The following is a 52,759-nucleotide window of genomic DNA, read 5'->3' on the forward strand; positions in this document are numbered from 1 at the left end:
GGGGGGGGGGGGGTTGTGAGGAAATAGAAAGTCCCATGGTCCATTTTCAGAATATAGTATTTAGCCTTAATTGGGAGTAAGATCCAATCTTAGCCATCTTAACTATAACCCTTCCTTTTGCCCTCCCTGTTTTAAAAACTGGCCAATCTTGTAGATTTTAACCCAAGCTTCTATCAGAGCAGGGGCAGGGCTGCATTAGACACTAAAACAAGCGAACTGCCCTCCCAAGTGTGCTTGCTTGCTGCACTTTGTTTGGTAGCGCACCCTTCTGCAGAAGTAAAGTTGGCCTTGCTAAACTGCTTCTTAGTTCGTGTTTGATTCCTTGCGGCACCCCAGTATCTCTAACACATAAGTAGCCAGTTTCGAGAGCAAGAGCAGAACTAAGTCAAAAATAAAAACAAATCAAAAACCAAAGCCAGGGCTCTGCCACAACTTTGACCCAACTCCTTTGACCAAAAGGACTCCACAAAAGGGCAGATGTGACTGTCCCAGTTTCTGGAAGCCCATGATGCCACCTTCTATCCTTTTTCACAACCTGCTAAGTCCATTCCCACCTCAGGGCCTTTGCATTGGAGAGGGAAATTGCTGTTCCTGTTCCCTGGAATATCTTAGTCACAAGATCTTGTCCTTGTAGCTCCTCTGGCACCTCCTGGGTGATGCATTTCCTGGCACTGTTACCATCCCCTACATCACCATGTTTTCTCCCTAGTGTCTATCACTCTGTCAACATACCTTTTTCATTTTGTGTTTGTTTATAGGTGTACAAATGTCTGTCTTATTAGTAAGAGTGTAAGCTCTACTCAAAGGGGCAGGGACAGTGTATGTCTTGTTCTTTGTTGTTATCCTCAAATGTGGCACAATTCTGGATACATAATAGACACTCAATGAAACCTGTTGAGTAAATAGCAAGATGGTCAGGTGTGGGCCAAATGTCCATGGGGGAAACAGGGTAGAGGAAATTCTCCAGTAGGAGCAGGGCTTGGATGGTTTGCCCATCCTGCTAACCTCCTCACTCCTGAAGTCCTGGGTTACTGAGAACGGGGTTCTGGGTGCTGGATCTCTCTTTTCACTCATGAAAAATTGCTGTCAGATGTATAACTATAATGCACAATAAAAAATGTGGAAAGATTCAAGAAAAGAAGAAAAATTGCTGTCAGGGCTCATATTCATGAAGAGGAGTGCCCTAGAACTGGGCATGGAGGTGGAGTCCAAGTCAGAAGGATGGGGATCAGAGAAGGGACAATCACCACTAGGTCTGATTGGGAGTGGGGCCATAACCACACCCAGTCCTCTCCAGTCCCTGGAGAGGGTAAGACAAACACAAATGGGATATAATTTTCCTCAAGCTACAAGTATAATCCAAACTACAGAATGGGACAATAGCGAGTTCTGGAGCTTTGATGTCCCAGCCTCTGATTTCAGTTTCACAAGCCTGGGTGAAGGCCAAGATGAGGCGTGAGCAGTCAGATCTCTCACTTTCCCTCCTTCAGTAAACAATTCTGGATTCTGCCACCAGAGGGCGCAGCCAGGCCACGCTGGTCCAAAAGCAGGCTCAGGCGATGGGGCGGGGGAGTTGGTGGGTCGCTGAGGTTGGGAGGGGCCAGTGGGGCTGGTGGCGAATGCGTCAGGCTGTGCGTCTGCGCTGTCGGTGATGCGGCCCTAGTGTGTTAGCCCCGAGGCTCTGTTTGCTCTGCGGCCAGGGTCTGGACAAGCCGCTGAGGAACCGGCTCCACCTGGGGTTGGGGGCAGTCCAGGTGTTGGTAGATGACAGTATTCCTTAGGAGGGGTTTGTGTGTGCGTGGGTGTGTCTGTGGGTCGGGGAGCGGGCGGGGCCAGGTAGCAGCTTAGAGCTGGGTCAGAATTAGGCATCCATCTGGGATTTGGAGCGGGGCCATTTGGGGTGTGTGAGAAGCCCCCCATCCCACTCCAGTTGGCAGCTCTAATCTTGGTACCAGCCAGCTTCTCCCCTCTCTGTACCTTGGTTTTCTCTTCCGGAAAATATGTAGGTCCCTCCACCCCACCCTTGGCTTTTAGTTCTATCCACAACCAGCTCTTTTAAAAATGTGCACACCACATGTCCAACATCACCTACAGCCCCTGGTCCAGAAGAACTTTCAGGGTCCCACATACCCCGAGACCCTCCCCTGGCTTTAGGGCTCTCAGGAATTACCACCCCGGGGTGCCAGAATGGGACTGTGGGAGCTCATCCTGTCCTGTGCTGTGGAACCCTCGCGTCTCCTCCTTTCCCAAGCAGGCTGGTCCAGCCGGGTCCCTCAGCCTCCCCCTTGGGTCCCCTCCCAGCCCAGCAGCTGTCCCTGTTTGTTTTCCCAGATCAGCTGTGCTCAGAGCTTCCTGAAGGATGGATGCCCAGGTGGCTTTGTTTGCCAGCTCAGCACCATCACTCCTACCTCCTCCACAGACTTGGCCTTTGGGCATGGACTGGGAGTTAACTGCCCCCCAACATCCTCTGATCCCAGGACTGAATAGGGATCTCATCACCCTCAGAGAACCCAACTCACTCTGAGCCCATCTAGCTCTTCATCTCGTTCCTATTGGAACCTTTGGGTCCCACAGAGAAATCTAAGGATCCTGCCATGCCACACCCCAACCCATGATTCTGCCAAAACACTCATCCCACACAAACTACTAAGACCTCACAGAGAAATCCTAAGATTTGAATCCCCTCAGCAAGGCTCTCAGATTCCAACCAGACCCATCCCACATTAGGGACATGCAGATTCTACAGAGAAACCCTCAGACTCAACCCTGAGATCCCACTCAGGTTTCCATCCCAGGAAAAGGGCCTGAGAAACCCCAGAGAAGTGACACCTCCCCCAAGTAGAGAGCCCCTCCCACGAATAGCTCAGCTTCTCAGTACTGCTGGGCCGCTTAGTGGTGCTGGCGGCCAATGTCTTTTTCCTCAAAGTGGTCTGCTCCCACCCCTTCCCCTCATTTCCCTGGGAAATCATCCAGGGCTTTGGAGACTGAAGATGCAAATTCTGTGAATGTTGCCCGCTGCCACCCTGGTCCCTTTCCAGCCTGGCGTCTCTAGTCCCCGCCCCACCCCAGGTCTGAAACAGGCAGATGAACTCCTTCCCTGGGGCTGTGCAAGGTTGGTCTCCTGGGAGACGGAGATAACTCAGTGCAGAAAGCAGCCCAGATCAGGCCGACTCTGGAGGGAGCCCCGCCTAGCCAGATCCATGGTCCCCTCCCACCAGAAGTGGAGCCCCTCTTCCCTGCCGCTCAGTAGGGTTGGAGAACTGGCCACCATCCAAGGAGATGGGAAGCAGCCACTGCCTGTTCACTCAGACACAAGGCCACAGGGCTGCAGGGAGGGGCCACATAACACACACCTTCGAAATCAGATGGAGACAGAGCCATCCATAGTTACAGGCACACGGATAAGATACCACACGTTTCACACGTGAACAGCCTTGTTCTAGGATTCTGTAGATAGACACTTTAATGTCATACTCATTTATGACAGATGTTTGTTCACTCACTTATTCCCCAAATATTTAATAAGATGTACCACATGCAAGGCACTGTATGGGGTGTCGGATTCACACGTGACCATGACCTTGTGCACTTTCACATGCACACATGCCCACTCTGCAGTTGCCCAGAGAGACATCATTGGAACTGCCCAGCCATTGTTGTACAGGCACAGAAAGGCTAGAAAGAGTGGGCTCTGGAGCCAGGCTGCTACCGGGATCAAATTTTAACTCCACTGCTTATAAGTCGGGTGATACACTGTGCTTCTCAAGTTTTTTTTTCCTCTGTGAAATGGGTATAATTGTCTTTATTAAAGACTGTTGTGAAGATTTAAATACATGCAAAACAGAAAACTGCCCTACAGCATGTGCCCAACAAATGTTAAAGGTTACTGTCGCCTGCAGTTATAACAGCTTTTGTGGCATGGTTCTCCCCACCGCCCCACCAGAGGCTGGGCTGGGATCAGAGGTGGTCCAGGCAGCAAGCAGGGTGCCAGGATCTGTCTCCTCCTCCTCCTCCTGGCCCTGGGAAGGCCAGCACGCACTCAGCATGGTGCACCTTCACACCTTGCCTGCTCATGACCTCTTTGACAAGGTCAGAGCAGGTGTCCCAATTTCTCTTGTTCCTGCACAGGCCTCTGCTCTCCAGGAAAAAACACCTGGGAATGAAACCAAAGATCTGGCTTCTGCTCCCATTGCTTTTCTTGGCTCCATCTGTGGCCTTTAGCCAGTCACTCTCACTCTTGGAGCCTCTGGGTTTTTTTTTTTGCCTGTTAAGTTAAACTGGTTGATGATCCTGGAGGGGCCTCCTAACCCTGCCTGCTGTGATCCTGTGATGCCTTAGGAAGGCTCACTCCCCTCCCCATCCAGCCTCTGCCTGCCCCACCCTGCCACCCACCTGGCCCAGCCAGAGTGAGGGGGCGAGTTGCCAGTGGTCTCCATGGGGACTAATCTCCAAGAAGGTCAATGAGGCTCTGGTACTGCCTTGGCTGGATGGGGATTAGCACCTGGGTATGAGCCCCCCTTCCTGGTCTCCCCACTCTCACATAGATTCTGGATGGCTTCCAAGCCCAGAAGTTCCAAGGCCAGGTCAGAATTTAATAGAGTAGGGCAAGGCAGCTTCCCTAGCTGTTGGCCTGTCCACTGTGACCAAAAAGAAAAAGGGGAGAGATGGAGTCACATCTAGGCTCATCACTTCTCCTGCCCTTCAGTGTCTAGTCGTGGCATGAGCTCGGTCCCTTTTTACCTCCAGTCCTTTAATGGGAGAATGGTCTTCCAAAAGGGGGAGGGGCATCCCCAATAGCCCCACCTCCAGCCCAGCTGTCCCTATTCACAGCCTACCTCTATATCCTCAGTGGAGGGGCACTTCAGCACCTCGATATGTCCACAGTGACCCCTTCCTCCACCCACACTGTGCCTTCCACCTGTGGTTACAAGATGTTCTAAACCTACATCTTTCTGCAGTGTCCATCTCCTGTTCCTTCAGATTGTCCCTATGTCTCTGTTCCCCTTCCCTGGGTTCTCTGTCTCTGGTCTCTCTGTAGTCACGTCTTCACTGTCTGAGGGTCTGCAACCTCCCAGGTCCCTGAATCTCCCCTGTGTTCTCACTCAGCTCTGGGATGCACATTCTGTCCTTTCTGCCCCTGTTCTCAGGCCCCTTTCTCAGCCTTCCCCCACTGCTATTTCTCTTTGGCTGTTTCCCAGTCCCCCCATGACTGCACTCCAACTGCTCAGTTCTTTTTCCTCTTCTCCCACTACCTGTTCCCTCCCCCATCCAGGGTGCTGACAGGGATGACAGGAAGCAGGCTCTGGCTTAGAGCAGGGAGGGGGGAGGGGCCGCCCGAACACCAGCTGCTAAGGACCCCCCTCCCCATGCAGCCCAGCACCTGCAGGCTTGGCAGGCGCCTGGAGACTCCGCCCTCTCTCGTCAGTCAGGGAGGAGGGACCTGGAGGAGAGACCAGATCCTGGGTAATGGCCAGGAAATGCAGGACTTGGGGATGGGTACAGGGTGGAAGTCTGGGGAAATGGGGCCCTGGGGCAGGAACAATGGTCTCTATCACCAGATCCCCAGGCCCTAGACCCTCCCTTCAAGGACTGCTTCTGGGGGGTCATTTCCTAGGGGAGACCTCTTTGTTGTTCAGCCTCAGGGCATGGAATCTCAATCAGAGGGGAGCTGTAGCTCCCTGCCCTGGTTGGGGAGAGGAGGGGAGGGGATACCCTCAAAGACCCAGGGAAGGTGTGCCAGGCCAGGCCCCTGACAGGTAAATCATTCAGTACCAGGCAAAGAGGAAGGCTGGGCCAGGACAGAAGCCTGGTCAGGAAGGCCAAGATGGGGGCTGCACACACCCAGCTGGAGGCCCCTGGGTCCTCCCCCACCTCCGAGCTGTTCCCCCAAGAGCCCACCTTCTCCCCAGATTTTCCTGGGATCTGTCAGAGCCGTCTCACCACCCCACCCCCAACTTCCATGACAGGGACTCAGTAGATCCTGTGGGACCTCAGGGTAGTTGGGTGGGGAGGGCAGTAGAGTGAGAGAGGTGGTGGAGGGGACAAGCTAGCATCTCCAGAAACATTCAATTTTGGAACCACTTTTGACCCTGGTCCCCAGCACCCTGGGGGTTGTCTCTGCCTGGGGATACATTTCCCTCCGGTGATGCTCCCTCATCTCAAACGGAAACTAGAAGCTCTTTAATTCTGTCCAAGGACCCTTCTACCACTCCTACATGCTACTGGCCCCTCTGGTGCTAGCTCAGCTTGGCTGTGCATTGTCCAGAGGCAGGGGGGACTTCACAGGGCAGAGACTCAGTTCTGGCTTGTCCTGACTCTAGGACTTGTATGGAGCCCTTAGTTCCGGGCTCCTCAAGCAGAAGGCCAGGGCCTGACAATCTCCATTCCCCCTCCTGCAGGTTACATGTTTGCATTTTGGGCAAATGAAAGGGGGAAGGGCCTGTTCTAGATGTGGGTTGTGGATAACGATCCAGAAACTGGCTGTGAGCTGGGAACTACTTAGACCTAGCCCACCCAATTGTCTGAACAAGGGCCCTAGGATTGGAGTTAGGGAGGTGAGTTGTGTATCTTGGAACCCTATCTTTGTCCTTTTCAGTCTTTAGGATGGTCTAAGACGTTGGACTGAAAGGAGTACCAGAGGGTGGCAGGAAGGGAAATCTCAGGCCATCAGCAAGCAGCCCCAGAGATCTGAGGGGTGAATTGAGTCCCCATTTGGCCCCACCCAGATTTTCCACACCTCATAGCTCTGGCTCCAACCTCGGCAGGGCCTCCATCTTCCCCATCAGGAGGGCTCAAAGTATGGCTAGAAGTCCAGGAACCAGGATAGGGAGGCAGGGAAGGCCATCACCCTGTGGGAGGCCAGACCAACACTCTCATTGTGCAAATGGGAAAATCGAGAGGCTGGGAAATGACTTGCTCAAGACGGACTAGAATCTGAGTTTCTACCTCCAGAAGGGCATCTGTCCCAAACCACAGCCCCCTCCGCCACCCTGTTGGAGCGTGCTCAGCCCGCATTACCCGGAATCGAGCCGGGCAGCCCAGAATCTGCGGGAAAGGAGGGCGGGGCCGGATGGGAGCCGGATCTCCCCAGGGAGCGGCGCACCCTCTGCGACCCATATGGTGGCGGCGGCGGCAGGCAGGTGCCTGCGTGGCGATCCAGCTGGGCCCCGGGGTTGGTGCTGAGTGGCCGCCCCTGCCTCACGCGAGCCGAACGAACAAAACGCTCAGGTCCGGTTTGTGCGAGGGGCTCGTCGCGGGGCGGGAGCGGAGGGCCCGGGGCCTGGAGGTGGCCCTCGGTGTTCTCCTGGTCCTGGTCTTCCGCGAGCGCAGTGCAGCTCAACGCTCCGCTAGCCACCGCCCTCACCTGCGCACAACTGTGGCTGACACGTCGGCGGCCGAGGCAGCCACCACAGGTGCACACCTGGCCCGCCCCTCCCTTCCTGGCCACCCTCCGCCCGGCTTTCCTGGCCCCTCTGCCCTGCGCGGTCCTGCTTGGCTTCGTCCCCAGCCCACGCCCCGAAGCTTGTGCCAGGACCCGGGCTCAGCGCACTCTTATACCGCAGGTCCAGTCCCCGCCCCTACACACACACACACACACACACACACACACACGCACACACGCACACTCACACCTGTCCGGGCGCCCGTTTGCTCGGGGCAAATATTGACTCATGGAGGAGGAGCGCCCCCCTCCTCTCCCCGGCTCCGGCTCTGAGACGGGAGCTCCTCCGAGGCCTTGGCGGCGGGGGTGAAGGGGAGGGTGCCGGGGACCTGGGCGCCTCTGGAACAACACCAGATGTCACTTTTCCACCCACCTGCCTCTGGGCTGGGAGGAGCCGAGGAGCAGAGGACAGAGGCTGCCGGGCGGGGGTTAGAGGAAAGGGAGGAGGACGTTCTAGAAAAAGTGGAACATCTTTTGGTCTAGGGGTCAATTCATAGTGGGAATCGCTTAGTTGGGACTGTGCCCCGCTGCCCGATGGTGACTTTGACCGGTGCCCCAGAAGCTAGTTCTTGGCCCTTTGCGGCGTGCCTCAGTTTCCCTTACAATCTGAGTTCCAGGAGACCGGCAAATGTTAAAAGGCTGGCCTGGGGGTGCAGAGCCTCAGAGCAGACGAGTGGGGGCAATGAGATAGGGGTGCTCGCCCCGCCTCATGGCCACCTGTTTCGCTGCCCAGGCCTGGCGCTGAGTTTCTGTCCATCAGGCTACACCCGGGCAAAGGCCAGCTACGCCCTGCCCCGGAGCGCCCTCCGCTGGCCAGACTGGGTCCAGCGCCCGGCAGCTAGAGAGCTGCCATCCAACTGAGGTGTGGAGCAAGGAAGGACATTCTTCTAGCCCCTAAGTGCCCAGTGGTGCTGCGGTTCCATCCTGGCCGCTCCCTCCTTCCACCCCTCTCAGAGTGCACGCGCGTTTCCCCCTCGTCGGGGAAATAAAGTCCAGGTAGAGAGAGAAAAAGGGCTGGATGCTTTACTGGCAGGGCGGTGGAGAGGGAGCTTGGCGGGACCTAGGTTGGCATGTCAGAGAGGCTGGGCACGGTAGCCAGCAAAGAGTCGGGAGGAGGTGGCGCCACCGGGACGGTTACCTCCTCTTGCTGCGTGGGCAGCAGAGGGTCTAGGGTCGGCATCCTGGAAGACAGAAAGCCCCAGATAGGGGTAAAGGCGGGGCTTCCGACCGTGCCGGCCCGCCCCTGCAGCCGCTCAAGCCTCTCCAGCGAGGTCAGTGCGGTCGCTGGCCCCCACCTGGGCACGCTGAGCGGCGGCAGAGCGATGATGCGCGGCCGCGAGGTGAGCACCACCTCCCCGCGGCTCGCCTCCACCAGGATGTTCTGGATCATGTTCTCTAGCAGCGCCTCCTGCAGGTTGGCGAAAGCGGGTAGCCTGTGAGGGGGAGCGGGTGACAGCTTTTGAGAGGCCACAGACCTGCGTGCTGGTTGTGCTGGTTGTCCGCTCACCTCCTCGGTGCAGCACAGTGTGAAAGGGGCTCTATGCAGATTCCCTGTCGCTCACCCCGCAACACTTTGGGGCATCCTGATCCAGTTTCACAGATGCTCAATATATAGCCAAATGAGACCAACTTAGTGGCACAGGCCTATAATCCCAGCTACTCAGGCTGATGTAGGAGGATTGTTCTGGGGTGTAACTCAGAAATAAAACACTTGCCTAGCATGGGTTCAATCTCCAGTAACTGGGATTGGGTGGTGGTGGGGCGCTACTTATAGAAGTGGTGGGATTGAAATCTAGGTAATAGAGTCAGCATCCCAGAGCTAGATTTGGAGGAAGACAGTTATGAGTGGGTGCAGAAGGGATGAGTGGGACCTATGGTAATCCCCCCAAAAGACAATGCATCCCCATAGCTGGCCCAGGGGAAGCTGGTGCCAGAAGAAAGTGGTTTCTTCTGGCTCTAGACATTCATTGAAGAGACTCTAAAGACTGTCACCATTTTCCTGTAGTGCTGGCTAAATGCTAACCATCTGCTTGCACAGAAGAAAATAAATAAAGCTGCAGTTTTGCTGTTATACAAATATTCCTAACCCAGGCCTTAAGCTACCAACATGATGTCACAGAACGATGAGTTAGGAAGAGATGTGCACACAAGTAGGGGCCAGCCTCAGCACCACTGTATCCTATGAACCTTCTACAGGCAGCCTCCCTCCTGACCCTCACCTGGGTCTGGCTGCTCACCTTCCAATGGCCTCTTTATTTTCATGCTCTTGCTCCTCCTTCACCAGGGTCTTCAGGTCCGGCCACCATTGCCACTGCAGGGAGGTCTGGAACTCTGGCTGAACTGTGGGCTCAATCTCCTTCCAGGTCTCAGATGTTTCCTTTCCCTCTATCTCCTCCTCCTCTATCTCCTCTTTGCCCAACTCCTCCTCTTCTGTCTCCTCTTCTTCCTCTTCCTCCTCCAACTCCTCCTCTTCCTCCTTGCTCTTCTCCTCCTCTTCTCCCCCTTCCTTCTTCCCCAACCCCCGTTCATCCTCCTCCCCCAACCCCCATTTGTCTTCCTCCCCCAACCCCCGTTGGTCCTCCTCCCCCAGCCCCTGTCTGTCCTTCTCCTGCTCCTTGCTTTTCTCCTCTTCGCAGGTGCTGGAGGGTGGAGACAGGTTTGGCACTAAGTACAGATTGCTCTTCTGGACCATGAACCTGGCTGACTGCTCGTTCCAGAACTGGCAGAAGTAAGGCACCTGCTCCACCAGGATTTGGTCCACAGCTTTGTGGAAGTTCTTGTCTTCCAGCATGCCCCTGGGAGGCAGGGAGGAGGAGATAGGCTTCAATGAGGGGCCTTGCAGTCCCCTGGAGGTTCCTGACTTTGGGGCTCCCCAAGAGGCAGCTCTTGCCTTCTGTTTTCACAAGCAGATACTAGGAAGCAGAGGAGAGCCCTTAGTCAGTTGCCCCTTTCTTCCTTCTTTGGTGGAAGGCATGTTGGGGCCCATGGATTCTTAGAGGGGAACAGGATAGGATGGAGGCAGAGCCAACAGGTCAGAATGACACAGATAAGGGGTAAGGAGCCCTGGGGAGACAATGAATTGTCTCCAGACCTCGTCCAATAGCCATGGAACAGTGCAGAACTCAGATCAAGCCTCAAGGATCCCTCAGCCAGTTCCATTAGCACTGTACTATCCTGGTAGTCCAGCAGAAGGATCTTGCATGAAAGTTCTGTTCCTCAAGAAAGGAAGTACTGGAATTCAGGGCCAACTAAACTAGAGAAACGGGAGAATAAATATGCTGGGCCAGTACCTGATGATGTTGGTAAGGCAGTCAACCAGGAGCTGCTTCTTCTGCTTGTAGACAAGTGTCCCCTTGTTAGGGAATTCTTCTTCAGAAGCCTCTGACTCTTCCCTGGGAGTCTTCCTCCCTGGCAGCTCCCTGGGGCAGGCCATAACAATCTGAGTGGCCTGGGCAAGCCACCATGCTGGGGTGGGGTGTATAAGCCATGGTGGTAGCTGCCCAGTTGTGAGGACATTGATATGTTGGAGCTATAACACAAATGTAGTGCTCCTGCCAAGCCCAACCCTCGGGGCGGGGCAGGGCCTAGGGCTCTGAGTTGGCAAAGGAGGGAACAAGGAAGGGCGGGAGGCATAGGTGGGTTCCCCAGGGCTCTGGTTGCTTTGTCCCCTCATCATAAGGGCCCAAGCACTCGGGGTACATCTTGAATCCTGCTGCCCCTGTACTTGCTCCAACTCCTGCCAAAGCTTGGGTGTGGGCAGCCCCTGTTCAGGGGTAGGAGAGGGGACCTTCCTTCCCAAGATTTCACCTGTGCAAGAAGTGGCAGGAGAACTCTGAGAAGAAGTTGTCCAAGAAGTAGTCAGTGGGATGGGCTCGGGCACTGAGGCTCAGGCACAGCATGCCTGTCGTGGGAGGCTGGGGGCATGGCCAGGATGTCTCCTCCTTTGTGATCTTCAGGTTCCAACTGGCAGGCCAGTTGAGAGACTGCTTGTTCTTGATGGGGGGAAGTGTCTTTGGGGAGGGGGAGGCATGAGTGACAGGGGTTTGGAGACCACACTCCCATCACCAATGGGTTCATTGTCCTAGCCCCTCAACCAGACCTTTTGGTCCACATGGGAGTATGGCCCTTTCACCCTTCCCTTCTAGGAGCCTGGACCATGGGGTTGAAGTATCTCTGGAAACAAACAAGGACCCTCCCAAGTTACCACAAGAAGAGGGGCCTGGGCTCATGCCTCACCTTGTACCTCCTCATAGGTTCACAGGCAGTACAATATGTTCTCTTCTGTGGAAGGAGAGACCCTTGCTTAACCCTTGCTTAAGATGCAAGAGGCTTAGCCCGTATCCCCCTTCTTCCTCTCTCTGGCACATGGAAGACCTGAAACCAGTTTCTGGCCCTGCTGTCTTCTTGGTCCTGCCCACTTCCCAGTCACACCCTCTTCTGGAACCTTCCCTAGGAAAGTACTGCCTGTAGACGTGGGAAATCTGGTTACCTATGTGAAGGAAAGAGAAGGAAATGCTACCAAATGTGGGCAGGATGCTCCAAAGGGGCTTGTTCTTGTGCCTTGGAGCTCTGGGGTTCTGTGAGACAGGAAAGTAATGTCCCTTATGAAGACTTGGTCTGAAAATCCCTCTCCCAGTGCCCCGGGGAGGGATCTGTATTCACAGATGGGCTGGCATTTTAGAGGGAGCAGAAACTTTCTAGGAGCTCAGTGTGGTAAACAGAGAGGTGACTGAGGAGCAGGAACACCAACACAGGCAGACTGTGAGACTGGGAGGCACTGTCTAGTGTTTACTATCAGTTTCCCCCCAGAAATACTAAAACCTGTGTTTAGGGAAGGCTCACTGGGTGCCAGGTTCCGTTGTAGGCACTCTACACATATTAACTCATTTAATCCTTATGATAAGGCTACAAAGCAGATACTTCACTCACATTAAAAATACTTTTAAACTTTTATTTTGTATACATAAAGGGAAGAAATGTGACAATCCTCCATTACCCAGTCACTCAGCTTTAACAATCAGCAACCCAGGGCCAGTCTTGTCTCATCTGTCCCTACTTCTGGATTATCTTGAAGCAAATCCCAGGTTCATATCACCCTCATTTTATAGTAGAGGGAACTGAGAGGTTAAGTCACTTGTTCAAGGTCACAGAACTAGAAGCGGTAAAAACCAGGAATCAAATTTGTACCACATGCTTCTAGAGCTTGCACCTGAAGCCAATAGTAGACACATGTGGACCAGGACTATGGCTCAAAGAAGGTGAGATCTGTGTTGTTTCCCCTGTGTCCCTAGTACCCAGCATACAGCTGGCATTCTTGAAGCAGGAAATGGTCAGTCAGCCTTTGCCCGCCCGCCCCCCCCCCGCAGTTGCTGAGAGAAGAGTCCAATGAGTAAAATCTAATCTCTTAGGGCAGCCTGGCCAATTTTGCATGGAAGACCACCTCAGCCCACCACCTCTGTCCCCTCTGGTGAGGCCAGTTAGAAGATGTGGGTTTGGGAGACCCACTCAGCACTCCTTACCTTTACTTTCTTGTCTGTGATGGTAAATTCTGCCTCCTGCCGCACCTTCGCATCTGTCCACTCCTGGAGCTCCTTGTGGTACTGCTTCATGAGCTCCTGCCGGTACACCTGGGCCCAGCACGAGGTGAGAGAAGGCCTAGCTCTGGAGGGTCTCAGCTAGGGCTCACCTTGGGCCTGTGCTGCAGCCCCTACCGTCTTGCCTTTCTTTGGAGATCTGAGGATCTCAGAGCCTCCCTCTACCCCACCTTCATTTCCCTAGGGCTGGTTCCCACCTTGCATATCAGATCCACACTGTAAAAGCTAGCATGCACTGAGGTCTTCAGGGTCACCACAAATGGAGCTGTCTCTTCAGGAGCCAATTCCCCTATCATGGGTCTCACAGATATCTGTTGGTTTGGGGAAGGAGTCTTTAGAGTTCTACAAGGATGGGATTGGATGGGACGACATGGGACAGGAAGGGATGAGATGGGAAGAGACAGGCTGAGATGAGACAGGTTGTGACATGATTGGATAGGATGAGACAGGATGGGTCAAGGTGGGATTATAATGGGATGGGATGGGACAGGATGGTATGGAATGGGATGGAGTTAGATGGGATGGGTCAGGAGAAGTCTGAAGCCCTGCTAGAGGTTCTGGGTCTGTGGGGAAAGAAGATTCTCACCTCCCCAAAATCTAGAGGCCTTGGCTGCCAGGAAAAGACAATTGTCTCATTCTTGGAGATGTTGTTGAGGAAGAGTAGGCGGCTACACTTGCTCTGAACAGGGATGTTTCCCAGGGATATATGAGACTGGGACAGGAAGACAGCCTGTTGGTGGAGATAGCATAACAGTAGCTTTTGGAGGTGAAGAGATAATAACAATATAATCACTATCAGTCTGACATGTTCAATAGGTCAGGTATTGCACTAAGCCAGGTATACCCATGCATCTGACCTTCATAATGGCCTATGACATAGGTGCTACTATCATTCATTCCCATTTGACAGATGTACTTCTAAGGCTCAGAGAGCATAAATAACTTTTCTAAATGCCTCTCACATGCAGACCTAGAATAAACCCACCTAGGCTCATAGTAAAGCCCATGATTTCAGCCATTAAAGTAAGCTTGGAAGAGCTGAATCAGAATTAGCTTAGAGAAGATAGAATTAATGCCAACACTGTTGGAGACTTTGATGGGTAGTTGTAAATGAACAGATGACCAGATATTAGCATATTTCCTGGGCACAGAATAGGAGCTGTGTTTTAGGGATGTTTGCAAAGACTGAAGCCACACAGAAAAGGCAATTTCTTCTCGTACAGACCCTGAGTGTTCAGAATAGGCACTTTTTCTGGTTCTTTCTGTGTTCCAGGGCTTCCACAGTGCTTATCCTGGAGTAGGAATACAGTGAGGGTCTGAATAGAAGGGTGGACAGGTAGAGATAGTGATTGAATAGATGGGCCCATGGATGAATGGGGGATGGATAGATGGATATATAGTCTAACAAGGAGTATGTGGGTTGATAGATGAATGAATGCATGTATAGGTAGGTAGATGTTCAGGTGGATGGATGAACAGATCACACTTGCCAAAAATGAGAAGCATATGAACTAAAGGTAGTAACAGTGACCCTTGATAACTTTCAGCAAAATCCATCTAGGTCCAGGGGAGGGACTATTTTGTATGAAGATAATAACTGGAATAGGAGGGCTTCTTTCTAAACCCTGCAGAAATAACAGGAGCTTGAGTAAGAATGCCTGTGGGCACTAGGTGGCAGGATAAGCTTCCCATGGAGCTGCTCTTGCCTCTAAACCTGGAGGAAGGCTGGTTCCAGGCCTCACCTCTCCATCAGTCCCTCCTCAACTCCATCTCATTTCCTCCCTCCTCACCCCTCTGAACTGGCCACTCTGGGCTCCAAGGCTCTCTAAGTTCTCAAGGCTTTCCCAGGTGCCTTTCCCCCTACCTGTCCAGGAACCATCATCCTACAGTGTATGGAGCTGTTGTCCCATGACGAGATGCTGTGGAATGGCGCTGTGTCACCCATGACGCAGGGGTCATAGCCTACTCCCTGGAAGCGGATAAGGGCTGAATTCCATCCCAGGATGTGTATGGGCACGTCCACCTGAGAAGTCAGGAGGGTGGGATAGGGGACTGGTTATAGCATGGCCTGATAAGGAAGCCACAGCTCCAACCCCCACCCTATATCATCCTGGCTGCTGCTCACTGTATAAGTCTTGGCCTCAATGGGTGAGAAGATCCACAAGACCCGAGCAGTGGTACCTGGCTGGATCTCACCTTTGGGGTTGATGCAGCAGAAGATGGGGTGATCAAAACTTTTTTCCTGAACCTGTGACAGGACGCTGGTCTGGACCTCATATGTCACAGGCACTGAGCCACCATTGTACAGCTCATAAATCTGTAGGGGACAGGAATAGAGACCTCCACACCAGCTCAGGACTGCAGACCAGAGATCCCAGGACTCTCTGTACTGTGGGAAGACAAGTGAGCTCCACCATATCATCTGAAGAGTCCCTGAACTCCCCTAACAGCCTCTGATTTGAGCATCTAGAAAGGATGTAACTGGATAGTCAGCCTGTGACCTCTGAGGATAATCTGTAATCCCATTTGTAAAGGTGCAGCTTATTTTATTTGTCCTCAGTTTACCTTGCAAAGTTAAAAGGGGACTCTAGGGAGTGTGCCTAGTGTTGGGACTTGGGAAAATGTCCACGTATGCACCATCCAGACCCTTCTTTGTTTTATAGGCTCTCATTCCAATCCCCCATGAGACTGTCACTTTCTACATCTGCCATTAGAGGGAGTAACTGCTTAAAGCAGTTAAGGGGGTAGAAGGAAGGTCTACTACAAAGAGTGCCCTGAAGAAACCAGAGACCTTCTATCCAATTCTACTTTTTAGAGATGAGAAAACTGAAGATGGGGAGAACGAAGGGTTGGCCTGCATTTGGTCCTGGAACCTTCTCTTTCTCAGCATTTTCTCCTGCATATGCTCACTTTAGTTATTCAGCCTGGCCCACCCTATTAATCTCCAGACCAATGGAGTGAACAGTTTTGCCAGCACCCTCCTAATTCGTATGCTGAAACATAAGTCTTAAAGAGGGAGGCCTTTAGGAGGTGATTAGGTTATAGGGTGGGGCCCTCATGAATGGAATTTGTGCCCTTTGTAAAAAAGGCCCAAGGGAATGTGTTTCATTCTTCCATCATGGAGGACACAGTGAGAAGATGCTACCTATGAACCAGGAGAACAAGCCCTCACTAGACACAGAATCTTCCCAGGCCTTCATCTTGGACTTCCCAGCCTTTAGAACTGTAAGAAAGAAATACCTGTCCTTATAAGCCAACTCAGTCTCTGGTAGCTTGTTATAACAGCCAGAATGGACTAAGAAAACTAGTAACTGACTTCTACTGAAAAGCCCTCTAGGGGCCTCACTTGAGCTTCACACTTGGCCAAAACCAAACTCTTCACTCTAAAATTGACAAACTGGGGAAAGGAATCAATTTTAGTTTCCTTTCTGAAAATGGCACCACATGTCCCTTGTAATTCAAGCCAGCTTCTCTGTCACAGTCCTGAATGAGGCTGTTGGGAGGTCAGAGGGGCAGAAGGTTGTGAAAGGAGTTGGGTATTGGGACTACCTTCAGGCCCAGGAAGCCCATTCCTCAGCCTCTAGGCTTAATATCTGGCAACACCTGCCCAGAAACACAGGGGCTTCTAAATGCTTAGAGACTTCATAGATGCTAAATATTCCAGAAAATCTTATGTTCACCTCTTGGGGACTTCCAATATACAGTTTCAGAGCAAAGGTACCTGATTCCCTCCAATTAATAAAGAAAAGTTTACAACAAGTATTGGCATTCCTATCCTTTATATCTCCTTGCTGCAGTAATTTCCAAACTCTGGCTGACGCCTATTAGTGAGCAGTTCTGTAGTGGGTCTTATCCAGCATTTTTAAAATGGAACATGGCCAGGCATGGTGGTGCATGCCTATAATCCCAGCAACTCAAGAGGCTGAGGCAGGAGGATCATACAATGAGGCCAGCCTTAGCAACTTAGCAAGACCCTCAGCAACTTGGCAAGACTGTGTCTTAAAATGTAAAAAAAGGGGGTGGCTGGGGATGTAGCTCAGTGGTAAAGCACTCTTGAATCCAATCCCCAGTATAAATAAATATTTTAAAAATAAACAAAAAAGGAACAGAATAAATGCTCTTTTCATGTGGTAGCCTACGTGTATATTTATGACACTTCTGTTTTGGTTGTATGTATATGTAAATACTGGGGTATAAGCATATATGATATAAAACATGTTAGTGTAGTTCATGGTCAGAGAAGTTTGAACAATCTTATGCCAGAGGGAAAACCACTCACTTTTGTATGAGAACTGAGTCTGATGAAAAGGCTTAATCTCAGGCCCCAGGAGACAAGCTTCTCACCTTGAATCTCCCCAGTTGCCCAATTTGGGGTTTCAACCTGCCAACCCTACCTCTTAGGTGCTTCTAGAGGACAGCATCTTTGTCAGTCCATCAAGGTTGTCACAGATATGCAGAGATCAATGCTTAGAACTCTTGGTTATCAAGATGACATAGACCACTGACCTGCCGTGGGGGCAGCGTGTTGCCAATGGGGACAGGGATGAACTGGTGGCTAGTGGAGGTGAAGAGCACGTACTTCTGCTCCAGCTTCACTGTTATGCCTATGAAATTTAACTGGAAATAAAAAAGCCCAAAGATAGCATCCTTCCCTGGGAGGAAGTGGCACACCCAGCAGAAAGATCTGGATCCTGACTCCCAGTGGATACTATTCCCAGTTCCTCTCTTGGTTGTCCAGAGAACTCCTCCCTCAGCTTGAGACCCAGGGCAGGGCCAGGGTGTTGGGGTCTTACCAAGATCTCCCTGCCATGTGACACCTTGAAGAGCACTGGCAGGCGATCAGTGCCAACAAACAGGTGACTGGAAGAGAGGGAACAAGTCTGGGAGTGAGTTCTTTGAGCCCTCGTAAAAGTGGAAGAACAAATGGACATGGTATACCAGTGGATTTGAGCCAGCTAGCTCCTGGGACGACCCATACTTGAATTGGGACAGGGCAAGAAGGACATTAGGCCTCCCCCGCAGGTAGGAAGGTGGCCTCACAGGGGAATGGCCCTGTAGTCCCACAGTGAAAGGCCAAGGAAAGAGGTCTCCAGGATCAAAGGTGCGAGGTGGGGGAAGGAGGAGCACCTGTACTTTAACTCCACCATCTGCTCCTCCCCAGGACTCAGGCTGCCAGTCTTGGGGCTGATGGAGAAGATGCAGTTGTCCTCTGCACGCATTTGGTGGAGCTCAGTGCTGTCAAAATCTACTTGCTCTGCCCATAGCTCCAAGTCAATCTGCTGGTCACTTGGAAAGAGGAAGGCCCTGGAGGAGGAAGAGGGATTTGAAGTAAAGGTAGTGAAGCTGTGCCAGGATGGGTGAATCAGAAGAAAGGAGTTCTGAGCCTCTGCCACACCTTTTGCATTTCTTCCCCCCATTTGGCAGGTTGTTCCATGCACGGCTGAGCTAATGTGGCTGTTGTGCATTCTTATTCCATAGCAGTCCCCTATGGAATAGGGGCCATAGTGAGTAAAGGAGAAGTGAAGATTGGGGCTCCCCTTGTGGGTAACAAGGAGTTGAGTGGGTCACTTGTACTGATGGGCCACTCAGCATAGGCCACTAACTCTTCTTTGATAAAACTCTTAGGAAGGGGCCATTTGAGGCTCCCAAGAATGCCGGCAGCACTACCCAGGGGTCCCTGACAGTAAAAGTATAGAGGCCAGCTTAGGCATAGCGTGGAATAATGTCCTGGAAGTGCTTTGCATTGAAGAAAAATAGACTGTGTGCTCTCGCTGACAATAGTATCAATAAAGGGGTCCTGAAGTCACAATCGGTTAGGAGAAGGCTTCACTCTCAAAGATGGCACGGAACTGGCTCCAGCAGCAAATTAGGACAGCAATGTGAATAGGAAACATCCAGAAAAAAAAGAGATTCCCTAGAGTTTCAGGGGTGAGGGAAACAAAGAAGACAGATAGGACACACCCCAAAAGCCTCAACAAGGAAATGCAAACCAAAACTCTCACAAGGAATCCATTTCAATTTTTTTTTTTTTTTTACTTTGGCAATGTGAACAATAGTTATGTTCAATGCTGGTAAGTTTAGAACAAAGAGACACCCTTACCCTTAGGTAAGGAGAAATGAAACTGTTAAAGTCTTTTCAAAGGAATTTTGGCAGTATCTTTTAGAAGAAAAAACGTGTTCGCTTCTTGACCTAGAAATCCCATGTTGGGGTCCTCCATTTGGGTTCAGCATCTTCTCTGCACACACTGCCCTCATCCAGTCTCCCTCCTAGGTCCTCTACTGGTCCTCCAGTGGGTGCCCTCTCCCAAGTCTGGAGGATTGCTATGGCTCCCACCTGTCCTGCAAGCTGCTAACCTATCTTCCCTGGAGATCAGAGTGACAGGTCCTGAAAGCTGACTACGTCTGCCTCACCCATAGCTTTCATCACTTTGGTCCCTTATGAAGAAATCCAAACTCTCCAAAGAAAGGTTCCCTGCATGTCCTAGCCCCTGCCTACTCCTCCAACCTCACCTGAGGCCTTTCCTCCCTTCCTCCTGCTGCTCCAGCCCCATTCGGGTACACCAGGACCTCTGGTGGGAAGGGTCTTCACGGCCTTTCTGCCTCTTGATCCTAGGCTGTAGGTCTAGCTCAGCTGTAGCTTCATCTAGGAAGTTTTGCTGATATCCCTACCCACCTCCCAGAAACAAGCAAACAAACATGAGCAATGACCCCCATTTGAGTGCTACACGCTTATCCTCACAGCACACATTAGGCAACCAGGAGGCTGAGCTTCCTTATGCTCTAGGAAGGCAGGCTGGAGCCAGGAGCCTCCACCTAGGAAGTAAGGTTTAGCCAATCAATAAAAACGTACCAATGAACAAAAACATCAACCAGTATATCTGACATCTCTAAGTGATTGCCTTTTTTTTTTTTTTTTTTTGGTATGGGGAATTAACCCCAAAGGCATTTAACCACTGAGACACATCATCCTCAGTCCTTTTTTTTGTTGTTGTTTTATTTTGAGACAAGGTCTCTCTTAGTGCTTATGACCTCACTAAGTTGCTTAGGCTGGCTTTGAACTTGCAGTCCTCCTGCCTTGGCCTTGCGAGCCGCTGGGATTACAGGCAAGCACCACAGTGCTGGTGGGCTGCCTTTTAATTGCAGACCCTATGCATCCTGGGGCCAAGCAGAACAGAGGTGTCAAGGGAAGGCTTGAGGGGAGGGGGCAGCTACACGGCTCTCCTCCCACTTAGGGTTCTCCCTCCATCCTGTCTGCTGCTACCTCTAGTCCAAGTCCGTACTCCCTCTATATAACTGGTCCTGGCAGAAATAAAACCCTCTGTCTGTTCTTTATGAACTAAGCAGAGACAGACTAGACTTTGTTTTAAAAAGGAAAAGAAAAACAGAAAGAAAAAAAAAGCTTGTAAGAAATTGAAACAACACAAAGCACAGAAGAGTCAGGCCCCTTGGAACCCTGCAAGAAGCACAGACTCCTTCCTATACCTCAAAAATGCTCTCCACCAGTGAGGGGTCCAGTTCAGCAGGCACTCTGCCTGTTTCTAGCACCTGGACCCTGTCCACTGAGAGTGTGAGCTAGGCTGCTCCTACACAAACACGCAGTGTCTGCGGTCCACCAAATACCCTGCTCCACTCCAGGACACAGGCCAACACCCTGAGCCCCATAGGGCCTGGCTCCTGGCCCACCAGAGCCAGTGATTGGCAGATCTGGAGCTCAAGGCAGGCCCTGGCTTTCCCCACCTCAGCCAGCAGCCGGGCCAAGCTTCCCCGGTTAGTTATTCAGGGCCAGAAGCCCTGGGCTGCTGACAGTCCCATCCTTCCCTGACAAGAGCCACTTCATAAGCCAGCTTCTCCATCTCACTCCACCACGGAGGGTGGGGAGGGGACAGTCAGTGCAAGGGGCAGCTGCTGCACACCGGACAAGGGGCCTCCACTCCCCGGCATCCCCCTTACCCCAAGACTCCTGCTTAGGCCACCAGTTTTGCATCACAAATTCTCCACCTGCAGTTTTCTCTCTAGTACTTGTCCAGCCTGGGGAGGGGTGGAGCTCTCTCTCCCAAGCCTGACCCAGATAGGAACCCTTCTTTTTCACCTCTTGATAGCTAAGCAAAGTTGGAAGTCATCAAAAGGACACAAGTTCTGGGCCCAAATGGGAGGAAAGTGGAGCACAGGAAAGGCTGAGCTTGCTGGGCTCGGGTCTCCAGGCCTGGCCTCCTGGGATCTTTGAGGTGCAGCCTGCTCTGTAGCCAGCTTCTATCCTGCCAGCAGACCCCACAAATTTTCTAAGTCATGCCCTTTGGGGGAAGGTCCATCTGTGGCACCAAACCCCTGTTTCTCTGAGACTCTTGACTTGAACCCAGTCAGGCCCAGCCCTGCTGTACTGGGAGCTGTTTGGTGGGTCCTAGCACCTGGATACCTTTGGCGTGCAGAAGCTACTCAAAGCCTTCTTGCTCTGGAGTTGGACACATCTGGATTTCAACCTGGCTCTGCCCACTAGTGAGTGGTCTTAGCTGTGCCCTTTGTAAAAAAGGCCCAAGGGAGGAGTTAAGAGAGAACGTTCTCACAGGGCTGCTGTGAGCACTGGTGGATTGAAGCCTGGTAAGACAGCACTTGGCATGCAGCAGGTGCTGAATAAAAGCTTCTCATTCATTTGGTTACTAAGATGGCTGTGCCCAGTCTCCATCAGGGCAATTCCACCCTGCCCTGAGCCTATCAACATGTCTCAGCCAATGACAGGTCCCAACTGCTATTGGGTGACCCCAGTCCCACCTGGGCCTGCACACCCTGTCCATGGGGAGGCTCATTCCTCACAGACCAGACAGCCAGGTTTCCCACTGGCAAGAGAAGGTGACTCTTCCACACCCTTCTGGCCCCCCCCGCACCCCCATAAGCCACCTCCTCCAGGCCAGCCATACCAGTCCAAGGGTACCATCCCAATGTTCTTCAGGTCCAGGAGTACCACAGAGGGTGGAGCCTTGAGCGGTGCTACCCCAAAATTGAAATCAAGTTTCAAAGGGGTGAAGACAGGGGGGGTCTGGTTCATGCTGTGTGAAGCAGAGAAACAAGCTCAGAACTGGGGATGGGGACGGGAAGGGCTCCCAGGGGTGGCTAGCTTGGGCACTCCCATCTCCCCACAGGTGGGAAATGGAGAATGTGGAACTCAAGATGAGTTAGCTCTTCAGACCTGAGACAATCCTTGCTTCTTCAGGTCCTTCCAGGGAGGAGTGAGAATTTGGAGGTCACTTCTCCCAAAAGATGAAAAGCAGCTTCTCAGATAGGTGCTGGGATATGGGCAGGTAGCTCCACGAACATTCCCAGTAGTCCCTGTCCCCCTTTCCCTGGCCCAGCTTACCTGTGCCGGGTGGGCACTTGGTAGGTGAGCTCCCCGGGTGTGGGGTCACGTGCCAAGTAATTGTTGAGCATGTCCAGGGAGAAGAGGCGCCACAGGTGCTTCCGGGTGATGCCCTCGGCACTGCCCATGGAGTAGGCATCAAGAACGGAGAGCAAGGGGTACACAGCCACCAGAGAGACTTGACACAATTCTTTCTTCTCGCCAACCTTGTTATCTGGGAGAATGGGTGTGGAAGAGAGGGGCGGGGCATGCAGGTAAGCGATGCAGGATGGGGAGGGGAGAGAGCAGGCTGCAGGCTCCGGGGCATTTACAACACAGCCAATTCTTGTGCTTTACACACTTAGATTTTTTGCTTTTAATGTACACTGTTATTTGTTTTCAAATTAATTTCCCTAATAGCTTTATTGAGACATAATTTATATACTGTGAAATCTACCCTCTTAACATACAATTCAGTAACTTTTGTATATTCAGAGTTGTACAATCATCACTACTACTGAATTTTAGAAAACTTGTATCACCCTGCAAAAAAACTCAGTACTGGGCTGGGAGTAGCTCTGTGGCAGAGCATGGTACCAATTGGCTCTTGCTCCCCATCTACCCTCTACCCCAGCAACCACCCATCTGCCTTCTGTCTGTATATTTTTGTCTATTCTAGATGTCACATATAAATGGAATGATTCCATGTGCCTTTCTGTGACTGACTTCCCTAGGCATCATGTTTTCCAGGTCCATCTTGGTGGTGGCATGTGTCCCTACTTTTGTGGCCCATTATCACCCCCATTATATAGATGAGAAAACGGAGGCACATGGATGTGCAACAATTTGCCAAGACTTTGCAGTTATTAAGTGTTGGATCTAGGATCCCAGCTCACTGAGTCCATGTTCTGGTGCCTGCTCACCTTCCAGGCTAGTAACAGATCCATTTCATGGAGGAGAAAGCTGAGGCTAAGGGAGGCTGTGGATTGGTTTAAAAATCCCATAAGAAATCAGCACATCTAACTTTTCATGTTGAGTCTTCCACAGCTCAAGTGCACACACGTGCAAACACATACTGTCAGATGCAGCGTACACACCAATACCAAAGGCATGCTGCAGCTTGGCCCAAGCTGCTGTCTCAATTTTCAGTAGCCCCCACAGGCCTGCTGCACACAGCTCTCTCCCCTCCCCTCTGTCCTTCCCAGCCCTGACTCTCCATGCCGGGCACCAGGTACCTCTGTGGGATAGGAGAGAGTAGCTGATAGTCCAGGAGTACTGGGACCGGCGCTGCGGGCAGGCTGTCAGGCAGATGTTGTCTTTGGAGTGGGGTGGCATGCTCCCCTCTGAACGGTCTAGCTCCAGAGCTGCTTGGGGATGATGCCGGTGGGTCAGTGGGAAGAGGCAGCCTGGTCTCTCCTATTCCTTTTGAGATACCCTCACTGGTCCAGGAGGGCACTGGCTAAAGGAGCCCCAAATCAGAAAACAGGGAGGCCCTCCTTCCAGGATGGGTTACTGGCACCTGCTAGGTACTTTTCTTCACCTAGCAGTCCTGTGAGGTGGGTACCACCAGTAGCCCCATTTTATAGACAAGGATGTTGGGGCTCAGAGAGGATAATCATCTGCACAAAGCCACATAGCCTTAAAGTGGAAGCACCACGTTTTTAAGCTCTGTTCTGCCTGACCAAGACCATCATGCAGTTAGCAGTACCCTCCATCTTAAACAGTACCCTCCCTGACACACACACCTCCCCGACCCCTGACCCCAGCCCCAGCCCAGGTCTGAGTACCAGGGGAGTTGTGATCATCGCCCACAGGACTATGTTGCTCCAGGTAGAGGCGGTAATAGAGGGTGCAGTTGCCATCGTTCAGAAGCGCCAGGTTCCTGGACTCCCTGCTAGTCACCAGCACGTTTCCGAAGTCCAGCTCCTTTGCCTCTGCCTGAGGCACAGTCAGCCAGCTGCTGGGGGACTCCCTTGGGTCCCCTGTCCCATAATCCTACTCCTATCCCTGGAGCATCCCCCAAGGAAGGCCAGGTCCAGGGCGGTGGGTGGGGAAGCCGGAGGAACCCTGTCCCTGCCCTCTGGGAGTCTGTCCCACTTGTGCCCTGAAACCCCCCACTTTGCTGGGGACTCCCACTCACAGAGAGGCTGCTGGTGATGCCCATGCCCACCAGGCGGATCATGTAGTGTGTGTTGGCCGGGGGCTTGGTATTCAGGGGCAGGCCAGCTTCCCAGACGCACATCCCCACTCGGAACAGGTACTTGGTCTCCTCCAAAGGGCTGAAGATCCATGTCAGCGTCTGAAGTCACAGAGATGATCCCTGCCTGGGCCCTCCAGCGTCCCCCTTCCCCAGGCTCCTGGCCAGTAGAGGTCCCACTGTGGGGCGTCAGGCTCTGGCCATGCCCTTGAGTGTCTGCTCCATATGGTACATTATGTCTCCCCCCACCCTGCCTTCCATGGCAGGTGAGTGGTATCACTTTCAAGACTCATTTTGGGCTGAGAAACTAGAGCCTCAGAAAAACAAGGTAACTGGCCAAGGGTGAGACAGCGGGTGAGGGTGGGAGCTGGGATGGTTCTGGCCAATTCCAAAGTTTATGTGATCTCCCCTACCCTCTGCTTACTGTCTCTGGGCTCTGACAGGTAGATACCATGTGTTGGTTCCCCCCCCCCCCAAAGTCTAGCCTCCCCAGTTAGCCTATGAGGCTCTAGACTAGGGACAAAGTCTGCTGTTTTGGGTCCCAGACTGTGCCCACTTTGTTCTATAGTGGGGAATCATCACCCCTACTGAAAGCCACCCATTTGGCCCCAAATCCAGCTGCTCCACACCACCCTTCCGGCAATCTTATAGCTTTGGGACCATGGACGACGGAGCATGGACTACCCCGGTTCTAGACTTAGTTCTGCACTTTCTAACCTTGATCTCAGTAAACAGCTCTTTCCCACTAAGTCTCAATTCTCTGTGAAGTGGGGGAGATGAAGGTGGTACTCATAATACCCACTCACAAGTTGGGAGAGGGGACTGTGGACTGATGGGTGCAACATAGCCTGTGAGAGCCAGGGGCAAGAAACGCTGAAGGTGAAGGTGACGGGCACTCTCCACCACCCTCAGCAATGGTCAGGGTACTCACAAGGCTCTCATTGGGCTGGATGAGGCCTTTGGCAGGCTGGACGGCCAGCGTCTTCTGGTGCTGCTGAGAGACCCTCCACTCGAACTCTAGGGGCAGACGCGAGGGGTTGCGGAAGGTGAAGGAACTGGTGGAGGAGCAGCCCACCCAGGTGGGCTTGAAGAAGACGCTTCTGTAGGTGTCCAGCTTCAGCTGCAGAGGCTCCTCCCGGCTCTGCATGCTCACCTCCTTCAAAGAGGGTGGTGCCTGAACTTACCTCATGGTCCTGGCCTTCCCAAGTGTCCAAGAGGCCATGGATGGTCAGCTTTCCCCTCTTGGAGGGTGGAGCAAAGGTCCTCTGCCAACCTGAGTCTGGCAGTTTCTATAGAAGGTAAACTAAAAAAAACCCTGGGGACCCAGAAAGGATGTACAGGCCAGTTCACAGGGTCAGACATGGGTCCACCATCCAGACCCTATCCCTGGGCTGCCCCCAAACACCCTCCACCACCCACAGGTGTGAATCTTGGAACTCTGTACCCTTTGTCTTGGTCTTATTCTATGAAGTGGATGGGCAGGGCCCTGAGGGGTGCCTAGCTCACAAATGGACCATCTCCCTGAGATACTACCTTCCTGGATAGTTCAGGGGAGCCTTGCAAGCCAACCCCAGAGAGTGGTTTTGAAAAAAGAAGTCACAGATTAGGGTCCACTTCTAAGGACTCCCTATTCTTGCCTCCTACCTTGAGATATTGGGGGTAAAAATTGAACTGCAGGTAGAAAATGTGCTGCTTCCAGGAGGTGCCCTTAGGGTAGGTGCTGATGAGAAAGATCTGGTGGGCCCCAGGGGCTACCAGGCCTGAGGCAGGCCGCAAGGTGATGTCTGAGCTGCTTTTGGGGGCCAGGCTGAAGATCAGCAGCATGGAGCCTTTGTTGACCAGGAGCAGGCTGCGGTAGGAGGGCTCACCAGAGGACACTGCAGGAAATAGCTGGGAGTGGGAGAGAAGAGGAAAGCAGGAGCCCTGTCAGATCCCCACCCTTGGGATGCACACTCAGGGGCATGCATGTGGGTGTGGGTGGGCCATTTCCAAGGAGATCCAAGATGCCCGCACACAGCTCAACCAACAACTTAAAAGAAGGGAATTGAGGGAGGCCACAGTCTAGCACCAAAGAATACTCTGTCTTCCCTCTTGCTGAGACCTTTAGAAACAGAGGTCGGGTAATCATAGGTCCTAGAAAAACTTAGGCCTCCAAGGTCTGTCCTTCCAGTTAGAAGAAAAGTTGTTTAGAGCGCCCTCAAATCACCCTTTGGAAAGATGCTTTTGGAAATCCTGGTCTAGAAGCTCAGGGGCAAATGATTCTCATGCAGGTGACTGAAGGAATCCAGCCCCAACTGCCCAACCCCCAAACTCTTCTTGAGCCTCTGAGGTGGGGCGTGCACTGGGCTACAAAGCACAAACTCTCAATCCTGGACCCAACTCCCATCCAGATGTGGGGACTATGGGAAAGGCCACAGACCACTTGAGGACATGCCAAGGGAAGGCTGCTGAGGGCATCAGCAGGAGAACCCTTTGAGTCAGGGAGGGCTTTGGGCAGGGGTGGTACAGGTTTGGGATTGGGGAAAGGAGTGGAGCTGGTGGGAGGATCAGGCTCAGAGCGGTACCTTTCCAGGGCAAGAAGACTATTGAGAAAAGCTGATGATGGGAGCCGGGAGGAGACACCTGAGGCCAAACTAGAATTAGCAGCTGGTGGCCTGGCGGCGGGCCCTACACTTTTCAGCTCTTCGACACTCTGCTTCACAGGCCTGAAGGGCCTCAAGGGCCTTGTGAGAGACCTGGGAATTCTGATCCCCCAAGGAGTATCCCCCAAGGACAGGGCTAATGGTTTGTGTCCTTGTTTCCCTAGGGCCTAGCCCAGGACCTAGGCTGGGCAGGCGCTCGGTCAACAGGGCACTGGCAACGAAGGAGCTGAGGAGGTTTAAACCTGAGAGGCAGAGGACCGGGTGACTATTTCAGAGGGAGAAGGGAGGACTGGTGTCCAGCTCCCAGAATGTCCCTGTCCCAGTGCCATGGTCTAGGAGCAAGTCCTTAAGTGGCCCAGATCCCCAGGACAGCTGGAGAGGGTATAGGGGTGTGTTTCTGAGGCCAAGATAGAGAGAAAGAAAGATCTGCAGGCCAAGGTAGAAGCCAGCGCTCCCCTGGCCTTCTCTCACTGCTGTTGGTACCATACTCACCTTGGGTACATCCAGGGAATATTGGGGGACATGATGCTCCAAGGCAGCAAAATAGCTGTGGCCTCGTGCCTTCACTGTCAGGCACCAAGATGGGCACACAGTACAGTCCTCCTCGATGTCGCTGTAGCTCCACAGGACCTGCAGGAGGCAGCTCAAGGTTCCATGGAAGGCAGCCACCTTGCCCCTCCCTGCCCCTGTGCTGCAGGAGTCTTACATTGGGTGCTGAAGCTGGGGTGGATAGGGGGCAAGGGCGCAGGGGAGACAGTGCATGCAGAGTACAACAGCTGTACACCCCCCACCTCCACCCCCACCCCTCTTGAGCCAGGCCCTACAGGGAGTGCTCTGCAAACCCTCTCTTGTAGTCCCCACAGCCAGGAGGCGGGTGGGGCAGGATCTGAAAGCAGCATTCATTCTCTAGGAATGGGCCCAGAGGAGCAGTAGCCAATGGAAATACAACATGAGCCACAAACACCAGCCACAAATATAATTCTAAATGTCCCAGTGGCCACATGAAAAAGTAAAACGCATGAAATTAATCTCAATAATATATTTTATTTAACCCACTGGATCTAAAAATCTTATCACTGTAACATATAATCATCATAAAATTATTAATGAGATATTTTACTTTCTTTTTGTATGAAATCTTTGAAATTTTAGTTTTGAACTATTTTATGTTTATAGCACATCTCCATTTTCAGTGTTCAGTGGCCCCGTGTGGTTGCTGGCCGCCTTATCAGACTATTACAGGTATACAGCCTGTAACCCTGTAACCTAAACCTGAAGTGCTTGGCCTCAGCCAAGCCAGGAATCTACAGCCTTATTCTACAAACTCCATATTCCCCCACTGCCAAGACACCAGAGCAGAGGCAATTAAAAACTCTGTTTGGGAAACCTCCCTAAAAGTTCTGAAACAGCCCCTGGTTTACAGATGAAAAGATATGAAGGAATTTGTCCAAGGTCACGGAGCTGGTCAGGGACTCCGACCTTGACTGTTCAGTGCTGCTCTTCTCCAGTCCAGAGCTAGCAACTTCGAAGAACAGCATGTGGACAGGGCTGAGGGAGGGAAAGTGGCTGCCTGGGAACATGGAGGGACTAAGAGGCCCAGCAGCCACAGCAGGCCTGGGGACAGGCTGTGGACTGAGGTTCTTGACAGGGGAAGTTGTACTCAGTAGCCCCTCCCTGGTGTACTTCATTATCTGCACCCTGACTCAGTTCCCAGGCCTGGTTCCTGCCTGCTCACAGCTCCTTTGTAGGGACCATTTCCTGCTTGGAGGACTAGAAGAGAAGCCAGGAACCCCCTAGCCCAATTTTCCCAAAGGAAATCCCAGCTGAGTTCCTCCCCAGAGGAGAGGGAGGCCCCAAATGAATGAGACATTATCAGAGGGCCTGAGTTAGACCAGATCAAACCAGTAGGGAGTGCTGTCCAACCAAGGAGAAAGTAGGAGAAGCCGGGCATGAACAGGATGGACCATGCAGGACCCTGTGTCACACGCTGTCACCCCACCTTGCCCCTCTCTATTGGGGAAGGCAGAGAACCATCTTCCCCAACTTGTTCTGTCAGCACACACCTTGTAGGCAGCAAAGGCTTCAAGCTCCACAGCATAGAGGCAGTTGGGGTTGGGTGGCTGGAAGTGCAGACGCAAGGCTACAGACTTGAGTGGGGGCACATCGCAGGTGTCTGGGGTCACCCAGAAGGGACAGTCATCTCTGCGTGTCCAGACCACTTTGATCTTGCCCTTGGTGTGATTCATCAGGCACAGAGGGATAGGGTTGGGGGGCTCAGGCCCAGGGCAGCCACCAAAGTCCACCTCCATGGGCTCTATGCTGACGGGTGGGGGGAAGATGGCCAAGTCATTGGTACCATCGAAGAAGATCTCAGTCATGGGGGGAATATAGGGGTACTGTGGGGCTGGCATATCCTCCAGGTCCTGCAAGGGGAGAGACAGGGATGGCACCCAACTGCCATTCCTCCTGCCGCTGCCCTCCTTCTGCCCCTCCCTTCTGGAAAAAAAAGACTGCAAGAGCTCCAGGAAGGTCACCCCCAGCTCTAGTTGTACCTCGGGAACAGAGGACTGTTCACAAATTGCTAGAGGGGGCTGGAACCTGGAAAGGGCATCCTGCTCCCCATGGGCACCAAGGGATCCACCGTACCTCAATGGGTATCATAAGGGCCCCATTCCTGTCTCGTTCCAGCTTCCTCTCCTTCAGCATGATGCCCAGGATGTCAGGAGGGTACAGTGTCAGACCCCGAGCCAGGTGCGTGCGGTACCAGGTGAGGTGCTGAGGCTTCAGGATGACGGGCTTGGTGTTGTCTGAGTGGCAGGTTCCTATCAGGTCCAGGAACAGCGGGTCCTGCGACATTTTCCATGGGTGACAGGGCACAGGAGGGTTGGTGGGGTAAGGGGGTACACTGGGGTTGAACTGAGGACGGACACTGGGCAAACAGGATGGCAGAGATGGAGCTGCAGGGTGGTAGGCAGAGGGAGCATTCTGACAGCCGCCTAGCTGACTCAGTGGTAAGTGGGACACTCAGCCATTGCCTGCCCTTCCCTCTGCTGCACACGGGCGCTGGGCATTCCTTGTACTACCCATCCCACTGCCAGCCAAGGGCCTGCAAGACCAGCATTTAGGCCCTCCCTGTGGGAGCAGAAAGCAAATTCGTTCTTTCCTCCCATCCCAAGGCCCCCATGAACCCTACACCTGCATGAGACTCAGAAAGAGGCACCCACTCTCCAGGCCTAGAGAGAGAGAGCCCAGAGCCTGAGTACCTGCTAGGGAGGGATCTGAGGATAAATTTCAGTCCCTGCTTGCCATCTTAGCCAGGCACCTCAGGTCAGGGCACCAAGGGAATGACCTGCCCAGAGGCCTGGATTTGGGTTCTTATCTCAGACTCTCTGACTTGCACATACTGTGTGGAATGACGCCGAAACCTCTCTCTCCCCAGCCCACCAGCAACAGCTTCACCAAAGTCTCTGACCTGGTAGCAACCAGACAAGCTTGGCACACCCAGTTGGCTCAGAGTAAGCCCTCAGGTGCTCCTGGCCACAATCTAGCTCCAACAGCCTGGGCTGGAGCCCTGAAGGAGAAAATGGCTGAGAGATGGCCCTGGAAGTTTCAGAATACAGGAGAATGGCTACCGACGCCTGCCTTCCTCACTGGCTCTCACGCTGAGGGATTCCTTCCCCTCAGCCCCTTCCCTACCACTCACCTGGTGGTGGATGAGACAGGCCACCCGCCGAAAGCAGATGATGGGGCGAGTGGGCCGGAAGGTGCACTGCAGGGTCATGCGGGCCTTGCCCACCAGGGTCCCGAAGGCAGGTTGGATGCTGAAGACGCTCTCCTGGCAGTCGATGGCAAACTGGAAGTGTGCTGTGCTGTCTGACTGGTTCTCTATCCACAGTGTCTGCTCCGAGTGCTCCCCAGGGTTGACCCAGTTGAAGTTGACACAGTAGTGCTGCAGGGCCACAGCAGGACCTGGGCACAGGAGATGTGGTCCCTCCGAGTGGGCCCTCCCACTTGGGTGGGGCTGGGGTATTAGCCTCCCAGAGAATGTCTCAGAAAGGCTGACACTGCTGGGGGTTGCTGTTGCCTGGTGATAGATGGGCAGGAGGATGGGCACAGAATCCCTGCAGCCTGAGCAGAGACCCATGTCATTAGGGGTAGTGGCAGGATGGTATCACCAGGTGTCCACAATGCTTCCCCACTGGGCCACGAGGGGGCAGCAGACACCCAGGCTGACAGACTAGAGGCAAGGTCTCTTAAGAACAGACAAGGAGTTCTCTGGAATCCTAAATCTGGGCTGCTCCTGGCCTGGGGGATGCCATTACCTATACAGAAACCAACGACTTTGAGCACAGTTTGGGAGACACAGCCGGAAGACATGATGGAAATGTAATCCATAGTTCTGACATCCAAGGCCTCAGGGTGGAAGAACAATGACACATATTTCTTTTTTCCTGGGGGCACGATGCCATGGCCCTTGGAACATGAGAAGGCTTGGTCTTTGGCCAGAATGTCTGAGGCTATTTCGATCCTAAAAGGGGCATTCACCTGTGGGTCCAGGTGAGGAAGCAAAGGATCAGGTCACAGAGTTGGGCAGTCTGGGCACTGTACAGAGGGGTCCAGCCAAGGTAGTGGGGGCAGCTGGCATCTAGCCCGTGTGTACTGATTGGCATGGGTGTGGGTGAAGCTGCCTCCACCAGGAAGAAGGAAGGGCCATGCCGTGTGCCCAGAACAGAGTCTTGTTCTTCCCAAAGCATTTTGGGGCTAGCTATGGTCCTGGGGTCAGGACACTCTTAGGGCTACTCCAGGGGTTCTCTGAGAGGCTAGGGTCACATGAGCCCAGTGCCAGCTGAGAGGAGAGAGGAATGTCTAATGACAGCTGTTGACGTGTGTGGGAACAGACTGGAGGCTCTGGGTTATTATGAAAAGGGAATGGAGTTTAAGCACACCCAGTCCTGGGGTCCCTGAGTCCTGCCTCCCCCTCCTGCCACCCGCCTTCCCCTGCCCAGTGCATACCACAGATGGGTTATACAGCCTTATCTGCCTCTCAGCCGTGCAGCCCACAGCAACGCAGCCGAAGTGCAACACCTTCTGCGAGCCCTCAGCATCCCGGTCCTCCGGTCGCTTGTGCCTTATGCTCACCACCAGCTGGGCACATTTGGCTGGGGCAGAGATGGGGCAGTTTTGGGGGAACAGTCCCTAGAAGACATGTGTCCCCAGGGAAAACAGTCTGTGACATGATGGAAGCAAAGAAAAGGCAAAGCTTGTGTGTGGGGGGGTGGGGAGGCAGAGTGGGAGGTGGGGGCACACTAAGGCCTTGAGACCCAGGCAGCAGCAGCTGTGCACTGGGGACAGCGGAGAGGAAAGCCTCACCTATAGCCTGCAGCTGGATGCTGCTTTTCTGCTTGCTGCCCTCCCCATACCAGCATGTGGCCTCCACTTCATGGATGACAGCCATGAGGGGCTGAAAGGTCACTTTGATCCTACAAGCCAGGCCTGGCTCCAGTAACCCCGTGGTGGGAAGGATCTGGAATGAGCTGGGGAACTCCCAGGTGAAGAAGGTGGGCAGGTCCCTAGGAGGCAGGGGGTGGGTCCGGGTCACTGTACATCTGACTACTGCTTGGCCTTATCAGGTAGAGGCTCCGGGGTGCCCTATTCCCCACTGAGACATGCCTGCCTCCCCTGCTCCCTGGACTCTCTTCCCAGTGCTTGTTCTTGTCACCTCTGAGCTTCAGCCACCTTCCCCTCACCCCACATTGTCCAGGCAGAAACAGGCCTCAACCGTGTCCCCGATGGCACACATGGGCAGCTGTAGGGACGGGGGGCACTCTAGTTTGTGGCAAGGCAGGGTGGCCCTCAGTTCCACACAGAATATCCCCTCTTCCTTCTCAAACCACAGCTGGTCCTTGTACTCTCTCTGTAGGGCAGGGGAGAGGGGAGGCAGTCAGCAGTGCCTTCCTAGTGTTTAGGGGCCACACATCCCACCCACCCTCAGTTATCCCCCCAACACAACCCCTGGCAGTAGGCTGGGTTGTGACGTACTAGCTCAGCCTGTGCTCCTATACTGTCTGGGTCTCAGAGATGAGGGGCTCTTCTGTGGGGAACAAAGAATTTTGAGGACATTTTGGCAGTCAGTACATCAGTAGTCAGATGTATTAGAAAGGTTGAGGCAGGAAGATCACTTGAGCCGAGGGTTCAAGGCTAGCCTGGGCAACACAGTAAGATCCCCCATCTCAAAGAGAAATTGTTGTTGTTGTTGTTGTTACAAAGAATTTTGAAGAAACTTGCAGAGAGCAAGAAGAGGCCAAGAAATTTAGGACTTTCTAGTAACCAACACAGTACTGCAGTCTTTACGCCCCCAAATCTGATGGGGAATGTCCCTCTGTCTAAGGAGATTAGGCTCTGAGCCCTGTGGGGGACTCCCAGCTGGGGTTTTAGTTGTAGCTGGCAGGGTGTATGTGTGGTGTGGGGAGCTCCTTGCTGCTCTGTCCTACTTCCTGTTCTGAGGTCCCTGTTCCCACGTCCCTCCCATCATGCTACTGTTTGCTTGGTGGGACTTACCTCCTCTAGAGGCCGGAAGACAATAGGAAGCATGAGAGTTATGCCTGGGCTCAGGAAGATGGGCTGAGGGATGACTGTGAAGAAGAACTTGGTCTTGAGAGGCCTTCAGGAAAGAGCCAAGAGATGAGCACTTCAGATCTGGGCTTATAGCAACCAGAGGAGGCAGGAAAATTGCAGACTCTAGAGAGAGCTGAGGGGGCTGGCGTTGTGGGACCATGGAGAAAAAGGAGATGAGTCCATGGGGAGGGAGATAGGGTCTGATCACAAGAGGGCACAGCCACTCCCACAATCCTTTCAGATCTTTACCCAAATCAAAAAAGAACAACACTTGTGTCTCTGATGAGGATGATGGCCCAGGAAGACAGGAATGGGACTGGCTATCTTGATTTAACAGAATCCCTGAGCTCTTATCTGGGGTAATCAAGGCTGGGAAGGGAGGTGCAAGGGTGGCCAATGTCACAGATGTTGTAGACTTTAAAAATATTAATAAGATGCTGTCAACAACTCTATGCCTATAAATGCTGAAATAAACACACTCTGAGGAAAATATTACTAACCAAACTGACTCAAGAATTGCACAATAAATTTTATGGCATCCTACCTGAAATCATCAAGGAAATGGAATAGGTAGTCAAAAATCTTTCCACAAAGAAAACAGTAGGAAGGAAAATTGCAAAGACCCTAGAGACTAGACGGGATCTCTAGACCCTAGAGATACAGAAAAACAAGCTTACTCAGAAACACAAAATTAGCAATATTAGCAAAAGGAATTTAACAACGTATAGAAAGCATACTCAGTTGTGACCAATTGGGGTTATTTGAGGAATAAGTGGTTGATATAAAATAGAAAATCAAGGGGCTGGGATTGTGGCTCAGTGGTAGAGCGCTCGCCTAGCGCATGCAGGGCCCTGGGTTCAATCCTCAGCATCACATAAAAATAAAGGAATGGAACAAAGGTATTGTGTCCAACTACAACTAAAAAATAAATGAATATTTTAAAAATAGAAAATCAATATATTCTACCATGTTAGTTAAGAGAGGGAAAAAATTAGATGATAATCTCAATAAAAATCTCACCATCACAAGACTGGGGTCCTAATTAGAATAAGATATATTCCATGCTTGTTTAAATATATCAAAATAGATTTCACTGTCATATGTAACTAAAGAGAATCAATAAAAATTAGGTAAATTTCATGTGTTTATGAGAAAAACTTAACAAAGCAGAAATAGAAGAGAACTTCCTTAAAATGATCAAGTCCACCAGAAAAAAAAGAAAAAAACCTACAGAAAATATCCAGCTTAATGGTGAAACATTGGAATCTTTCACTTGAAGATCATAAACAAGACAGGGCTGTTTTCTATAACTACTTCTGCTCAACACTTTCTATTTAATAGTACAGTAAAGGCAAAGAAAAGGTACAAGAATTGGAAAGAAAGAAAGAGAATCACCACTTTCTATATAAAATATGAATGTGCGCCTGGAAGAAACCCCAAATAATTACTAGATAAGTTATTAAACTTCAGTCCAGGCCTGATGGGGCACACCTGTCATCCCAGCAACCCAGGAGGCTGAAGCAAAAGGACTTCAAGAGCAAGCCAGCCTCGGCAACTTAGTCACCCTGTCTTACAGACAGAAACGAAAGGGTTAAAAGGGTACACCAAATTCTCCCATTTACATAAAGTTCCTAAGAAGGTAAAATCAATTTAGGGATGTCATTTAGAGATGTAGACACAGCTGGTAAATGCATTTGAGAAAAGCAAGGAAGTCACATAAAAGGCGGGATGGTGGTTTTCTTCATTAGTGAGGAGGGGGAGGGACCCAGGATGGGGGAAGGGAGGCTTCAGACACTGTCATTGTTCCATGATTTCATCCAGTTACATGAGTGCCACTTTCTGGAATTCTTCAAACTGCACGTTTTGAACACTCCTTTGATTTTATACAGCATTTTAAGAGTTCATTTTTTTTTTTTTTAAATTATTATTATTTTTTTAGTTGTAGATGGACACAATACCTTTATTTTATTTATTTATTTATATGTGGTGCTGAGGATCGAACCCAGGGCCTCACACATGCTAGGTGAGTGCTCTATCACTGAGCCCCAGCCCCAGCCCAAAAGTTCATTTGTTTTTAAAGAGAGTCCACTTTAGGGACTTGAGGGCTCAGGACCTGGGTCCCTGGTCCCTCACTCTGGTACCTGTACTTCATCTTCTGGGTTTTCAAGGAGAGATTTTTCAAAACCAGGTTCTTCGTGGTCTCCTTCCCCAGTTCCCAGCCTTTCCACTGCAGCTCCTCGGCCACTTCAATGCCCCAGATGACCCTCTTCTTTACTTTGTTCTGCTTCTTTGGGAGGCACACTTGAGTGTCTATGGGGCTGCTGGGCTGTTCAGTGGCAGGGAGAAGGGGAAGAAGGAGAGGTGCATTAGGGGTAGGACACAAAGGCCCAGAGAGTGGACAAAGAGCCCCGTGTCTCTAGCAAGTGAAGAGTGACAACAACCCTCACCAGGGCATGGTCTGGAGAGAGGTGAGGAGCAGGCAGGCCCCAGAGGAAGATATGTCCTCTCCCAAGGTCACTGGAATGGTTTGCCAATGACAGCCTGTCTCTGGAAGCCTCCCTTTGGGCAGCCCAATCCAGCCAGTCCATCCAGAACACGCATGCAGTCTTAGCTGGCCAGTTCTGTTCCTCAATTTCACCTCAGACCCTTCTCTCTCAGAAACCTAGTCCTCCCACTTCCTCCTCACTGAAGAAGCCTCTCCTATGTGGAATGACACTTTTCCGGATCACAGGACCCATCACAGTTCCTTCTTCCACCCCTCAGCTGGCTAATAAAACAAAGCAGCCAACTCATGTGTGAGCTGTCCCTGCCCCTCCCCTTCTGGGTCCTCTCTAAGTGCTGTTCCTGGTGATGCTGGAGATGCAATGTGCTAACACTTCCCTGTCTGCTATGGAAAGATCCTTCACAGTCTGATGCCTGATGCCTGTACAGCTAAGGAGGAAGAGTGACGGAAACCTCCCTAGGTAGTAAGGTGGAAAAAGGATGAACCTATTGCCTCTTCCTACCAAGGCCATTGGTGTGATCACTCAACTCATTGCCATTTTATCTTCAACCACTTTATAGCTGGTTTATCATTACATACCACAAGGATGTAGTCATTCATTTAACAAATATTGTTGACCTATTATGCCCCAGTCCCTGTGCTAAGTGCTGGGATCACAATAGTAAATAAGACCAACAAATCCCTTCTCACTTAGTGCTCACATTCTCAGTTTCAATGTTTACTGAGAGTGCTGAATGGCCACTGTATTTTCTTTCCCTGACTGCACATGGAGAAAAGGTGGCATGGATGAGGGAGGGTAATTTACTATAAATATCAGTTGATGCATCTGTCAGGATCCAACCAGGAAAACAGAAGCTATCCTGGTATTTAAAACAGAATTTAATTATCAATCAGGAGCAAAGAAGTAATCCAGGAATGAACATCAGCAAGAAGCAGCCACCACACCCAGGTGAAGGGAGATGGTGGGGTTATTGGAGTCCTGAAGTTTCTATGGTGGGAACAAGAGCCATTGGGGAGATTCAGATGCTGATGCAGATGGTGCTAAAATCGGAGAGAGAGGAGGGGGTCTTTCCTGTCCAGAGGGAAGGGTGGCAAGCGAATCCAAAGGCGAACATATCTAGAATGACACAGATGGAGGAGACACCTTCATCCAAGAAGACCCCTCTCCATAGGGAGATAAATGCAACAACAGTCACATCTAAAGAAGCAGGTACCACCCCCAAGACACAACACACACTGCACCACCCACCTAACATACACCCTGTACCACCCACACACCACAGTCACACGCCACACACCCACACACAATATGAACACATGTTGCACCAAACACAAAGTCATACACCATAGTCACACCCTTGGACAGCTGTGCTGCCATACAGAGAACCACAAGAGTTACAAAAAGTAAACAACATCCACACGATGGTCAAATATAAAGTCCCAGGGGTCAAGGCCAAAGGAGTGTTCTGAGGTAAGAGAGAAACACTGGCTACCTGCCCAGACTCCTGCCTGCTCCTCCCTGTGGAGCCCCACCCCATGCTTCTCACATTGTGCTCACTGCTACCGACATTCCAGTTGGCTTGGTGCTCCACCTACGCAGGGTCTAACACTGGAGGGTAAATGACAGTCATGTCCCTCAGATTCCTGCCCCATTTCCCTGCCATCCATGTCCTGACTGGTGCTGCCATATTCTACTCTACCATTCTCACCTGGGCACTGGTGCTGCTGCTGCAGGTGCTCATGGGTATACTGCTGTCATTGATGGTGGGGACAGCCATTGTAATGGTACTCAGGCATGATCCACCAGAATTCATAGTGCAGTCTCCGCTGTCCCTGGGCCTCATGGTGGGACCTGATATCGCCTGGATGAGCAATGGGCACCTGGAACAAGAATGCCAAGGAAGCACTCTGACTAAGCTAGGAGTTCCTGCAGATCCAGGTACAAGTCTGGAGTGGGGAGGAGAGCAGAGGGGAGACAGGAGGGATGTGAGAAAAAGAGGTTGATGATGGGGACTTGCCACAGCCATCACTGAGATGGAAGAGAGGGCCTGCTTCCCAACGCTGGTAAGAGAGGAGGCAGTAACATGAGAACCGACACTAGAAATGTGATCTGGAGCTTTGCCTGGGGGCCGAGAGACACCACTCAGGAAAGGCACTCAACTGGAGGTTTGGGAATAAGGCCCATCCAGCCATGCCCCTCCATGGCCTCAATTGGCATTACTTAGCAAGTCCCCAGTCACCAAAGCACATGCCTTACCTTTAGCTTGCTTTTACTCTCTATTTCCTCTAAATTGTGTTTTATAAGCTATAAGAAGATAAATAGAGGGCAAAGAAGCAAATGAGATGGCATGTTCGTGATCTTCTGGGTTTTCTCTACCAGAACCCACCCTGTAGACCAAGTTTAAAGCAAACATTCACTAAAATAACAGATCAATTAAAGAATAAATGAAGGGGGGGCTGGGGTTGTGGCTCAGTGGTAGAGGGCTTGCCTAGCATGTGTGAGGCACTAGGTTCGATTCTCAGCACCACATATAAACAAATAAATAAATAAAGGTCCATCAATAACTAATAAAAAGGTTTAAAAAAAAAACAAGAATAAATGAAGGGGCAGGGGATGTTGCTCAGTGGTAGAGTGCTTGCTTAGCATGCACAAGACCCTTGTTTTGATCTCCAACACCGAAAAAAAAAAAAAAAAAAAGATTAACAACCTCTAGAACAGAGGGATCCTTGAATGGACTGGGTCAGAGCTGAAAATTATATGCAAAAATATGAAACAATTTCATGTATATTATATGCGAGATATCATACATATACCCAGGTGCTATTTTCCAAGAAGAGCAATCACAGCTTTCACCAAATGAGTGAAAGAGAGTTCTTGACCTTGCTCTAGGGACACAAAGTGTCTTAGACCACTTTTGGTTTCATCACTTCAAATCCTTTCTTCCTTTAATAGGTTTCCTTTGGCACATACACTCACATGTGACTTTGTAACCTATATAAGAGAATAGCAACTTCTACACTGAGACACTCCTGCTACAGCCAGTCTTGCTCAGGCACATATGATACTGGTTTCCAGACCTCTACAATGATCCACCTCACAACATTCAACTCTAAGGGCTGTGGATGTAGCTTAATGGTAGAATCCTTGCCTATTATGCTTAAGAACCTGAATTCAACCCCTAGTACCATTTTTTAGAAATCCACTCAGCTCTAATTTCCTTTTACACTCAATACAGAGCAATAATCCAAGAAATCACCAAACATGGCTCTGCTCCCCCAAAATATAATGCAAGGCAGATATGTAATTAAATATTATCTAGTAGCCACATTTAAAAAGTAAAAGAAACCAGTGAAATGATAATGTATTTTATTTAACCCACTAACATTTAATAAGTAATTGACAGAAAATGATTGAGATATTTTACATTTTTTTTCAAATCCGATGTACAATTTTATATTTCAAATTCAGACTGCTCCTATTCCAAGTACTTAATGGCTACATTTGACTAGTGGCTATCACCTTGGGCAGCATCACTCTTAACACCTTTTTTGAACATAGGAATATTTTTACAGACAACTCAGTATCTTTCCCCACAATATCAAAAATGGTATGTATTTCTGCTAACATCCACTGAGAATGTATGTGCCAAGCAGTGTTGTAAAGTCTTCACAGGTACTTTAATCCTTACAACAGTTTATAATTGCAAGTGACTTTCATTTTGTTTAGCCTAATTCTCCTGTTCATGTTTGTGGTTCAGCTCCTTATTATAATGTACTCACTCAAATTTCGTAAACATTTTATGATCACCTTTAAGAATTTCTACACTTCCTGAAGACACTCTCCCATTCCTTCTCTACCACCCATCCAAAGCAAAAGATTCTGTTGATTCAGTTTTTCCTAGAGGGTTTCCCAAATCTTCTGGAAGGGACTATCTTAGATCCACTCATTCATGTATTCATTCATTCACTCATCCATTCACAAAGTATTTACTGAGTGCCTACTATTAGCTGATACTGTACTAGACATGGGACAAGACAGGCAAGACTCCTACCTTCAATTTTAAAGTAAACATTCAAATGTAACCCAAGAAATGCAAGCTGAAGAGACAGGGAGGAAATTACCATTACTTTTCTGTCACTGAATCACTTTGGAGTCCTGCCCCTACTCATTGATGTCTCTGACTTCAGAGGATTCTACAGGCAGTTTCTGAAAAAGTCTCCATTCAACATATGGAATTAGCCCAGAGAGTGCACAGGGAGAGTAATGGGGTAAGAAACAGGCCCATCCTAGACTAAGGACTGAATCAGCACTGGCCAGAAAGCAAGGCAAGCAGCTTTCCATTAACTCCCCAGACTCTCTTGGGACAAGCAAGTTTCTCCATCACACGGAACGTCAATCTATTCCATAAAATGAGGATTGTCCTATTTCACAATTCATGTAAAGCTTATGTGAAATAAGGGGTTTGAGAAAGCATTAAACAAACCAATGTTACTACAACTAACAATCATAACTTCCACAATAGCCTGCACTACTTTCCTAAAAGACTTCACACTGCTGCAATCATCGTGAAGACACTGGGCAATTATGGGTTTTGTTTTACTTTTTTCTTTAATCCAATCTTCTAATCTCCAGGGAGACACACACACACACACACACACACACACACACACACAAATATCACCAGCCACCTTTAATTGCCTAATTTCCGATATTAAAATTTCTCAAGATGACCAGAGAAAAAAGTGGAGGAAGTGGAGGTCGTCGTGGAGAGTTGAGGAAAAAATAGGTAAAATGAAGGAAACAAAATATACTTAGAGCTGTTCCTTTTTTGTCTTCGGGCTTCCCGGTCTGATCTCGCCCAAGTTTTTCCAGTCGTACGGGGCTGTCTGAGGACCCCAAGGGGCCCTGGCCACAACTTCCCGGAGAAGGCAGTCTCCTGGTACAGATTCCTTCCCTGGCTACTCGCTAGCAGCGGACCAACGCTCCTAACTCACACCGCCGCCATATTGCGGTCTCCACAGATACAGGACGCACAGGACACAGCGTCTCCTGGTATCCCAGGGCAACGACGGCAACCCGAAAGGGTCAAGATCAGTGTAGGCGAATGCGCCGCCCAAATGTTGATGTGATTGTGTGTGTGTGTGTGTGTGTGTGTGTGTGTGTGTGTGTGTGTGTTGGTTGGATGTTGTTTTTGCGGTGATGGGGATGGAACCGCGCATGCTAGGCAAGCGCTTTACCACTGAGGTACATTCCCCAGCCCCTGTCACCCAATTTCAATCCTCATACTACTCAGTTTTTATTCCCTGACTTTTCCTGCTGTAGTAGTAACTGAGGGCTTTCACCAATCGCAACGTGCTATTATACATAATGCCTTAATTGTCCTGACGTCCCAGCAATCATTGACGACCAGATTTATAGGGGACTGCTTCTTTGGACTCGACACCCAAATAGGAGTCATTCCTGTTCTTTCCCCACAACTGCTGTTGACATAGGGTCAGAACCCCAGCCAGAATCACGTTTCAGGAGATTGCAATTGCTAACTTATTTGCATATTGTTTGGAATATGAATTAACTCTTTGAAATTGAATTAACTCTCTTGAAGGGTTCCAAAGGTTAATGTATGAAGAAGAAATTACTGTACAATAATGTGGATTTTCAGAAGCCCACGTGTTCACTTGTCCATGTGTGCTTTGGAGGAAGAATCTTTCTTGGTGAAGACTCTTTAGGTAGGTGAGGTTGGAAATCTCAAAGTTCATTTGTGGGTATTTAAAGATGTTTCACTATCCAGGACAGTGAGGTGGATTCTCCTTAGATTGAAGAGGGGGGCTGTGGTTATGGGAAGAGAGCTTAGTCTAGAAGTAAACCAGGAAATAAACTATAATTTTTGGAAAGTTAGGATTCACTTGTGAAAGGTGGAAGGTGGCTGAGATAATAGTGGCCTGAGTTGGCCTGGGCGATCACATGGCCAGAGGCACGCAGGACTGGGGGCAAGGGGCAGGCCAAGGGGCCTGTTAAGTTATGCTAGCATGATTAGGCTTGGAGTTTTCTTGGGATCAAGGAATGTAGAACTCAGTGAGTGTTTCACTTGTTTTCATGGAATTCTCAGAATCTGAAATGTGTACTTTGGACATGACGACTTTCATGCTGTTTATGGTTTCTATAATGATTTCCTTTTTGTTTTCCCCAAGTTCTTTTTGGCATGGTCAGCCTGACTCAGCTTGACCTTAAGGACAAAGAAATGGACCTTTCCATTTTAGGCCAAAATGAAAATAGGAAGCATTGTTCCTAGGAGTAGAGTCCGGTGGGGACCTCAGGAAAACCCCAAAGAGGAAGAAAAATTCAGAGTAGGGCCATGAGTCCTTCTGTGTCTTTACTGGGGGATCCCCCTTCTAGAGTTCTTGCCCGCTTACACTTTGGTGGACTCTGGGCTTGGAAGGATGAAAGGAGATGGATGGATCCTCCTGTCAGCAGGGGCCCTTGTGGTCTTGGTTTCTATTGGATCTATGGGATTCTAATTATCTCCTGGGAGCTCTGCAGCTAGTGACCTTGACTGACATGGGGAGTCTCAGGGAGAGGTCTGCCTACTGGACCTTGCCCAGGGAGGTGGATAGCATGGAAAGAGGCACAGCTAGGATTTGAGCCTGAGGAGAGGAAGTGGAACCTTGGCTTGCTTTGGAAGTCCCCTTTCCAGGAGCCTAGTACTTGTGGGAAATAATAGTTGCTGTGTCCTGGTAATCATGTCCTCCCTGGACAACCCCCTTCCCCAAAAAACGCCATCAGAGGAAAGTGTTGTTTGGTTCAAGTCTGTAAACAAAAGTGAATGATGATTTAGGAAAACTGATGAAGCCCAGGATGTGGGTGAAAGGAAGAAGGATGGGTCAGAGCAGCCTCAGACCCTCCAGAACCCAGAGCTGGGGGTAAGAAAGGTAAAGTACACACAGTGATTTGGACTTCAACACACACGAAATATCTTTCTAAGCTTTCTAAGTGTCTTTTCATGCTCCTATGGCTGCTCCTCTCCTCCAAAGAATAGAGAAGACTCTGGGAATCTGGGATTCATTCTGACCGTTATTTACTGGCTGTGTGGCTTAGGGAAAGTCACATCATTTTTTGATCCTCGGTTTCCTCATTTGTTTCTTGGGAATAATTTCCCAAAGGTATTGTGAAGGTTGAGTAACTGAGCCTGTGTAAAGCAGTCAACAATCTCTCTCTCTCTCTCTCTCTCTCTCTCTCTCTCTCTCTCACACACACACACACACACACACACACACACACACACCACTCCTTAAATGGGAGGTCCCCCAAAATAAGTCAGTCAGTTTTCTGTGCACCTTTGCTTCCTACAGCTCCCAGCCTCTCTGCTGCACATTTAGAGGGTGTTTTCCTCACCACTCTCTCCTCTTTTGTTTCTCTGAGAAGGAGGCTACCCTGCTGCTCCAGGTGGAAAAAGACAAAAGCCGTCAGCAGAGTGCTCAACTCTCCTCTTAACAAGTCCTCTAGCACTTGTCACTGCCCTCCTTCGGTCTTCCTTCACACTGCAACAATGGCTGTAGTCTGATTGTTGGATCTGGAATCAGGTCCGCATCCAAGGTGTATTTGGAGGAAGGAGGTGGGGTGGTGGGCTCTCTCACAGAAGCTCCTGGTCTCAGAAATGAGTGGGGCGTGTCTTCTCAGTCCAGCCTTGGAGGTGGAAAGTGACAGGGCCATCAGCGTATTCAGGGATGGATCTAGGAGCATGCACGGGGCAAGGTCCCTGTAGCTGTTGGAATAGGAAGGCATCGAGAGATTGGCAGCATCACCAGCCTGAATGCACTTTGGGGGCACAAAATGAGCAGGAGTTTGCACGTAGATTGCCATATGGCAAGAGAATTCAAAGGAAAGAGCTCCAACCTGCCTGGGGCCACCATAGGGTTTTCTAACTCTCTGAATAAACCCAGCCTCCCTAGATAACTCTACACCTCTATTCATTGTCCTTATAACAGGGTAGAAAGATACAGGTCAACAGTAAGGGAATAGTTTGGAATAAATTAGTGACCATTTTACATATGATCTCTGCATGATTAGTACAAATTAGTTTTTGTTTGAATCATCTCAGCATAGTAACTAAATTGAAAGGATCTGTCTCCAAGGTGGTGCGTTTTTCCCTTAGAATGGACTGACAGATTCTTCTTGAATTTTTTTTTAATAAAGTCCAGATGAGTACTTTAGACACAGCTTCCTACCATTCATATAATTTGCCGTTGAGTTTTGGAAAATTATTAATTTGACTTCACTAAAACTTTGATTCTTCAAGATGATTTAAATATTTAGTTTATCATAATGAAAAAAGTTTATGATTAAACATATGAAAAATTAAGAATAAAAACGGAGAGAAAAAAACGGTACGGGAAAAGGACATGAAATTTGATCTCAGAAGACTCAAGTTCAAGTTCTGGTTCTCGTTTATTTCCCCCATCTTTTTTTTTTCTTCCAACTTTTAGTATTTGAACAACGTCAGACAAATTGTTCAACCTCCTAAACCCTCCCTTTCCTTATTTGTAAAATGGGGATAAAGGGGGACAGAGTTCAAAATGCTTGACAACTAGCCTATGAGAATGATGTCATCTGGTCTTAGAGCCAGAGAAGTGTCCTGTCTACATTATGCTGGATGCCCTCTCAGGCTTTGTCCCTTTACTTCTTGGACTATGGGAAAGCCTGGGTGCAGGGAGGGGACTGAGAAGGCAGCCATGGCAGTGGAGGTCTCAGCCAGTGACTGCTTACCAAATGGTGCCAAGGAATTTCCAGATATTAACAACCAATATAGCTATACTATATTGGTTGCAAGTCAGACTTGAAGACAAATCCCTTCCTCACTGGCTACTGTACACACAATTATTTATTTCCATATGAAGTCCTCCAAACTTGAAGTCTCACCCTTTTGATTATTTCTCATTGGTGCCACCACATCTGACAGCTCAGGCTCATTTCCTTTTAATTTGAGCAGGGCTTTGTCTCTCCAGTAGCTCTCCCTGCTTCTCCTATACCGCCTCCTTCCAGCCTTCCCGCCTCACCCGTGACAGAGAGGTACCAGCACCATGGACAGCTCCAGCTGCCCAGCCCATCCTCGCCCATACCCTTCCTCCTTCCTTTTGCTGGCAATCTCCTCTTCCCCAACACCGCCCAGATGGGAAACCCTGAGATGTAAACTGACTGAGGGTGTCCCTGAGAAGACAGTAGAGTGAAGTGGTTAGGAAAGAGGTCTGGAGCCATCAAACTGGATTTGAATCCCAGCCCCCGCATTGGCTACATGATTCTGTTCCAGCTATTCAGAAGGTTGAGGCAGGTGTATTGTAAGTTCAAGACCAGTCTTTATGATTTAGCAAGACCCTGTCTCAAAATAAAAAATAAAAAAAGATGGAGTATAGCTCAGTGGTAGAACATCCCTGGGCTTAATCCCCAGAATATGAAAGCAAAAGAAAAACCCACTCTTCTCATCTGTCAATAGTGGAAACTTTAACAGCTACCACAAAAGTTGTGAGGTTTAAGTGAAATAAGAGACTTAAAGAACTTAGCATAATGTGCGGCTCATTGTAAATTTTGAATAAAAGAAGAACACCAGTATTCTGTGACTTTTCACCCTACTCAATCCCTCCAACCCTCTTCATTCCATTTCTGGTCAAGGCTCTCTTTCAAGTAAAGGTGTTGCATGGTCACCAGCTAGAACAGCTGGCCTCTTTGGACATAGAAGTCACCTTAGACTCAGGTATGGCAAGGGAGCCCACCTTTGACTACTCCATGAGATTGTCTTCAGCAGATATTTTTTCCCACATTTTAAAATTTTTAGTTAATTTTATTTATTTATTTTTATTTATATATGGCAGCAGGATGCATTACAATTCTTATTACACATATAGAGCACAATTTTTCATATATCTGGTTGTATACAAAGTATATTCACATTAATTCGTGTCTTCATACATGTACTTTGGATAATAATGATCATCACATTCCACCATCATTAATAACTTGATGAGTTAATTTTAACTGCACAGAAAAGTCACAAAAATGGTGTTCTTCCTTCTCCCATCTTCCCCTTACATTAATCTCTTACATGATCACAGAATGTTTACCAAGGCTAAGGAGTTAACCTTGGTACTTGAAATACTATTAACAAAAGTTACAGAACTTAAAGTTTGACAAATTTTGTCATTAATGTCCTTTTTCTCCCAAGTATCTGGCACTTAGTTGTCATTCCTCCTTGGAATCCTCCACTCTGGGGCACTTCCTGAGTCTTTTCTCACCTATCAGCACCTTGACTCTTTTAAACAGTACTGTCAGTAATTTCTTAGAATATTCCACAGCCTGCATTTGTCTCCACGTGATTAAGATAAGGTTTGCATATTGGGAAGGATAACACAGAATTGATAAGTCCTTTTCAGAGTGTCGCATATGAGAGCACATAGTGTCACCATGTGTTGTTGGTGATATTAACCTTGACCACTTGGCTAAAGTGGTGTCTTTCACGATTCTCCACTATATTGTTATTTCCCTCTATGTGATAGATTTTCATCATGCCCATCTTTTGCTAGGATTAAGATCTTGAAACCTTTCCTCTAAACTTTCCTTCATCACACTCCCAAATATTCTCCCAAGCCACATTCATTCCCTATTATCTACGTGGTTGCTTTCCTCTGAGTTTTCCTAAATCTAGCATTCAGAGTTTTGTGCATAAGCTAGATACAGAAGCAGAAGGACTTGCAGGTTTATTTGCTTGTTTTGGGTACTGAGGACTGAACCTTCACTGCTGAGCAATATCCCCAGCACTTTTTTTTTTAAGGCAAGTTCTTGGTAAGTTGCCAAGGCTGGCTTGAATTTACAATCTTCCTGCCTCTGCCTCCTGAGTCACCAAGATTATAATACCTGGAGTTTCTTAGGGCAACAAGGTGCTTTCTGGGTCATCTTCATAGACCTTCTTAATGAGATCCTACATTTTCTGCCTGTAGGGCACTCTGGGCAAATGTGGCTAGCAATTGTTCTAAGGAATGGCCATCCCCTTTCCCAGGTCTAGCCCCAAACTTTGAGCACTTTCTTCAACACTTGTTGGGTTTAAAAAATCTCTAATTACATTCATTTCCTTTTGGTGATGGATAACTCCTTAATACCCACTAATCCACATCCATGATATCCTTGCTTCCAAAACCACCTGAAGGCTCTTCATTTCCGCTCAAAAATTGATCATTGTAAATCTATATTTCTTTCTTTCTTTTTTTTTTTTTTTTTGGTACCAAGGATTGAACTCAGGGGTATTTAACTACTGAGCCACATACCAACCCTTTTTATTTTTTATTTAGAGACAGGGTCTAAGTTAATGAAGCTAGCTTTGAATTTGTAATCCTCCTGTTTCAGCCTCTTGAGTCACGGGGATTACATGCATATGCCACCACGCCCAGCACAAATATATTTTCCGATCTATTGAGTGTGGAGAGATACGCTCATCCAGCTCTCCCCTTTGCCTCCATCTCCGTCTGCCCCATTTTTTTCCATTGCAGTGCTTTCTCAGGCTGCCCTTTTAGATGTTGAAGGGTATCACACATCCTCCAGCCTCACGAAGCCTCCATTTCTAAAAGTCTTTGTGTCAAATTGTGTTAAAGGCTTCTGGAGAGCCTCAGGAGATGACCTCCTCAGTCCCCATTCCCTCTTCACTGTTTGTCTGGTTATTCATTCCCCCAAAATGTCAAGTTTCTAAGTAACCATTTTATTTTGCTTACGGTTTTGTGGATCTAGAATTCAGAGCATGGCCAGACAGTTCTAGCTGGAGGATCTTTTCCATATCAGACTTTGGCCAAAACTTCAGCCGTTCGAAGGCTCCACTGATCTGGGTGTCCAAGATGGTACTCCTATGGTTGACACTGATGCTGCCTATTGACTGGGGGCTCAACTAGGTCAGGAACCAGAACACCTATCTATATAGGCCAAGTGCAGTCTTGGGTAGAACAGACAGAAGCTGCATGGCTGTTTCTGACCTAGCCATAGACTGAATTCAAGGCACACCCAGCCTCTCCAGAGTAGGAGTCACCAAGGAATTTGTGGACCTTTTTTAACTATCCTCACACCCAATTCTGGGTTCCCTGACAGCACCTAGAACCATTATTCCAGGACCACCTTTTCTAACAGAGATCTGGCCTCTCTCAGCCCATCAGATCTTGCATGCCTTCCTGCAGTTCCCCTGGAATGGGAACTGTGTCTGCTGCTGCAGGAGACCTAGGTTCTGATCTGGACTCCACTAATATGTAATTTGGGGAAAAAGACTTCATCTCTCTGGGCCTCAGTTTCTTCATGTGCAAAGTAGAAATTAGAAGCAACCCCACTTTCCAACTTTTTAGGACTAAAAAGGAGTTCCTGACTGTGCAAGAAATGAACGTGGTCAAGTTGTCTCCCCTCTTGGAGCACAGTTTAATCATCTCTGAAATGGGAATAATAATTCTATCCTACTTCCCTAAGGGATGAAAGAGGTCTTAAATGGGCCACAGAGAGGCCTGTTCTGGAGACCAAACCCTGCCCCCACCTGGTTGAGAAGGCCCTGTGTCTGTATCAGTTGGGGTGGATGCTGCTTGCGTGCGAGGCCAAGGGGTATGGCTCAGGGTACCAGTGAGGGCAGGGCTGCTGTCTACCCAGTGCAATGCGGCCTTATCAGATTCAGGCCTGGCCTGTTGAACAAAGAGGCTTTGAGAACCAGACTGGGGTGTGGGACTTGCAGCTGAGCCGGAGAGGTACTGACACCCAGGAGCCAGAGGACACCAGGTGGGAAAGCTACCACTGCCAGGAAGGTTTGCCCAGAGGAGGCACCCTCTGAGGTAGGAAGCAGGGCCTTCACTCTGCTTTTAAAGGTCTCCATTGCTGATGTCTGATCTCTTTGAGAGAATTCCTGTTGGAGGCACTTCCTACAAGGCCCTCAGTCCAGTTGGCACTGAGTGCAGTGTCCTTCCTCCTCAGTGTCTCCATGTCTTAGCCTCCCCTTTTGCTACTTCTAGCCCCAGTTACATGGGCTCCAGTCCCTGAGCATGGCCTAAACTTCCCCTCCCTGCATTTGCTCCTAATGATCCATTCAACTACCCTTGCTCAAGTTACTTAGCCCCTCAAAGTCCACCCCTAAATATTTCAATGGATTCCTATGTCCAGTTTCCTCACGGGGTGGCAAGTGCCTAGCAGGAGGTAGGAAGGCTGAAGGACAGTCACTCTGGGTTCAGCTTTTTCCAACCCAGGGCCCCCACTTGCTTCCAGAAGCCCTCAAGCAAATAGCACCCTAATGAGCTTATGTTGGGGGAGAGGGGTGCAGGTTCACATAGCTCTTTGGCAAAGAGCAGTGCTTGGCCATGACTGGAGGAGAGAGAGAGAGAGAGAGAGAGAGAGACTGACTCTCCAAGGACAGCTTGGAGGAGGTTAGCTACCAGAGGTCCTGGTGCAATCAGGTAGGGGAGTGAAGGTGAACTGGGGCTCTCTTGGGAGGGCAGAGCACCCAGGCTGTTACAGAGACCTCACAACTAAGAAGTTCCCCCACTTTGTATCTGGGACCCAAAACTCTAGTATCAGTATCTTCCAGTCTTCTCCAGGACCTGAGGCCTTAGGTGTAGGTCTTGTAATTTGCCTAGGCCCAGCCATCAGGGGCTACTCTTTAAGTTTTTTCTCTACACAATTGTGAGATATGTGGTGGGGGTGGGGTGCTGTGGTTTGAATGTGTCTATCAAAGCTTATGTGTTAGAAACTTCATCCCCAATGCAACAGTGGGACTTTAAGAGGTGATTAGGACTCGAGGGCTCTGTCCTCAGGAGTGGATTAATGCCTGTATCCTGGGAGTGGGCTTGTTGCAGGAGTGGGTTCTGATGAAAGGACAAGTTTGACCCCCTTCCTTTTGCCATTTCCTGCTCTCTTGCCATTTTTCCTTCCACCATGGGATGAGGCAGCAGAAAGGCCCTCATCTGATGTTTAAATGAGGATGTCGGATACCTCAGCCTCCAGGACTGTGAGAAATAAATGTATTTTTCTTACAAAAGACCCAGGCTATACAATTATGTTAAAGCAGCACTAAATGGACTAAGAGGGGAGACAGAAAAAGAGCAGGAGGCTGGAGAGTCCCATAAGCCCAGGTAGACCAGCCTTAAGCAATGAGAGAGGATATCTATATGGAAAAGTCCTGGGCATCACTCTTGCAGGTGCAGTTACTAAGGCCAAAGAAGAACCCAAGTCAAGTGTACTGGGGATGGGAGAGCTGAAAGGTGGGAGCTGGGGATGAGAGAGTGGAGTCTCATACTTTAAAACCCTGAAGTTTGCCGGGCTTGAGATTACACCTATAATCTCAGCAACTTGGGAAACTGAGGCAGGAGGATTGCAAGTTGGAGGCCAGCATGGGCAACTTATGGAGACTTTATATCAAAATAAAAAATAAAAGCCAGGCACAGTGGTGCACGCCTACAATCCCAGCAGCTTGAGAGGCTGAAGCAGGAGGATCGTGAGTTCAAAGCCAATCTCAGAAAAATGAGGTGCTAAGCAACTCAGTGAGACCCTGTCTCTAAATAAAATACAAAATATGGCTGTGGATGTGGCTCATTGGTTGAGTGCCCCTGAGTTCAAACCCCAGTACCAAAAATATAAAAGTAAAAAAATAAAAAGGTCTGGGGAGGTTGCTCAGTGGTAAAGTGCCCTTGGGTTCAATCCTTAATACCACCCTCCCATGCCATGAAAAAAAATAAAATAAAAAAAACACTGATGTTGAATTGGACCCTTTTTACCCTGCTGTTCATCCAACCTGAGCTTCACTGCTGGCCATTCTATTCCCTAGATGTAAATATCTGTCACCTTGTTTCTGACCCCATGGCCATCTCCCCAATCCAGGTCACCTGCTTCTCTGCCCAATTAATGGACTCCCCATTCCACTATTGTGTCTTCTAATCTATCTTCCACTGTAGCCAGGAGAGCTTTCAGAATCCGTCTGGTCACAAACCTGCCCCCCTTCAAACCTTCCACGTACTCCTGGGTCCTGGGGATCCAGGCCAAATCCGTGGAACCCAGGCTCTGGGTCACCTTACTTCTGCCACTGCTTTACCTCAGTTTTTGCCAAGCCGTGCATGCCCCCATGGTGTGGCCACACTGGCCTGATGGTGGTTCCTCCAAGCCTCCAGGCTCACTCCAGCCTCCACGCCTTGGACTTATGAAGTTGTCCCCTCTTTCCGCTCGCCTGACAGCCAACTCCTTCCTGCCCAAATTGTAGCCTCCTCACCTTCAGGAAGACTTCTTAGCTTCCAGCTTCTTCATGGCACTCCCGAAGCCCCTGTGAAGATGCCACTCATGGCACTTAGCACAGGGTATGGCCATCCTTGTCTCCCATGCTTCATCGCTGAGGGCAGGCACTGCCTCTTCCTGCATGGGACCTGACACAGAGGTGGCCAGAAAACATTGACTGGGAGTGAGGACCATAGTGGTGGTTGCAGCAGCCTTGGGGCTGGGCTTGTGCCCACGAGGAGAGGACAGGCTACCTGCTGTGCTTGTGCCTTTGGGATGGGAGGGAATGGAGCCATCACACAGCAGATGTGAAGAAGGACTTTCCAAGCTGTCTCTCCTTGTACCTCTGTTCCCCTCTCACCTCAGATTAGGACCTGGGATCCCTGAAACAGATGTAGGCCCAGGCCCCACACCCCTAAAATAAGTTTGGTCTTTTAAAAAAAATTTTTCTAAGTTTGTTCTTTTGAAAGTCTGAATTCAAACAGTACCTCCCACACATACACCAAATCTTTTTAGCCTTCTCTGTCTGAATAATGGATGTTTTCCCTGAGGAGGTCTCCTTTGCAGAAAGATCCAGGGATGCTGAATGACCCTGTGTCTGCTGGACTCCCATAGAGGAGAGATTTGCTCTCTCTCTCCTTCTTATCTCCCTCTTTCCTTGCTCCATGACCTGAGAACCATCCACCCTATGCATCTGTACTCATCACCTGTCATCATAATCTAATCTCCCAAGCCGAATGTCTACATGGAGAAGATGTACACATGAGCAGACAAGAACATCTTGATCTTCACCTCGTATTTCCCACCACAAGGGTTCATAGGCATTTTGATATGGTCAGTGAAAATCTGCTGCAGAGATAGGCCCACTCTAGATGTGCTGACAAAGCAGATTTCCAGAACTGAAATGCTGGGAATGACTTTCCAGAAAGGGACCAAGTATACCAAATCATGGCCTTGTAGCAAAACAACAGACCCAGGAGACAAATGGAAGGCTTCAAATCCTGTTTCTGTCACTTGCTGTATAATCTTGGGTATGTTCTCATCTGGAAAATTATAGTATTAAAGTATACACCACATAGAGTTAAATGGGCTACTGAGGATATAGATCTAGAATAATTTATTTATTTATTTATTTATCTTGCCAATAAATAAGGTGGGGGAGACTTGACGGAAAGGGGGGGGT

The 52,759-nt window shown here is 49.9% G+C and overlaps 1 protein-coding gene across 4 annotated transcripts; it reads right to left on the reverse strand.

The window, feature by feature from the left end:
- Positions 1-8,440: 8,440 nt before the first annotated feature.
- Positions 8,441-41,357, reverse strand: Cfap65 (cilia and flagella associated protein 65). 4 transcript variants are annotated; one of them, XM_048808569.1, is made up of 33 exons: positions 41,133-41,356; positions 38,030-38,201; positions 35,959-36,143; positions 33,761-33,863; positions 32,950-33,116; positions 32,573-32,772; positions 32,216-32,361; positions 31,525-31,747; positions 30,906-31,171; positions 29,849-30,049; positions 29,266-29,625; positions 27,695-27,832; positions 26,205-26,450; positions 25,492-25,716; positions 24,504-24,662; positions 24,151-24,301; positions 23,599-23,730; positions 22,385-22,598; positions 21,948-22,076; positions 18,163-18,339; positions 17,829-17,895; positions 17,542-17,652; positions 15,161-15,352; positions 14,900-15,058; positions 13,622-13,765; positions 13,233-13,346; positions 12,961-13,068; positions 11,678-11,722; positions 11,249-11,451; positions 10,732-10,860; positions 9,679-10,236; positions 8,737-8,874; positions 8,441-8,622 (listed from the first exon to the last, which is right to left on the reverse strand). In XM_048808569.1, exons 2-33 carry the CDS (start codon positions 38,162-38,164, stop codon positions 8,502-8,504), a joined length of 5,646 nt encoding a protein of 1,881 aa, XP_048664526.1. In that variant the 5' UTR covers positions 38,165-38,201; positions 41,133-41,356; the 3' UTR covers positions 8,441-8,501. The 4 variants fall into 4 exon arrangements, 2 of the variants coding, with proteins under 2 accessions (XP_048664526.1, XP_048664527.1); XM_048808570.1 differs by lacking the exons at positions 8,441-8,622; positions 8,737-8,874; positions 9,679-10,236; ... (1 more) ...; positions 11,249-11,451; positions 11,678-11,722 and adding an exon at positions 12,379-12,593 and having other exon boundaries at positions 41,133-41,357; XR_007349502.1 differs by lacking the exons at positions 8,441-8,622; positions 8,737-8,874; positions 9,679-10,236; ... (3 more) ...; positions 12,961-13,068; positions 13,233-13,346 and having other exon boundaries at positions 13,631-13,765; positions 15,232-15,352; positions 41,133-41,357.
- Positions 41,358-52,759: the final 11,402 nt, after the last annotated feature.

This window comes from Marmota marmota, unplaced genomic scaffold (assembly GCF_001458135.2).
Source record: "Marmota marmota marmota unplaced genomic scaffold, marMar, whole genome shotgun sequence".
NCBI classification, from domain to species: Eukaryota; Metazoa; Chordata; class Mammalia; order Rodentia; family Sciuridae; genus Marmota; species Marmota marmota.

Bases quoted from the DNA above. Each gene is read 5' to 3' on its own strand.
- Cfap65 (XM_048808569.1), bottom strand. From the start codon at position 38,164: ATGAGGCCCAGGGACAGCGGAGACTGCACTATGAATTCTGGTGGATCA. The intron at 30,050-30,905 runs GTGAGTGGTAGG...AAAATGTCGCAG, and splicing joins CCTGTCTCATCCACCACCAG to GACCCGCTGTTCCTGGACCT. The intron at 26,451-27,694 runs GTGAGTATGGTA...TCCCACTCCCAG, and splicing joins ATTCCCTGGATGTACCCAAG to CTATTTCCTGCAGTGTCCTC.